Here is a 72,089-nt window from a genome sequence, read left to right on the forward strand (position 1 = left end):
TTCGATTAGGCATGACCCCGTGACTAAGTCTTCTCACAGGAATGAAAAAAGTAATGCGTATGTGCCTCCTGGCAGCCTGGCTTTAAGATCTCCCAGAAACACTCCTCCATGCTCTTTCCCCTTTAGACTGGTTGGATGAAAATGACCATAACCACCTTAGAAGCCACATGTTAGACAGCAAAGCCTCTCCTGACCTCTCTTGGGTCCCAGAAAAACCTACATGAAGTGGAGCAACTATTATCTGGGTTGGCTGATCTAACCTAAGTGAAGCAGAAATAAAATTCTTGTTCTTAAAGCCTCTGAGATTTGGGAGTCTGTAAACACAGTCTAGACTGACCTAATACAGTCACCAATCTTGAGAAATTCACATGTTCTAAGATAGAATTCCAAATACTGTGGAATATGTTCCAGATTTGGTGTTTTTGCCTTCAGAAGCTGCAGGCTTTGCTCCCACCAAGGATGTATGACCAAGTTCATGTAGGCTGCGACACTGCATAATGGATATTTTTCCTACATAGACAAAAGAGCCTTCTGAGGCAGTTTCTCTGAAGGAATGACTTGGCAGTATGGAAGTTTAATCATTTTCTTCTAACTGCACATCCGTTACCATCTTTCAAAAGTGAAAAATCCAGGGGAGCATGGGTGCCTCAGTCGGTAAGCGTCCAACTTCAGCTCAGGTCATTATCTCACGGTTTGTGGGTTCAAGCCCCACTTCGGTCTCTGTGCTGATGGCTTGGAGCCTGGAGCCTGCTTCAGATTTTGTGTCTCCCTCTGTCTCTGCCCCTCCCCTACTCTCTCTCTCTCTCTCTCAAAAATAAATAAACATTAAAAATTTTTTTCAAAAGTGAAAAATCCAATATCCATAGTTCAGTCCCTAAGGGCATTTAAAAGTCACCTCATCTCCTTTGTGCTCTTCCAATGCTACCATGATAAGAAGGATTAGGTGTAGACCAGAGCCTTCTGAATGCCCCAGGAGACCAGGTCAGTCCACAGTGTCTTGAAGGACTAGCAGCATCCTTTGCCCTATTCACCAGCCCTGGCCACCTCCACACCTCAGGGCTGGGCCAAGGGAGACCTGACATGAGTAAAATGAGTTTCTATAGGCAACACAATGGCTATAACAAAGAGGAAGTCTTGGATCTTTGCACTTGTCCTTGGTTTGTGCACTTTCCAAAGTAGCTAAAAGGCGCATGGTTTGCATTTCACCAAGTCGAAAAGAGGACAGAAAGAAAGGGGCAGGGGGCGGAAACAGATTGGATGCAGAATGGACAGATGAAAATTATTTTTTAACAAAGCAGTGTTTTTCACTCCCTAGGTGAATGACTTTTGTGAAAATAGTTCTATGAAAAGCCATACACTGTTTTGATTTTACTTATCACTATCATTAGGTTTGGGTGCAAATAGAAGTTTACAATAAAATAAAAAGGTATATGATCAAAGATTCTATACAATTTTGTGATAAGGTGATTTGTAATTCAAGCAATATAATGCTTGAGGCTTATATCTTGATTTCCTATTACTGTTTCCAGTTACTGCAGATGCTATCTGAGGAAGCAAAGAACACATGGATGAAGAGAAAAATAATTAAATATCTCTGAGCTAAATAATTATGACTATTACAAAAAATATAAATAACAAATTTAGAATGTATTACAATACAAATAAACAGTATTTTTAGTGTAAAAACTGCATTTGCACAAAGAAACTAATTAGGAACAAATACAATCACACTACATCGGAAACATGTTAAAATGGTCTGAGGCACACAGAAACAATGGCACAGTTCACGTGAAACTTGACCGAGAAGAGGCCATCTGAAGGCCATGTCCTGGTCTGAAACTACCAAAGGCCTTTCAACCAAATCTCCTGGTTCAGAAAAGCTACTCAAAAAGCTGCCCCATCAAGGTTCATCAGACTTGATGACTCCGTGTTTGGTTTTTCAAGACAAACTAATCTTCTGAAGAGGATCAAAATGTAGGACTGAGGTAAAGATACTGAACAAGGAGGAAGTTTTCTGTTGGCACAAAAGATTTACATGAATACTTTTCAAAATGTTGTTATATTTGATGGGATGGGTCAATTATACATTTATAATACTGGCAGATAACACTTCAACACTGAGTTGGACAGAGATAAGTTGATACACATTAGCGAAAACACCAATCTTTCCCTTCTTTCTCTCACTTCATGCCAATTTAACATTTTATACTGAAATCTTAGGTGTACCCTATTGTTTCTACTTTTTTTTTTTTTTTTGGACTCTTTAATGCTTGCCATCCTGTAAAGCAGCATACAGGCTCCAGTATTAAATACTTGGTCATAAAAAGTCGTATGCTAAGTGCTCACTTCAGAAGACATTTTTTATCATCCTTCCCCAAAGGTGTTATGCACTGTAGACTCTGCAGGCTTATATAAACTCAAATCACGTAGCAATGCCATAGCTATCAGCAAGGATTGGGGCCATAAAAAAGTCAAAATTTGGCATTCTCTAAAGCTTGTTTACTTTTTATTACAGTCATTATTTTGGATTTCTTTTTGTAGTTAAGGAGTCCTGTGGCTAACAGGGCTCATATGCATCAGTTCAGGTGGTAAGTATGCACCCATGCAGTGCAGGGACCTGTGAAGTAGAGGAGTCCTGCCTGTCACCCCATTCAGTGCTTACACTTCAAAGGGAAGGAAAGAAGTAGGATTGTCTACTCATTGCTTCAATGGGAGAGCTCTAAGCAAGTTGGGGTGCTTTAGCAGATCTAGCAAGAGATGAATGATAAAAGAAACTAAGAAAAAGGTAGAAGTTTCAAATTTTCCTTCTAATCAGCAAAAAGACACCCTGCTCCAACTGCTCCCATGTAAAGTATTTCACTTCTATTCCAAAATCTAGAGTCACTTTTAATTTTCCTGATTTGAGTTACATAAAACACTATTCTGTAAGTAACTGATATTGCAACATAAGGAAGCATGATTATTTTTTAATTTTTAAAATCAAAATTGTGTTTCCATGGTTTGGCTCCTGGATTAAATATATTATCCACACGAAAAATCCACAAAATCCTATTGAGGTGTTAATCTAATCATAAATTATTTTAGGTTGACTTTTTCCCTTTAGTTTTATATCCAGTAAGTACTGAAAACAAACCTAAAGGCCTCAAGTGGGAAGAGATTTAATTAGATGTGTACTTATCAGTCCATTGAGTAAAAACCCCATCTTTTGCTGGGATGTTAAAAAAAAAAATGGTACCTGTAGCCACAGATGCTCCAACTTTTAATGGACCTTCTTCGCCAAACTGTTTTCTCCTCTTCCTCCAATTTTTTACAAGTATTGTTGAGAACGAACATATATTTTTCTTATTATAATTAGATACTATTTGGGGTCCAATTGGAAATTGGCCTTACATTTATAAAAAGCCAAAGTGGATTTTATTTTTTCATTCCTTCCCTTCTGGTCAAACACTACACTTAAAAAAAAAAAAAAGTTTTAATATAGGGGAATGGGCAAAGGGGGTAGGTTTAAACAAAAAAGTCAAATAATGAAACCTTTTTTATTCACACCTCTGAACTTGAACTTAGTGATCTTTGAAAACTTTGTTTCAGAGAAAGAAATCCAGTGACAGAAGAGAAGAGAATGATCTAGAAAAGCTTCCCAATATTAGGGAGACATAACTGCCACCATCAGAACCATGGTGCTTGGGGTGAGGATGTATCAGAGACTTACATGGCAGGAGGGGCAGGAAATGAGCCAAAGTCAAGGTTTCCCCAGTCCCTCAGTTCTGTGATGGCTTCAAACTCAAGATTCTGTAGCTGTCTGAAGCAAAAAACTATTGGCAACTGTTAATGAACCTCACCATACTAGGGGATGAGCCTGTCAGGTAACTGAGTTGGAAAGATGAAAAATAACCATCTCTAAAAACTAGCGTCTGTCAGAATAAAAACTCCCTTTGTGTGAGGCTTGCAACAGACCCATTCATCCACCCGAGGGTAGAGAGTTTCAGACCTCCCCCTCCTCCAATGAGCCCCTGTTCAAAGTTAATATGAGGTAAGGGTTATCTAAATAGCCAGACAGGAGTATACTGCATATTTCTTTATAAAGATGACAGAAACTTTTCGAATTTCATAAACCTGTACTACTTGTTTTTCTGTCTGGACCCAAGGGGTGTAGGATCAACTTTAGACATCTTTCATAAGCTTGGAATCTAATTTTACGAATTTATTCTAAGACATAAATCAGGTAAGACAGAAGTAGATGGATGGATTCTTTAAAAGAAATCAGGCCCCCTGGGTACTTTTAGTGGACTGAGTATTGAGAGATTTACAGGAATAAAATTCTCTACAAGATTAAGGAAGAAGGAAACGAAACCAAATCTTTCATTTCCAGATATTCACTTTCATTAATTCTTTCACCAAAAGCACATCACTGAACGAAAACCAGAAATGGTTTTGCAGTTAATAATAAAGTGGTTCAAGAGCCAAGGAACCCCTTGAGATGGAAGCAAAACAACAAAGTATTCAAGTTCTCTTCACAAGACTACCTTGTACTGGCAACACTTAGGGCACTTCTGGCTTCAAAAGAATATTGCTAAAGGAACTTTTTGAAAAAAAGTAATTACTACATTTTGGCAAAAAACAAAAACAAAAATCACTCCTATAAAACCCCTACTTCCTTTTGAATCTCCAAAGGTTACAACATTTCATTCAAGATGCTTGGCAGTCACGGGCTTTGGTTCCGGATTATGTAAACCCTTAAGTCAAGAAGGAAAGTGGCTGATGTCAACCGGCTGCTGTCTGTGGCCTATCACTGAGGAAGTATTGTGAAGCGTGTGGGGCGCCTGCAGGCCCGTGGTGGGAAGGTTGGAGATACTAAAGGTAAGAAATAAATCACAGCAAAAGCGATTCAGAGAGTTGGGATGATGTCCAAGCTCTTTTCTACCATAATAATCCAGGGCCCTCTCAATTTCTACCTCTAAAAAAGTGTCTCTCCACCGCGGTGGCTGATGTTTCTTACATTTGACAAAAATGAATACTTCACACAAAAGACTTCCACAAGATGTCTGCTGCTTGTAAGGAGGCTCATGTTGCTTTGCTTTCATTTTATGGCGCCTGCGGGGTGCTTTCTCAGGTCAAAACTCTCTAGCCCCAAGCAAATGAATTTGTGCCCATACTAAGTGCTCAAACAGATTTAACACCGTGTTTGTCTTTCTGTTTCCTGATTGTCATGCCTGAAAGACTCTCATTAATATACATGAGGCTTAATGCCATAAGACTACATGACTAGAGATCATTTTTTAAGAGAAGCTTGCTCATTCAGGAAAAAGTACGGATTTGATTTACACTGCAGACCAGAGGGAAGCTGACACAGTCCTTTGGTCTGAATTCTTGGAAACACCGTCACTAGACCTATGGGCCCTTATCGGCATGCTGACTTTTGCGCTGCCTCAATGTGTCTTCCGCCACCTCTGTGTCGGCTGGGCTGGGCTGCACAGGCGTGTCTTCTTCAGGCTCAGGTTCTCCATCCTCCTGCACCTCTCTCAGGGGCCCCTGGTCCTGGGCATCGTTCCTCTCCTCATCCACGCGAGCGGCAGCACTGTCCTCCTCCTCGTCCTCCTCCGCTTCATCCTCATCACCAAGGTCTTCTTTCTCTTCTTCATCATCTACAAGGCTGTCCTTGTTTTCTTCCTCATTTGAATCATCTTTTTCCTCCTCTGCATCCTGCAACTGTTCAGCTTTGTGAGCCTCCTCTGACCTCCGAGTCTGCTCTGTGGAGGGAAGAGAGGGGAACATCCTCTGAATAAACTGGTCATTCAGCAGTCAATTGAGTGTGGTTAGCTGTGAAATGAAAGGGTGGGGCCCGTGACCGTTTTCTCCAATCTGAAGCTATGTTATCACACTGCACAGATCTCTGGCTGGCAGTGTCCTACCTCCATCCAGGGCTTCTCCATTCCTCTCTGGAAAGTTCACTAACTGTGTTGACTGATAGAGCACAGAGCCAGAGAGGGTAAAGGTTCCTCTGGCTTACTCAGTGACCCACTCACTAGTCATGGTGATTAGTTAAGAAATGTGACTTAACCCAAGCCAATCACAGGACTTCCCAGGAGTTTTTTGGCCAGAGTCAAGAAGAAAAGCCTTCTCTCTTTCTACAGGAATTGATAAACTGATAAAATGTGAGTTAGGGCTGTTGACAGCCACTGAATCAGCCACATAGAAACAGAAACCTAACATCCCTTGGGCTGAGCTTGCAACCAGAACATCCCTAGATTTTTCAGTTATGTGAGTTAATAAAATTTCCTTTTTTTCCTAAGTTACTTTAAACTGGGTTTATGGTATTTTTAACAATTCTAAGGAACATAATATATTTTCTAATTATCTACGGAAATCTCCAAGTCTTGAGAACTTCAAGAACTGAAAAGAAATATAAGCTTATTTAGTTAAACTTCCACATAAAATTAAACAATTATAAAGTCTCAAAGAAGTCTTCATGCAATGTCTCAAAACTAGGAATAAAAACATGAAAACCCAGGGCTGTTTAGTCCCACAAACAGTGTGGAGCAGTGCAAGGATTTGGGAAGACTGTTTTTATAGGATTTAGAATAGTTACTGATACACGGTTGAGACTCAATAAATTTGAGTTCTCTTCCCTCATTCCAGTTTGAATGAAGGAAAAGGTGTCAACTAATTAATGAAGGGCATATACTCAAGGGGAAAAACAATGACCAAAATGAAGTATTACCTAATTTAAGGGAAGAAAAAAATCATTTTTGTTCAAATCTGACCTAGAAAACATATTTCAAAGAATTTGGTAGTAGTGATGGTTTGGTCACCTCACGAGTCAGGGGGGGAAACTCCAGTATCTATCTGAGCACAAAAGGGCATGCCACAGAATTCCAAAACTACTCTATCACATGAGTTTATCATACTTACCAGTGCGCTCAGATAAATGCCTTGGAAGTGGTACATAGAAACATTCTGATATTATCACCAAGACCTGAAGGGAAAAAGTGATTTTACAGTGAATAGATATCACATTTATTACCAAAGAGCCTCAAATTTAGGTCTTGGATCTATAATCAGATATTTACAGACAAATAATTAGCGGTTGGTCAAAAGTCCTCAAAAAGGACAAGGGCATAATTAAGACTTTCCAATTTTTCAAATGTAACAATGTAGGAAAATATTGATTTATAACAGGGGTCACAAAGTCAAATGTCTATAGAGATCCCACCAAAAACTGGTAAATCAAACAGGTATAAGAAAATGGATACTATCAGTCAAGTCTAAAGCGGCCTTTTTAAAAACACCCCTCTGGACAAACAAAACTAGTCTGTATATGGCTGCCTCTCACCAATGCCTGAGTAAAAGGCTATTTATTTCAGGGTCTAGAATTCTTAAGAGTACCGTAAGAAATTTCTACAGAAATAAATTGCAAGGAAAGTTATCAGTGATATGAACTAAACCCTATTTTAGACAGTGACTGACTTGGCTTCATCTCCGACCTTAATGAAATATGCATGAATCATTTTCTACTTGCTAGAAACATCCCTCTCCCTTGATAAACTACAAGCTCCTTAGGGGCAGGTTCATCCCAGTCCCTGTTCCATGCCTAGTCCGGCATGGGCCACGGTGATGAAGCTATGGGTGTGGGGTGCAGTTAGCTGGACCCAGAATAAGCTGCAGCCATTCTTCACACCTTCCCCTGCAGCATCACACAACATAAAGATACAACCAGGAAGAAGCTGCCCATTTAGAAGGACAGTGTCCTTCTTGTACCTAGCTGACTCCCAGACTTGGCCTTTAAGATAGTAACACTACTTCATACATTAGTGTTTTAAAGATGCTCTAAAATTTTAAAGAACCTGATATCATAGTTCTTTTGATTCAGTTTCATAAACATCAAATGAGTGCCCTACTTTGTGTTCAGGATTATCACCATCTGTATATTCATTTACCACTTTACTCAAAATTTGGTTCATTAGGTTCAAGGTATCGTGTTAACTTCTGTGGGGACAAGTTCAAAAAAGGAGAAAAAATGGCAGTTTAAACATAAAGCAATATGGAACATGAATTTCATAAGAAAAATGAATAAAACACTTTGACAGATATTACAACCAGTTACGGGTTTGGGAAGGATCAAGAATGCCCACTTGAAGGAGGCATCACTTAAGGCCCTGGGCATAGTCCAGAGTGGATGGGTAGTACCAGCTGCCTGGTTCGTCTAAGCTACACCAAACTGGACCACGGGGGCTCCTATATCCAGAGGAAGCCCTGAATGCAAGGCTGGGGAGACCAGTGTGGTAGGACAGTGGGATGCATAAAGCTCTGTGGGTTGGTGAGGAACAAGCTCCCTGGGCCAGCTAGAGGGCTAGGTATAGAGGGCCTAGAAAAAGACTTAAGGCATACTAACCTCAACCTTGTCTCTCATTAACTGTGTGACCCTGAACAAGTCATTTAACTGCTTTCTCACTGGAACTCTCTCAAAAGGATGGATTTGGGTTAACCTATCATGAAAGTCTATTTTGTATCTAATAGTACACAATTCCATCATATAGCCTTAATTCAGAAACTGGAAGGAAAACCCTCTTATTCTCCCAGATTCTCTCAGTTCAAGATCTATTTTCTCATCTAGAGAACTATTCCCTTGGAATGGTCCACTTCCTAAGCCACTAAGAATGGCACTGTTTAAAAGCAGGGTCTAGGGGCGCCTGGGTGGCTCAGTTGGTTAAGCGTCCGACTTCAGCTCAGGTCACGATCTCACGGTCCGTGAGTTCGAGCCCCGCGTCGGGCTGATGGCTCAGAGCCTGGAGCCTGCTTCTGATTCTGTGTCTCCCTCTCTCTCTGCCCTTCCCCCGTTCTGTCTCAAAAATAAATAAACGTTAAAAAAAAATCAAAAAAATAAATAAAAGCAGGGTCTATAGGGGAGTAGTGCCCTTTTCTTCCTCTTCCCTTCCAGGGTTATATTTTCATGTTCCAGCTGTGACCCAGGTAGATACAGATAGCCATGCAACTAAATGAGGAGAGGAGTCAGATTTGCCACCTTTCACAGAGAGTGAAATCTAGGCCTCTTGATATTAGAGACCCTCCTCTGAGGGAGGCTCTGTGCTCGACACTGGGGAGCAACACACAGAAAAATAATCTACCCAAGTACCAAAATTTAGACAGTCACCACATATACCAACTGAAATGGAGACGGGAGAGTAGAGGCATATGATCGCTGCCTGTGTTTTCCACTGCTCTTCTGTTTGCCTAGAGCTTTGCTGTCTTTTATCCTTCAGAGCAGAGTCACTGATGACAGAAAACGACACTGCCAGAGTGATTTCATATACAGATGATACACTTAAGGGTCTTTCCCATATTGATTTAAAATGCAAAATATATACTTGATTTCTAAAACTGGGCCCTTTGCTGACATGTGCAAAATAACATTTAGTATTAACATTTCAGCCATCGTGAGGCTCAATCACGAAAACAAACAAAAATCTAAACCAGCAGCCTTGTTTTGACTTCTCATCTTCTAAAATTAGGAAAAAGTAGAAAACATAATAGGCTTATGGGAAACAATGACTTGATCAGGAAATGACTTCTCTATGGAAAACATCCTGCCCTCCTGGCCACTGTAGAAGTTAAACTCCATAAGAATTCATACAGGGAAGAACTTCCAGGGTCACCAGGACCAAGCCTCAGGTGACTGCATGCCTGGGCTCTGCTTTCAGCCCTCAGTTAATGGCAAAGATGACATACAAGACAGAACTGCACACCTGCAGACCTCCCTGAAGGCAACAATTCTGGTTGTTGTATGCTTCTTTTGGTATGTATTACAGTTGTAGAAAAGGAATATATTACCAGAACATTTCTGAGTTTATTACTGCTTTGAAATTATTACTATTTTGTTAAATAGTTACTCTCCCAATTTCTTATAAAGGAATGATATTCTATATCATTTAATCACTTGAATGGTCTATAATCAACTCTCTTGTTTCTTCAGGCCAAATCTTAATAACCCTCCTGTACTGATTATTTGAATCTAAGTTCCCAAATGAAGTTAGGGCATAGACAAGCCTGACTTGATTTCTTGAATTTAAAGTTGACCTCAAAGATAAATTTCAAAAAACCTTTATGCTGAGAAGAGTTTCCAATGGTCTTCCAAAAGGCTCACACTCAACCTACATTCTCCATAACTCCACTTGAGAACCACCCAGTATCTCATGGTGCTCCCCCTACAAAAGCCTCACACTCATGTGGCCCTAAAAGACACCACCAGAACAATCCAGAACTAGACCATAGATAGGAGAAGCATATTTATATCCAGTCAGCTTTATACAAAATCAAATACTTTAAGGCCAGTCAGTCAGGGACATGTTAGTTAGCACTAGGATTAATGCAAGCTAATGAATGACATATCTGAGTTCCATCCCCACCTGTGAAGCTAACACCAGCAGTCACAAATCAAATACACCATAATTTGAAATAAGCATGTTTGTAGCAAAGCCAAATCGAATCAAATAAAAGCCTCCTTGGCTTCTTGGGAGTCTGACTTTGTCATCCCAAGTTATATATCAATATGGATAAAAGCAACTGCTAACACTTTAAGCTAATTTTTAAAAAGAACTTGCTAATTTAAAAAAGGTAAACAAATAAAATAAAAAGAACTTGCTAAAGAGCTGAAATGCATTATACAGTGTAAGGACAGACCTACCTAAATGTTTGTCCTTTTTACATAAATTCTTAATAATCATCAATATATATCAATATATATCAATATATATCAATCATATAGCATTTAGGAGCTGTGTGATAAATATATAGCACAATGGTTTTAAAGACTTATCTTGGGGCACCTGGGAGACTCAGTAAGCATGTGACTCTGGATTTTGGCTCAGGTCATGATCTCACAGTTCATGAGTTCAAGCCCTGTGTCAGGCTCTGTGCTGACACTGGGGATTGCTTGAGATTCTCTCTCCCTTCCCTGGCTTGCGCACATGTGCACTCTCTCCAAAATAAATACACTTTAAAAAAAAAAAAGAACTTATCTTAGAGTTTAAAGCTCAAATTGATCAAGTGTGGGTAAAAAGAAAGATTAAAAAATTATATAAAAGAGTAAAACATGCCAAAACCCTTACAGTTATCTATACAGCTAAATAAATAAATTTATTATTTCAATTCTTACCTAAAACATCTAGGAAGAAAATGCACAGATACCTATTAGATACCACTTTTTACACCGAAAGAAGACATAGTAATGTGCTTTGCATCTTATTTTTTCCCATAATAATGACTGTGTTTTTTGTCTACCTTATCTGACAAATTCCACCTTGGGATAACTAGAGTCTATGTATAAGTAGCTGGTCAGGATTAGAGATTCAATTGGAGGATATGAACAAGAAAAAAGTCATCTTGTTCACTCAAGGAACAAATTCACAGGTTTGGCCTTATCACCACAGTGTTTCAATCAAGTAGGCAATGTGTGAAATCACAGCTGACTTGGTTGTCTTGGAAACTGACTATGAATTCACATAAGGTCTCCAATTCTTTCATTACCGCCTATATTCTAGGCAGCACACATCTTCAGGATATTTCAGGATAGGATTAGGAGATAACAATTAAATGAATTTTCCATTATATCTCAAATTACCACTGACAGTAATATCAAACAAGTAAATGCTACTTAACTTCTTAGATTATACACAAAATGATATTTGTTTATGCATCTTTTCTTCCTTGGCTGCTTTCTAGTTTTGCATAAAATCCATGTGGCTTTACAGAAAGCGGGGGAAATGGCATTATTTCTTACCAGACCCATGAGAAGGCCAAAAATCAAGGTGGCCATGATGAAAAAGACATAAGAACACCAAGCAGGAATTCCAAGGGTCACTGTGAAATAGTTGTGAAGATGCTGTAATCAGAAGAAAAATATAAAATAAAATCTTTACTTATTACCAAATATGTTTGAATCTCCCTCCCTAGCTATAACTCAAGTCTGCAAATTATTTCTACATGTATGAGCTCCCACAAAGGTCATCCAGTCTGCATCTATATGATTCTTCAAGAACAAGTCAGATTTTACAACATTGAAAATCTGAGAGTAATAATCAAGGTCATATCTTGACCTTTGTTCTCAAGTTATACTTCTTTGAGTTCTATTTCTTTGTTCATGATCTGGTAGAACTCTGGCAGAATTGTTTTTCTAGCCCCTCCTTTCATCATTTCATAGATTCTTTTTGGTCATTCTCCCCTAATAATTCTGTATCTCAATTTTTACTCATCCTATGGCATCCATAAAAAATTAAACTTCTTGGGCCTTTGTCAATTTTTAAGTGAAACTAAATTACTACTTACAGAGTATCAACCATTTAAAATGTCTCCATACTTCCTTTTTTCTAATCAGACCATTACTCTACCCCACCCATCCTCAACAACTTTCGTAATTCACTATAAAACTGAAAATATAATATTACACAGAAAAAATTTTTCCAGTTAATTCATTATGAACAAATGAGATTCCATCAGTCTTTTGAGTAGAGCTCACATCCCTTCATTCTTACTGTTCCCTCAGACCCTATTTGATGTCAGATACTTTAAAAAATCAGTGAAGAGATACCATTTTTGCTAGAAATTATTTACATGCTAAGTCATATAAATATGAACCTACTAGTTTGGTGCCAAGGCCCTTTTAAATGTGGGCTTGTAGGAGCCATGCTTCACCATGATGGCTTAGTGATCATCTGTGTTAGGTCCTTCCAGCTCCAAAGCAGTCATTCACTACAATCCAAGCACTTACCGGACACAAGATGAAATGGCCCTGAGCTAAATGCCACAAGCAAGCAGAGGTAACAACTGAATGACTTTCCTAGAGCTGATGAGGTGGGTGACAATGAGTCCTAGTTTCTATTTTAATATTTCTCAAAATCCAAATTACTCAAGTATCTCCTGTTGGCTTTTCCATTTATAAATGCCAATACAATTAAATAATATATTTTATTCTGGTTTAATTCTGAATGATAAACCAACAAACAAAAAAGCTAGTTCATTGGTCTAGAATAATCTGAGATCTCCTCTCTCCCAATTTCTCATTCATTAGAAGAGATAGATCTAAAGACCCAGCGAGTAATTTACACACTGATACGTGCAAAGTGTTCAATAAATACTTATTGAACAAAAAAAAAGATACTAGCAAATCCTTCAATTATTCATAGGAAATGCAAACAGCTTGTGATTTGTAAAACTATCATCTGTGCTCTGTTGATGGAACTGGTCATCATTTTATCTTCAGCCGAGGCAATTGTTTATTAAAAATAATCTGGGGTGTCTGGGTGGCTCAGTTGGTTAAGTGTCAGACTTTAGCTCAGGTCACGATTTCACGGTTCATGAGTTCAAGCCCCGCATCGGGCTCTGTGCTGACAGCTCAGAGCCTAGAGTTTGCTTCAGATTCTGTGTCTCCCTCTCTCTCTGCCCCTCACCTGCTCACACTCTGTCTCTCTCTCAAAAATAAACAAACAATTAAACAAATTAAAAAAAAAAAAAAAAGAATAATCTAACATTGCGCTGCCCAGTAGGCAAAAGAGGTATTTGGGATAGCAAAAGCTTGCTTTATTCAAATTCTGTTCAGTGTAAGTTCTAAAATGTATCATACAAATTCTGTGTTTTCATAGTTTATGCTTTTCTTGATGACTCAGTGCCACTATCAGGATTAAACTCTGAAATGTGCCGAAGAATTAAAAGATATGGAAAGTCAGTCTGGCTTTGTGCTGACCCATAGAAATACGCATTCTGGAGCTTGCTTTATAAATAATATCCGTCTATATGGCTGGAATGAATAATGTCCAGTCATTAGTCCTTCTAGACTTTAGGTCCTTAGGCCCTTTCTGCAAAATAAATGATTAAAGTAACCTTCAAGAAATTTTCTAAGTTATTTTCTAGAATTAAGTAAATTGTTTGCGTTTGAATTATTGCATTCCAAGTCAGACATTTCTTAGTGCATTCAAAATATCTTCTTATTGTAGCAAGCTCTGCTTCAATTTTCTTGTATCAACTTACCATTTAAAGGATTTATTTGAGCCTCACTTACTTTTTAAAGGATTTATTTGAGCCTCTTAGAGAAACCCTGCCATCTTGTGGTCTTTTAGTTGATTAATATTAAAGCCTCATTAACCAAGTTGTGTTTTCACAATTGCAGACATAAATCCTTATCTGTTTACTTTGTCTGAGTCCACAAATAGTTTTAGAACACCTTAAGAGTGTTGGGGTTTGTGGTATTGAGTACTTGAAATTTTGATATATATATATTTTCAAGTAATAACTGATTCAAACTGATCTCAGTTTTAGATTCCTATATTTCTGTTTCTTTAATTGCTAAAGTGACAGTTTTCATTTGTGGAAAATATTGATCCTTGTTCAATATTATATCTCATTATAAGGAAGCATCTTACTGTTTCTTTAAAAAGCACAAAAATAGGGGCGCCTGGGTGGCTCAGTCGGTTAAGCAGCCGACTTCGGCTCAGGTCATGATCTCGCGGTCCGTGAGTTCGAGCCCCGCCTCAGGCTCTGTGCTGACAGCTCAGAGCCTGGAGGCTGTTTCAGATTCTGTGTCTCCCTCTCTCTGACCCTCCCCTGTTCTGTCTCAAAAATAAATAAAACGTTAAAAAAAAAAAAGCACAAAAATATCATCTAATGGGCCTGATGACTTATACTGCACTATTGTAATAAATAACTGAATTAGAGCTAATTTTTGGCTAGATACAGATTTGAGAGGACTGATGAAGACACCACTACAGTAGAATAAATGAGAAGAACATTCTACCCTGTGGTCAGATGGATTTAAGGAATGGAGTAAGGCCAAGGCATCCACGGATCAGAGCTAGAGCCTTCTCTCTATAGAAATCTGTAACTGATCTGGGATCAGAACCACTGCAAGTCAGGTTAGATACTGCCCAAGGGCACCCATCCAGCCTAGTGTTGCACAGTCTCATTCAGAGCTGGGCTGGCCCTGAATTACACGAGAACCTTTTGGATTTTGATCCCATCAATGTGGATATACTCTGAGGACATTTGGGACAAACCCAATATCCCTTTCAAACACAGATCAGAATCCGCAAAACATCTGCCCTACATGGGAGCAGCTCAGAAAGACTTTCTCTAGTAATGGCCAAGGGTTCACTTCACCTGCGATGTTTTACTCTCACACTTGCAACAAGACACAATCTTGCAGCCTCTTGTAGGCATTGAGAGAGGTATTTTGTGGGTGTACACCATCCCACTATAATATGGTTCTAGATAAATTCACAAGGAAAAAAAAACCTCAAAACAGTAAGAGATGAGATGCCACTATCTAAAACACAGAGAAATGTTTTGAGAGCTTTAAAATATACTCTTGTTAAGTGTCGGTGTGGATGTGGAGAAAAAGAATCCTCAGGCACTGCTGGTATGAATGCAAACTGGTGCAGCCAATGTGGAAAACAGTATGGAGGTTCCTCAAAAAGTTAAAAATAGAACTATCATGTGATCCAGTAATTCCACTACTGGGTATTTACCCAAAGAATATGAAAACACCAACTGGAAAAGATACATGTACTCCTATGTTTTTTTGCAGCATTATTTATAAGAGCCAAATTATGGAAGCAACCTGAGTTTCATCAACAGATGAGTGGATAAAGATGTGGTACATATGTACAATGGAATATTACTTAGCTATAAAAAATGAAATCTTGCCATTTGCAACAACATGGATGGATCTAGAGTGTAAAATGCTAAGTGAAATAAGTTATCAAAGACAAATTCATATGATTTCACTCATGTGGAATTTAAGAAACAAAACAAAGAAAAAAAGACACAAACCAAAAAACATGTTCTTAACCATAAAGAACAAATTGATGGTTACCAGATGGGAGGTGGGTGGGGGATGGGTGAAATAGGTGAAGGGGATTAAGAGTTCACTTATCATGATGAGCACTGAGTAATATATAGAATGGCTGAATCACTATATTGTACACTTGAAACTAATATAGCACTATTTGTTAATTACACTAGAATTAAAATTTTGGAAAAAGTAGTCCCACTTTGAAAAAAAAAACCACTCTCATTATTTTCCAGTCTAAATACTCATGGCCTATAATTCTCATTGCGAGGGATTCATAAGAGCGTTAAATCTTCTCCATCATAGACCGTCCTCCCAAAGACGCAGCATACCTTACTGCCTACATCCTTGCATAACAGCCATAACACTGAAGTAAGTTACATACTACATTAGCTCAGCAAGCAGCAAAAATTCACCAAATCAAATAATTACTGAAATGCATGCAAATGCTAAACCTAGTTCACAAACGTACACGTTGTACAACTGGCATACAATCCTATTTTAATCCTGTTATCAGCCTGGATTAAAACATAAATGAATAAAAAGATAAAGTATTCCTTATTGACTAGTCAGAGGTAAAAAGTAAAATCATGATGACAAGTGATTAATGAATACAACTAACAAGAAACAGTTACCAAGTACTGACTACATGCCAGGTTCTATGCTAAGCTCTCAAAGTGTTCTAGTGACAACAGTTTATAGCAGGAGAAACTAATGGGTTCAGAGATACACACACAAGGTGGAGAACAATGAGTTGTTTCTCTGGAAGACAGAAAGCTAATACCTATCTGCACCACTGTCGCTAACTATGAAAAGAGATGAAAAGACAAAAGACTAGAAAGTCTCTTCATACATGTGTCACAGACAACAGCTCCGGGATTCCTAACCCTGACTGTGGCCCCAGACTCAGCGACAGTGCTTCCCAAGTTCAATCTCCTGTACATTGCTTTCATGACATTAGTCTCACCTTGTACTATCTTTTATATTTGTTAATATTTTTCATTAAGTTGAGTGACTTTTTATAAGTTCAAAGAAATTTTATATTGCTACCAAAAATATATAATCAGTACCAATTCCATATCTAGAAAATGTCTATCCATTCTTTGAGAAATTCCTTGAGTTGTACATCTTCCAGGCTTCAGTGACTCTAATGAGGTAGGCAAATGTCAAGACTACATGTGAGGATAAGTGTTATAGTTAAAGTGGCAGTGACTTCTAGGAGTTTATATAAAAATTAAAATACATAGGTGGATACCATCATCACTGGATTGGAAAGACAATCTGAATTTTAGTGACTGGACAGAACATTTGAGATTATCAACCACCCCTCCCCCTACTTTTCCCACATTGTTGTACAAGTTACCTACCAAGCATCCCTCAGATTCCAGAGGACAGCAGGAAGCTCACAGGATCTGGCTCATAACACAATTCAAGGAACTTCTTCACTCAAGCGTTTATTCAAGCAAGAACATATGGGAGGTTGGTGTAGAGTTAAGAAAGCCAAATGTAGAGCACAACAAAACCCTTGAGTTCATAGGAACTCAGCTGTGTGGGTGTCTCCTCACCAAGCAATTCTGACATCCTGAGGACAAGTTCTTATTTCCAAATTGCCAGACCCAGCAGGCTGGCTTCACTACTAAAGCAGAAACTCAAGGACTTTAAGGATTAGTTAAGTAGGCTCTGATCTTATAGATGCTGCTCTTCTTTTTATTTTATCTTTTCATTACAGAATAAAAGACAAATACAGAGTAAGATAAGAGATTTTTTAAAAATCAGCCATAATTTCAGTATCAAAGATAGCTACTGTTGATATTTGATTAATCTCCTTCCAAGCATTTTCCTACATACACATAAAAACTCCATATGAATTTAACCTTACACAAACTGTTTTGTTATCGTTTCCCCCACTTAATAACATAAAATCTTCCCTATAGAAGTATTTTTTTAATGTTTATTTAATTTATTTTGAGAGAGAGAGAGAAAGCATGAAAGAGAGTACTTGCACGTGAGTGTGAGCAGGGGAGGGGCACATACAGAGGGAGAGAGAAAATCCCAAGCAGGCTCCACGCTGTCAGCACAGAGCCTGATATGAGTCTCAAACACACTAACTGCGAAATTATGACCTGTGCTGATATCAAGAGTTGGAGCCTTAACCAACTGAGCCATCCAGGCGCTCTGCAACACCCCCATAAAAGTATTATACATAACCAGCCACTCATGCATGGTTAGACTGTTGCTGAAGAAACACTGACTTCTATCTGTCTATGTAGGCACAACATCTCAGTAGGATAAGAGATTGTGGGTGGGCATCAACAATCTTGTCTCACTGGTATTAGCCACTCTGTGTCTTTCCTTCTTCCCTGTTTTGATCTTCTTCCTTAAAGACTTTATACTCATTTAGTTCTTGCCATTCCCTCTCCCTCTCCCTCCCTCTCTCTCTACATGCTGTTTCTTTTGTTCACTGTTAATATGATTGCACTATAGTTTTATATTGTCTAGACATGAGTTATAAACAGATTATGTTCCCCACAATTATACATTCAACTGATGAAAGGATCTTGGGCAAGGGAGATGTGCTGGCTAAATATGCTGAGTGGGCTGGGTAATCGGCTAGGAGGACTGGCTCAGTAAGTGGTTCTTTAGGTGTAAAAAGGCAAGACTACACCTGAAGGCTGAGGTGGGAACCAGGCTGAAAATCATACCCTCTTTGAATAAGAGGGCCAGGGCTCAATTCTGGAAACAGGTTGTGAGAGCCCTTCCCAGAGATTTCATGCAAGTCTGGAAACTTGTTTCTAAGAAAAGAAGAAACTACAAAAGTTGCCAAGAGACTTGAAAAACCTAGATGCTGATACAGAGGGTGATACATGATTTCTATCACAGATTTTTAAGGTAATGAATACACATACGAAGAAATCAAAATAATCTACAGATTTACCATTTATGTTCTTTTAGTCACGTTAACCCCCAACGTGCACGCGCGCACACCCCCCCCCCCCACACACAAAATCTATAGTCAGGGCAAATACATTACTGATGCTAATAAACATAAATGGACTAAATTTATCATTTAAAAGAATTACTTGTTGCTGTATGCATTTTACAAGACTCATTCAAAACAGAAAAAGCAATTAAAAAGGTTGAAAGTGGAAAACATTCCAGGCAAATACTGACAAAAAAGAAAAAAAAATATGGTATTAATATTAGATAAAAGTGATTCTGTAGAGTGTAAAATGTAACTGTGTGTCAAATTTAACAGTTTGTTCTATAAAACTATCTTCTTTTGTCCCCTTTTAAATATTGGGAAATATATTCTAAATATACATGTGTATATAAATATCATATATACTCTACTTCTCAATCACTAAGAAGAACATCTCAATTGGTTATTCAGAGACAGATCATATTCTATTCTCCAAAATGCCCCCCTCTTTTTTTTTTTTTGCAGTCTGACACATCCACACAGAATCTTTCCATGCTTGCCCATGGCTGGAGCACTGTGTGTATGAAGATAAAATACCCACTCCTGGCCTTGACACAACAATGCCACATATTGTAATTATTTGCATGATAAAATGAAAAACTGTAACTCCTTACCTAAACTCTTGCTTATCAAAGCACAAATGCCAAGTTATATGAGGTCAAAGTAATTGTTTTTCTTCCCAGATACTGTATTTGAAAATACATCTCTTTTACAATGTGTGAAATTGATGACCAACTTCCATCCAAGCTCTTCTTAAACAACTAAACAAATTCATCTCTTGACCTGCACTTATTATAGGTTCAATGCCAAGATCTTGCTCTCATGATTCCTGAAATCCATCTATTATGAGTATCCTGTTCAATTAGACATTATAAGGCTACAACGTTCTCAGATGGCTATCAGAATATATGACTCTGACAACCTTCAGTGTCAACATACTGCAAAAGGTAAAATCCTTACTCTCAATTCCCAGTTGGCAACTCATAATTCTCAAATCCTGAATAAACTTCTCACCAGTGTTAAGAAAATAGTAGAAGGAAACCATATAAAACTCATGCTATCTGGTGAGAGGGAAAATCCAAGTTATTATTTAATATCATACACAAATGCCAAAAAATAATTAACAAACATTAACTAAGAAATACTGAATCCAAGTGACAAACTTAATTTCTGTTTTTAAAAAATTCTGAAGTTACTATTCTACCTCACAAGGCAGAAAATAAAATATAACTGAAAAACTAGGATGCAAAAGGTTGTTCTTAAATTTCCTAAACATACACTGATGTGCATGAGAAACAGAAGAGTCTTATGAACTTCTTGAGTGTTAAGTTCCAAATATGACATCATGACTTAGAATCATAGTTTGAAAAGACAAATATAAGTACACACTTCTAAAGATTTTTTTTTGAAATACTTTAAGGATATATATTTAATTCCACAGCAAGTTTGTTAAATTTGGCAAAATTTAGCCCATCCTACACATAAATGGAAGTAAAAGATTATGTAACACATTCAAGATTATATAATTGTTCAAATTTTAACCTAAATAGCAGTTCTAACTCACTGAAATGACTCAGGGAAATGATAAAATCACATATACGAGGGACACTCGAAGTTCTTCCTAAATTGTCACAGAGTAAATATCTTAGGCTTGTGGGACACATGGTCTCTGTCACAGCTACTCAACTCTACCACCATAGCATGAAAGTAGTTCTAGACAACAGGCAATGAATGAAAACAAATGTGTTCTAATAAAAGTTACCAAAACAGGTGGCCAGTCCCCAAGATATAGTTTGCTGATCCCTGACACACAGAATAGGACTTTGACACAGTAGTTACAGGTCCGTGTTCAATTTATGCCCTTCTACACAGAGACACGTTTCTACTGGGGACTCCACATGAGAGCAATTGTGTGCCATAAGGAGAAAAGTGAACTACAAAAGTACTTATAAGTGTTTACTTTCCTATTGCTTAGAAGCTACATTCTTACTCCTTAAAAACCTCTCTGCCAAGATAGTCACAAAAGGTATATTTAATTACTCACCCATATCTTGCCAGAGATGCTAAATAGACCAGCCATTCCAGACATCCTAAAATAAATTAATAAATGAAGAGAAGGAGAACCACTGGTGATATATACTATGATGAAACAAACCAAAACAAAGCTTAGGTCATAAGGATCTGCCCCTCCACTTTTTGCAATATGTTGTCCTCTCTCCTGGATTTACTTCCATTCCCATAAAGCTTAGATTTCATAGCCTTCATTTCAATTCCTCTGCTATAAATACATTCAACCCCCCTGGCCCTTTCTCCCACCATTATACATACCTGGCAAAAACTCCAACCCTGGGCAGCTGCATGTCTCTGGAGAAAACCACATGACTGACTGACTGCTCCCCCTTCCCAGTCACAAACCTCAGGAAGCACTCAATACTGCATTGTCTTAGGCTCCACTTGAGATGACAGCTCATGTCTTTTCCCTCTCTTCAGACCTTCCACACCCTCCCCTTTCCGTGCATGCTTAGCTAACAAATACTCCTTGTATGTCCCTGTGAAATCAGAAGCCATTGTGTGACCTCTCTTATCTTCCCACCATCAAATCTGAGCCTGGTGTACACCTGATCTACCTCCTCCTGTTACAGCAGAGAAAGTTGATCTGCCCTACCACAGTCTAATTCCTCGATTTGCGTCTTGGATCTTTAGTCTTGGACACTTTAGTCTTGTTAATGACTTGGTTCTTTCTGCCACTCCTTTTCCTACATTAGTAATTTCTCCCTTTCTGCTGGATCATTTTCTTCTGCATGAAAACATGTTCTATCCCCTCTTTTCTTTTAAAAAGCACATTCTTAGACTTCACAAACGTCTCCAAAGAATAGCTATGCTTACTGTTTCTTCTCCTCACCATACCTTTAACCATCACATCTGGCTTCCATCCTCACTACTACATTATCACTACTTGTCAAGACCATGATGACTTTGCACTGCTTTACCAAACATCCATGTCTCGGACTCTATCTTTTACCCTTGGTAACACAGGACACAAGTGACTAGTCCCTCTTTCTTGAGCACTCTTTGCTTAGCTTCTAGGAAATCGTACACCCTTAACTGTCTGCCGGCCTCATTGGTACTCATTTTCACTTTCCTTTTGCTGACTTCTTCTCTACTCATCTTAATTTTGGGGTGTCTCATGGCTCAGTCCCAAGCACTTTTCTTTTTACCTCTCTCTAGGTGATCCCCTCCCTTCTAAGGTTTAAATACCACCCACACACTTTGTTCCTCAATTCTCTATGGAGACCCATCTCTACACATTCAACCTGAGAGCTCTAGAAGGAAGTCTGCATCTCAAACTTATTTTAAATCCATCCATTCTCTCAATTCCCACTGCTGACACGCTGATAGGCGCTACAACCATCCCTTGGCTGGACACTGCAACAGCCTTTAACTGTCTCCCCTCATCCATTTGTGCCCTTTCCAACCTCTCCTCCTAAGAGCCATCTTCTAATTGTATGCACTGATAACATCCAAGGTCCAAAATGAGACCCAGACCCATATGATCTGGCTCCTGCCTCTCTTTCTCGGTGTATACCACTCCTAATCCTTTTCCCTGTACTCAACCTTGTTTCTGCTCCTCAGCACGATGAGCTCTTTCCAAATTGGGGCCTTTGGCCATGCTATACCCATTGTTGAGAATATTCCTACCCCTGCTCTTTACCCAGCTAGGTCATTCTATCCTTCAGATCTGCCTGCTACTCTGCCTTTCATCCAATGGACGCCCATGTCCCCATAGTTCATCCCTGTCTTAGTAAGGGTTTGTTTTTAATAGCCCTTATCCAGACTAAGATTCTTTATATCCCTAGTTGTTTTTCTTAATATGTCTTACTTTAAGTTTCATAAGGAGAGCAGAGGGACCAACTCTGTCTTGCTCCCTGTTAAATATCTAGCACCTAGAATAGCATCTGGCATAAAATCAGTACTCAAATATTTGTAGAATGAAATGCCAAAGATGAACTGCTTTTACAGTAAGCTATGTATTTCTTGGGTATTTTATAAAATACTATTTCATGATTTATTCCTGAAATATTGCATGATTTGATTCTATTTCACCAGGAATATTCCCTATACTTGTGTAAACTAACATAATATTAACTGCAATTATCACAATTCATTCAAATTTAAAACCAACTGTGGAAAAAAGTTAGTATGGTCTGGCATTATGTACTTCACCAAGAATTATACAGTTTGCCATCATGAACAAAAGTTACCCCCAGCAGTGTTACGCTAGGCAGCCAAAGACACCATAGGTTTTATTTCCACATAGATATGATAGCTTCAGAAGAAAGAATGGTAAATGGTATTCAATATCATATTTTGTAAAGACAAAACAGTTGATATGGCTTAGTGCAAAAGCTAGAGGAAAGGCTTTTGTAATCCACCTGAATCTGAATACTTAATTCCTAGTATACTAACAACTGGCTGAAACATATGTGGGTCATAAAACCAGAAACACAACACAGGCCAAGCATGATCAGTATGTAGTCTGGGTAATCAGAAGTGAATATGAAGAAAAATGCAGACCTTGAATGCCTATGGACTGTTAACTTGATATCTCTGTTTTATAAAAACACCCTGTCATAAAAAAAAATAATAATAACAAGTTACGTCAGAGAAGCCGGGGATTTCCAGCCAGTCAGAGGCTCAACTGATTGCCATTTCTTCTCTAAGATATAATTCTGCAGGTCTTCATAGATTCCTGGGCCACGGTAACGGCGGAATATTCCATCCTTTGCACTATAAATTATAAAAACAAATAGAAAATAAATCTATTAAAGTGATAAGTGTTATAGGTAATAAAAACCAAAACAACAACTAATTTTACATGTGAACTCTACTTTGAATTTTAACTTGGCTCAAATAAAGAAAACAATTATAGGTAAGCATAAATCAGAAGGTGTGCATTATATTAATCTGTTACAGCTGAGAAATTCCAAAACAGCAAGCACAATATATTCTATGTGTAATTTTATCACTGCACAATTTGGGACCACAAGCAAAGTTCTTGGCAGTGTCTAATCTACCAAGTTTCTTATTATTTTTGCTACCAATGATTTCAATTTTTCTCTTACAACAGCAAAACATTAATTGTTATCAAGCTTTAAAAAACTGCATCCACACTTACAAATTTATGTCATTCAAATCCCTCCTGTCAAAATTAACAAAACACCTTGTATTCTCCAGGCCCCTCGGCCTTCCTCTCATTTTCTCGCCATAGTCCAGCTGCCGTAAGGGAAGAGTCTACACTTGCCATTTGCTCCTCCTGTATTGCTTATTCACTACTCATGCGATTGGTGGTTCTGCTTCCATGACTCCAGAGAAACTGCTCTTATGCTCATTGGCACTGCCCACTTGTGAAAATCCCTTCCTTCCTGTTGGCTTTTATGACATGAGCTCTCTTGGCTTCTTCCTATTACTCTGACCACCCCTGTTCAGTTCCTCACTCCCTGTCTTCCTTTGCAGATGTTCTAATATTGGTCAACACCAGGTTCTATCCTTATTTCTCCTTCCACAGTATACGTTCTCTCTAGATACATTGCATTTTTATGTACCTCAATGTTGAGGAATCCCAAATACATGTCTTCAGTCTAGATCCTTCCTCTGAGCTTTAGATATGGAAATCAAACCAGCACCTAAACTTCTCCATTTGGAATTAACAGAGGCACTTCACACTATCTTCTCCATTCTGGCCTCTATCTTCCAAACTTCATCTTATTCTAATGGCTCCTCAATAGCTTTTACAAATTCTACATGGCTTATTGGTACCCATTACAGGCTCTTCCTTTGTTATAGCTAATTAGTCACCATGTCCCAATGATCTCACATCCTATGTATTTCCAGGATCTATCCCCCTTCCTTTCCCTTCCCTGTAACTCTACCTGAGCCTCTCTAACCTCATCACCCAGGATGATCCAAATGCACTCCATAGGCCAGAACCAATTACAGCCCTCAGAAGGTATCTCATTTTCTTCCAGGCTTTTCCATATCTCCTGTACCTGGAAAGGTTTTCTCCACTCTCTGCTTAGCCCAATTCCTAACTTATATATCATCGGAGAAATCATCTTTGACCACCCCTGTCCTACTCCCTGCCTGACACTAGGTGCCTTTCCCCTGCTGTACTCTGGGCATCCCTCTCTCCTTCCAGATATCATTAAATACACACACCAGTATTTCTCTCTTCAAATTTTAAGTTGAATGAGCAATGGTTATGGAAGGCAACTTAGAATTCTCGATACACGTCTACTGCTCTCGAATCTTTTCTAAAGTTTCTAGTGTCTAACCAGAAAATTATTTAAACTTACTGAAAAAATGCTGGGAGAGTAGTGACAAAGAAGCGGCCACTTAAACCTACAAGGGGCACAAAAAAAAAAGTTACAAGTCAAACTCAGACTACCCCAAGCACCTAACTTACATTGTAAGAATAAGCAGGCTTGAGCTTGTTTTCATAGCCATGTAATTAAAATTATTCCAGTTATTTAATCACATTTACTAGTTTTTTTGTTTTTGTTTGTTTTTTGTTTTTTGGGTTTTTTTCTTACTTTAAGATATCTTATTTTTATCCATTTTTATTTACCTACCACTTTCTGATGACTGACAGACAATGTGCTTATCTTTGATGTGTTACACTAAAGTTTTCTGGCTTGTGCATTGCTTGGAACTGTATGGTGGCTGAAAGGATAGATTTTAGAGTCATGCAATCTGGGTTAAATACTAAATTCTCCAGTTACTAGCTTTGTGACCTTAGATAAATTACTTAACCTTTCTGTGAAATGGGTATATGAAAGCCTGACTGAATTGTTCTGAAGTTAAGGTAAGTATATTAAATGCTTAGTACATATTAAATAGAATAGCACATAATTAAAAATAGTATATATTAAATATAAATTATAGATATCAAATTATAGGTTTAAAAACAACAAAGAATATGAAATTATAAGGTCATTATAATTTTTGCACATTTATAAAATTTGTAATTTCTGTCAAGGAACTCTGTGTACTTTAATGGATTGTTTCAATTTGTCTTAGCAAACCCTTACAAAACAATAACCACATATCAAATGCTTTCCTAGGTACATGTGAAAATAAAGATAAATAAAATCCTTCGTCACTGATCTAATATTTACTAGGCATCTTCTTTGTTTCAGGGACTGTAATAATGGCTCAAGACACATAGATAAGGAAGAACAGAGTTTGACATAGACTGTTCTGCCACAGTCTAGTGGCAGAGGGATAGAATTTAATCAGGTAATCACGACCAGAAACAGAGATGCATGATATGAAGGAAAGGGGCATACAACAAAAACTTGCATGAGACTAGGAGTAAAGAACAGATCCCTGCCCTTTAAATGTTCACCAATAAATAATGTTGATGTGGGCACAAGTAAGTAAGCCCAGTTCTGGCAAAGAGAAAGCTAAAGGACCGCGCTGGCCAGCATGGTAAGCTGGCAGAGACAGCATTTCCTCATATCTCACCACTTCTGCCTTTCCCACTGAAGGACAGTCTGGACAAAATCAAATGCCTATTTAAATAATGTGGCTCAAATGTTACATCTCTGGGATAACTTGCAGTTTGAAACACAGAAGGTTTATTTTTAACAACAAGGGATATTTGTCGATATCTACTTTATAAACTAAATCTATACTCAGAAAAATAATTTATTCATTAATGATGAGTCTTCCCAAAGAAGGGTTCTCTGTTTTTTCTCATACCAAGCCAAGCAATTCTAAAGCATTCCCTATGGCACTCAAAAGCAAACACAGTACTCTGAAGGCAGTAAAAGTCAATGTTACAAAAAGAAACATAAACTTCATACATTTATCCCTGTACCTTTTTTTTTTAAAGGTTGTACTGGCAGTAACAGAACTCTAACAAGCGTCTGTGTCAACAGGGCATTCTCACCTGTAACAAGCTTAGAACTCCCTCTATCAAGGAAAAAAGGCTTTTTTTAGTAGAGTTCCAAATCTAAATTGCCAAGGAAAAAGTACTGGTAATCCTAAAGACCTGAAGATTATTATATGTTTTGCTTATTACAAAGTTTCATATTTCAATTCTTCCCTAGCTACAGATTGTTTTGACTGCTCCAAACTTTGTACAAGTGGAGTTACAGTGTTAGGGAATTATGCTTTATTTACATGGCCTTTAAAATGGAATGCATAAACAAATTAGTATCCCATCACTACTTCAAGTTTCTATTTAGGGTTTTTTTTTTTTTTATCAGAAAATATAGATAGGATTTCTAACAAATGTCAGGCATCACTGAAGGCAATATTTTTTATTTGTTCTTTAAAATCCTTCATACGTTCTTGGTCATCATTGGCCATGGCAATAAATTAAAAGTAAACAAATATAAGAAATATTTCATAAAACACATTAACTTACACAGTATTTATAAACAGTATTTCCAGATTCACAGGCCAGCTTGCCTGAAGTCAAATCCCACTTCTGGTTCTTATTAGTTTTAATCTGGGGCAGTAAATTTAAACCATCAGTTTTCACAAAAATGGATATCATTATTTCTATCTCAGTATTTTTTAGTATTAAATGATTTCTTATTTATAAAGCAAACAGAATGCAGTGTTTGACATAGAATAAGTACTAAATACATCCGAACTAATATGCTGTATATTTAAATCTCTGATTAAAAGCTAGGATAAAATAGGATGTAATAAACTAACTTAGTGTTAAGTGCTTTGGAAATCAGGCACTATTTTGGCTAACGTGTCTTTACAAATAAATGTGCCCATGAAAAAACACAATAGAGAAAATAATGACAGATAGTCTCTGAGAATTTTCTGCATTTTTCTGGTTCAGGCTAGAAGGATGCTCATCCCCAAAATTCCTAGAATAAAGGGTATAAGAACTTTATGGCTCTTGATATGAATTGCTGTGCTGTTTTCCAGAACTACTGTACCAATTTATATGACCATCAGTTAAGGCTTATTTAAAATAAAGATCCTTTTTGGGACGCCTGGGTGGCTTGGTTGGTTGAGCATCAGACTGCAGCTCAGGTCATGATCAGGTCATGATCTCATGGGCTTTGAGCCCTGTGTCAGGCTCTATGCTGATATCTCAGAGCTTGAAGCCTGCTTCCAATTCTGGGTCTCCCTCTCTCTCTGCCCTTCCCCCTACGTGCATGTGCGTGCTCTCTCTGTCTCTCCCTCTCTTCCTCTCAAAATTAAATAAACACTTAAAAAATTAAAATAAAGATCATTATTAATAAATTGTCACACCTCAAAACTTTCATTTATGTTTCTCTGTCAGTATTCCTTTAAATGAAAACCCATGCAGGATACTAATAATAAAATCATAGCTCCTAACTGAGATATGAGTTCAGTTTGCTGTCTGGGATAATATACCGTCACTGAGGCTGTATTCAGGACAATCAACAACAAAATCAAGAACAATTAATGTAGCCCTGAGATTATGACACATCACTAACTCCTTGAAGATCTGACACCATAGGATAATCACTTCAAATAAATGACATTTCTGAGAGGTTAACAATGTCAGAAAGCTTTGGGTTTCATGTCAGTGCTCCAAAAATGTCTTCTAACCTTTAGTATTGATACCATCAAGTATCAAGGGAACCTTTCATTACCTGAAAAGTTAAAACATGACCACCCTGGAACGGAGAAGTACCATCTGAGGTTGTGAACTTCAAGCTTTAACAACAAGTAAAGTGTGGATCTTAACAAAGGATTACAACAACAGATCAGCAGCTCATTTCAAAGTCTGCATAATGATTCACTACAACAAACTTCAGAAAGTGTAAAAGAAACAAGTGTACTCTAAACCTTTAACTAAAGGAGATAAAGGTTGGTCACAAGGTCTGCCAACATTTCTGCATGTCTTTTTTACTTTAAGGGAAACTTCCCCTTTAAATGAAGATTTATTGCAACATAAAAGAGGTATTAATCCAAAATTCAGGAAAAATTTTAATTTCTTATTAGCAAGCTTATCTTAAACATGAAAGCTTATCTTAAAGATAAAAAAAATTAAAAGATTATAGAAAGAAAAACTACATCAGGGAACTATATTTTGATATGCAGAAACACAATAGAAATTATTTAAGTTAAATATTTAAAAAATGGAGATAGCTACCAGCTTTCGTTCTACCGTTATTAGCTGTGCTACTTTGGGCATGTGATTTAACCTCTCTGAGCCTCAGGTTTCTTAGTAATATAGAGATAAATAGTTCTCTCTAGAGTTGTTATGAAACTAAAATGTATAGAAGTGCCTAACAATTATAGGTTGAAGTAAATGCTTAACTAAATGTTAGTTATTATCACCAAAAGAGTAGCAAAAGGAAAGCAATAATAATAATAAAAAAAAAAAAAAGAACTAGCCTTACCTTTGAGACGGAAATAAAGTTGTCAATATAATAGAATACAAAAGACTAATTTTTATAATTATCAAATTAAAATATGAACATTAACTGAAACACAGTTAACTAACAGCTTTTGCTGTTAGTGACTTAAACATAATGCTTATTCTTGACCATGGTGGGAGTCTGGTTTACCTCTAGTCTAGTGAAAAACCATCACCCATGGGTGCTCTATGAGCAGCTACTGTTTTCCTGTCCTTGACAACTAAGCTCATCTGCCTGGAACAGAAGTTTCAAGTACATACTCATTACACTAACTTTCCCAAAGAGCATGCAACTGAAATATCTATTGCCTGCCCTATGTAGTATTACACAGACAATGTAATCTGATCTAATCTAAGGCCTTTCCTTTCCTTGACTTCTACATCTCAGCTGTAAAATGCAATGTGTTTATAATCCCCAATCTTGATAATTTTGAAATCTTATTTTCTGTTCAAAATACCTACAAAAAAAATCTCTTGTGAGATATACCCCTGGAAGAGTTATAGGCATGACTAAACGCACGCATAAACACTTCAGAAATTCTTGCTTTCACTTCTTTTTAAATTTTATTTGCAAAGAAAAGAAATGAAATTATGCCTTACTAGCAGTGTTGGCAAGGCAGCCCTGATGAAAGTATATACCAATGGAGATCTGTGACCAAACACCAATCTGTATACGGAAATATCCAGAGGTGCCTGGGTGGCTCAGCCAGTTAAGCATCTGACTTCAGCTCAAGTCATGATCTCACAGTTGGTGAGTTCAAGCCCCACATCGGGTGAGCCTGAGCCCCACTTTTCTCTCTCTCATGGGATTCTCCTTCTCATGGGATTCTCTCTCTCTCTCCTTCTCTCGTTCTGCCCCTGGCTCACTTGTGCCCTCTCTGTCTCTGGAAAAAAAGAAATCTAGTAAAATGTTCAAATTGGGGAAATGTAGTATTCAGGATGTTAGACTTTGTAAAAACGAAGTAAATACCCAAAGAACTTTGAAGAATAGGGTCAAGCTGCCCTGGAGGTCGCCAATGAGTCAGTACAACCTAAGACACGTCTCTCTTCATTTGGCTTCCAGGACCCCCTACTCCTCCAGCTCCTTCCTACCTCACCTGCTTCTCTTTTTCCTCTGTTGGAACTAGCTCTTTCCTTCTACATGTTAGACTTCCCTGGTTCCCAATCCCCAAAACACTTCTCTGGCACACTTTCCCTAGGCGATCTCAATTCTTCCCCTTCTGTTAAATACCATATACAGTGATGATCCTCAAATGTATATCTCTAGCTCAGCTCTATTTGGTTTTCTATTGAACATCTTAAACTTCAAGCCTTTGGTCTTCTCCATCTTCTTTCTTTCCATCAAATGCTACAGCCAATCTATAAAGAAATCCTTTTGGATATTCCAGCCAAATGTAGTATCTCAACTCCAATCACTCATCACTGCTGCTGCTTGTCCGAGCCACCATCATCTCCACTTGGGACTACTACATTAACCTCTTAACTTCTTGTTTCCACTTCTGACTTCCTACAGACAAGTTTTCATGTAGCAGCCAAAGCAATTCTTTCAAAACATAAACCATATCATGTCACTCCTCTACACAAAACCTTCCAGTAGCTTCCTTCCTATCATACTAATATCTAAATTCCTTGTCATGGCCAAGAACACCCTGCATGGTCTGGTCCCTAGCTACCCCTCCAGTTCTGTTTATCTTGAGTATCTCACTGGCTGTCATATGGTTCCTCAAATAAGTCAAATACACCCCTGCCTGCATATGCCATTTGCTCTGCCTGGAATGCTCCTTCTCTATGGCTTGTTGAAATTCACTTTCTCAATTTGTCAAGACATCTAGTCAAACAGTCCTTCCCTGCACATCCTATATAAAAGAGTGGCTCTCACAATTTTTTACATTTTTATCCTGCTTTCTTTTTCTTCAAGTCCTTACTGCCACCAGACATTATTTTCCATTTTACTCTCATTACTATTTATCTCCTTCACTAAAATGTAAATTCAATGGGCAGCCAGGTCTTTACATTCCTTATTTACTTGTATCATTTATCTATATCACTGTCATCTAATTTTTATAATGTTTATTTATTGTTGAGAGAGAAAGAGAGTGAGCACACAAGTGGTGGAAGGGCAGGGAGAAAGAAGGAGACACAGAATGTGAAGAGCTCTGAGCTGTCAGCACAGAGCCCGATATGACGCTCAAACTCATGAACCGTGAGATCATGACCAAAGTCAGATGCTTAACTGACTGAGCCATCTAGGCGCCCCTGTATCACTGCCATCTAGAACAAGACCTGGTACATGGTAGAAACTCAAATATTTCTTGAATAAGTACATTATTCTGAAACCCTTTTAAAAGATTGATAGCATTAGATTAAAAAAAATTTTAGAGAGAGAGAGTGTGCACACAAGCAGGGGAGAGGGGTGGAGGGACAGAGAGAGGGAGAGAGGGAAAGAAAGAGAGAGAATCTTAAGCAGGCTCCATGCTCATTGCAGAGCCTGAAGCAAGGCTCAATTCCATGACGCTGGGGTCATGACCTGAGCCGAAATCAAGAGTTGGACACTCAACCAACTGAGCCACCCAGGGGCCCTAACAGCATTAGATTTAATAAAGTATAAAATAAAATAGTATAATCTGAAGTGAAATATTCTTTAGGCCACTCAATCATGTGTGTGGAATTTTGTCTCATAATTTTTATTTATGAGTTACAGTTTTTAAATTTTTACTATTTAAAATAATTCTAGAACTTATACTTTAAAACTTGTTTTAATACATAAAACAATCATTTTTTCCTTTTTTTTGGACTTTGTTTCTTCGCTATTCCTAAAGAATACTGGACCAAAGACTTTTTTCCTTCTTCTTTGATAAATATTTCAAATATATATAATTTACATTTACATAAATAGTATGAGTCAATGATAAATTTGTTTTTAAAATATTTCATTATAATAGATTTCTCTCTACCTTATCAAAAAAGCACTCAATCCATTCACACTGGAAATAGTAGCTGTAAATCTACATTTTAGATGGAAAGACTATATTCAGTTAACCTTTAGATTTGTGAATCCATCACAAAGTTAATTGTTTAATTCTTTTAACTCAAATCATGCTGTGAATTCACGGCAGGTACACCAAACGACTGAAATGTGAATAGGCCAGCTGCATTTCCAAGAAACACATCATCAAATGTATCTCCTGCCCACTAATTAGCAAGGCTTACACCTGATTTCACTGGACTCAAACTACTAAAAGACAAAAACAAGTTTACAGCAAAAATGTAATTGCAATGACATGACTTCCAAATGGAATAACTCATTCTAATAGCCCAAACCATGAACTAGTAAGTATAATTGTCCAGCTCGAAATAGCAAATGAGCAGAAATGGATTTAATTCAAATGATTAAAAAGGTGGAGGCTTGAGAAGTAATGACTTTAACAGAAATCTCTCTCCAGGGGTTTGTCAACACATTCATCTTAACAGACACCATCAGTTTTCCTGTCCAAGTAATTGGTAATTCATTACTTTGTGTTTTTGCACTCACGGTTGTTTCAGAAAAGTAATTGCTACACCTCCATGCCTACCTTCTTTTTTCCCTTGTAAAGGGAAGAGAGAGAGTATGCACAAGCATTGGGGGAGGGGCAGAGACAGAGAGAGAGAATCTCAAGCAGGCTCTGTTCACAGTGCAGAGTCCGACGTGGGGCTCGATCTCACGACCCTGGAATGATGACCTGAGACAAAATCAAGAATCGGCAGCTCAACCGACTGAGCCACTCAGGAAACCCTTACACAGTTATTTTTAAACTACAAATACTACTTGTGTGTATCTTTTCAGAATTTAAAAGTTTCCTCTATTTCTCTCTTTTGAAAAATTATATCATTAACAGCTAATAAATGTAGATGAAACAACAGAATTAGAAATTCACCATCCTGGAACACACTGTGAAATATTTGGTTCGGGTAAGATCATCATTTGATTCAGGTAAGATCGTCAACGCCATGTATCACCCCATAGATTATATGCTAATCACAAAATGGGGTCTTTTCTTTACAATGGAGATGTTTAATGTCATCACCTTAAACAAGTGCTCAAACTCAACATCACTAACGTGTCTTAATATGTGTGATAATATTTGTCTTTTGGTAGAATACAATTTAAGTCACAGGATCACCTATGAAGTACTCTTGGCCATAAATGTCTAACCTGAATCATGTCTCTAGACCAAAATTCAAGTTACAGAAAATATAAGAATAAATTAAATGTTCCTACAGAGAAACACCTAGGCAAATCCCCAGCCTGTTCTCTTCAGAGTATCAATGTCATGAAAAAAAATGGGGGACTATTTTCTAGAATGAGGGAGACTAAAAAGTATAGCTACCAAATTCAATTGGTGAACCTTGATTATACCCTGGTTCAAAATGGGAAACAATGAAAAAGATTTTAATATACTTAAGTACTGAAGGGTAAAGTATCATGATGTCTACAACTGATTTTCAAATGACTCAGCAAATTAATAACAATATAAAATAAATATATGTCAACACCAGCATACATAGACAGACCCAGATATGTTAACATGTTATCTGTTGATTCTAGATGGTCAGTTCATGGGTACTCAATATCCTAGCCTTTCATCTTTTCTATATGTTTGAAAAAATTCAAAATAAAGGGGCGGCACCTTGGTGGCTCAGTTGGTTAAGCGTCCGACTTCAGCTCAGGTCATGATCTTGTGGCTCCTGAGTTTGAGCCCTGCGTCGGGCTCTGTGCTGACAGCTCCAAGCCCAGAGTCTGCTTCGGATTCTGTGTCTCCCTCTCTCTCTGCCCTTCCCCTGCTCATGTTCTGTCTCTCTGTCTCTCTCTCTCTCTCAAAAATACATTTTAAAATAAATAAATACATTTAAATAAAAAATTCAAAATTAAAAGTAATAAGCTTTTGCATTTCATGTCCAACATGTACAGCACCTGGCTCTTGAATGACGTCCACTTTGCCCACACTGATTTGAAGTGTTTCACCGTTCCTTGCAAATGTCTCCCATTCTGAGTCAGTCTGCTGGCAGGACGGACACCAAGGGGCATAACTATAAAAGAAGAATAGCTAATCAATATCATCAACATATGAAAAAAATCTGTAAAACAAAATAGAGAAATAAGTTTTTAACTAAAGGGAAGCACAAGAGCAAGCTTTTCCAAAGACACTTGATATAGATAAACAGAAGCATATTTCCCTGCTAGAATCTAATGTATGAATATCAGTTCCCCAGGAAAAACTTAGCCAAAGTTTAAGAATATTTTCACAAATTACTATAATACATAAGATATTTTATTTCAAAGTTATTCTTACAACGAACCCAAATTATACTACTTTGCAGACAGCTTATGATTTTTCAGGGTCAAACTATTTTGAGTGCCCCACTAATGGCAGACAATTTTCACAAGGGCCTCTTTAAACTAGGCAAACCAGTTGCAGACCCATCAATGTGAGATCTGATGGACAGAAGATGTATTGCCAGTGGGTGCCCCCAAATGCAAATCATTTCCAAAGATATGTGGCAGTCTGAAGCATTCTCAGAAAGTAGAAGCTATAGGCTAAGCTGGCTAAATGACACTTTCTTAAATAGAAGAGGAATTAGAAATAAACACTTGGGACTTCAACCAGAACTCTGTTTTTTTACATTATTTTTTTCATTCAACAAACATGATCTAAGCACCATTCTAGAAACTGAGGCCACAACTGTGAACAAGACAAACGTGGTACCTCCTTCCTCCTTGTGGACTGCATCACCCACAGATGAAAAGAGGTAAACATAGGGGTAATGACATTCCAAGTGGCAAATGCCATGACTCAGAAATGGATGCTATGGGACACTCAGGAGCTGGGTGATCTCAGAGGGCCCACAGAGAAAGGAGCATCCATGCTAAGATCTAAAGTAAGAGTAACGCCCAGAGAGGGCTCAGGGAATGTTCTAATCTAAGCAGAGAGAACAGTTAAGTGTGAAGGATCAGAGTACTGACAGGACAGGATGAAGGCATCATTCACAGCCTTTAAAAATGTTGTATGAGGAGTTAGGACTTTATTCAAAGCTCCATTACCTGTACTCTAAAAAAGTGAGAATCATAATCAGATTTACATTTTTGGAAAAGTCACCTGGCAGTTCTTTGGATAATGGATCAGGGAAGGATATGATGGAAGGAAACAAACTGGAAGGTTAGGCTGTTATCCTGGCAATATGTTAAGGGCCTCGCTTTGTTCCTATGATCCTAGAAAACATCATAAATAGGTCATAAAGCTCTAACACAGCCAAGATTTTATATGCAGATGTTAAAATAGGAATCCAGAAAAGGTTCCTGTTTAGAAATATAGTGGATTGAACAGTGTCTCCTAAAAAGATACATCCAACTTCTAAGCCCCCATACCTATGCATATGATCTTATTTGGAATAAGGGTCATTATACATATAATTAAATTAAGGATCTTGGGGTGTGATTATCCTGGATTTAGGATAGGTTCTCACAAGAGAAAGAAGAAGGAAGTGTGACACAGAGAAGAAGGAAGGCCATGTGAAAACATAGTCAGAGATGGGTGTTATGCAGCTACAGGCCAAGGGAAGCCACGCTGGCCACAAGAAGCTAGGAGAGGCATGGAACAGACAGTCTCACAGCGCCTCCAGAGGAAGCCACCTTGCCAACATTTTGATTTTGGAATTTGGGTCTCCAGAATTGTGAGAGAGTAAATTTCCATTGTTTTAAGCCACTAAGTTTGTAGTAATTTACAGTTGTCCAAGGAAACTAATACAGAAAGGAAGATAAAATTTGAAATAAGAAGAGATTGAGATCAAATATGCCTTATGAAGATTTTAAGAGTTGGTCGAGCTATGCTTATTATAAACTATTGTTAACAAACAGTAACATGTGCTGGAAATCCATTTTAAAGTACTAACATAGGACACAAGTAAAAGGAAAATATTTACAGAATAATGTCACAAAAATACATTAGTATAAATGGAGAGATATTTTGTTTTGCTGAATAATACCCAGATGGAAAAAGCAGTAAATAAAATTAATCAATGCTCACAAAATAGGACACAATGCCCCCCCAAAAAATCACTGGACACTGAATATTTTGGGATGCCACCAACTAGGCATATTTTAAAAATCTGCTTAAATGGGGTGCCTGGGTGGCTCAGTTGGTTAAGCATCCAACTTTGGCTCAGGTCATGATCTCAGTTTGTGACATCGAGCCCCATGTCAGGCTCTGTGCTGTCAGCTTGAAGCCTGGAGCCCACTTCAAATTCTATGTCTCTCTCTCTCTCTGCCCCTTCCCTGCTCGTTCTCTGTCTCTGTCTCTCTCTCAAAAATAAATAAACATTAAAATTTTTTTAAAAAATCTGCTTAAATCTGTTTAAATTATACTTTAAAAATCCTCAACTCAAGTCAAAATACTGAGTGGATAAATGCAATAGGTATTTTTAAAAGACTTGATATCACTGATTGTTTACATACAATGGGTGAATATTAGAGTAGGTAAATTATTCCACCAAGGGGTAGAGGGCAGGAGATATAGATGAACCAAGATTGGCTGTATGTTGATACAACTGATAAATCTGGATGATGGATGATGAGGGTTCATTGTACTACCCCTATTTTTGTGTATTTTTTAAATTTTCCTAATAGTTTTTGTCGTCTTATTGAAGTATAACTGACATATAACATTACATTAGTTTCAGGTACAACATAATGATTAAATATATTTTTTAAAAGACTTGATTAAATGGAAAGATAAGCCAAGTTCTGGATGGGCAGGCTCAGCATTGTGAAAATGTTGATTCTTACCCCCGATTTATTTTCCGTTTTATTCCATTCCCCAACTATTTTTACAAAGTATGGCATCTATTATTTTTATTTTAGGAGAAGAAAGTGGTGGGGGAGAAAGAGAGGTAGGAAAGAATGTCTGCCAAAGAATGAGACAGGAATACCTGGGTGGCACAGTCACTTAAGCGTCTGACTTTGGCTCAGGTCATGATCTCACAGATCGTGAGTTCGAGGCCCACGTCAGGCTCTGTGCTGACAGCTCAAAGCCTGGAGCCTGCTTGGGATTCTGTGTCTCCCTGTCTCTCTGCCCCTGTCTACCCACCTCTGTCTCTCTCTCTCTCTCTCAAAAATAAATAAACTTTAAAAAAAAAAAAAAGAATAAGACAAACACACATGCACACACAGGGAAAAAATGCCTTAGGAAAGGAAATAAAGGGGAAAAAGTGTTAAATGATCAAATTCTGTAATAAGATTTAGGCACGAAGGTGCTGTTAGGTCATCATTTACAAACCCTTTTACCTCAACCTGGGGGGAAGCATGCCTGTAAATGCCATGCAATACTCAATGCAATGATGCATACAAACCAACTTTCCTGAAAAACAGTAACAAACTGAAAGCGGGCAATATTTTGATCTTTCACATTATGAGGAAGTTACAGGGGGTTAAAAGTCAACATGATGGGTTGCATTTACTTCAAGACAAGTATTGAGATTAGGCCCAGTCCAGCAAGAGAAAGGGCTGTCCAAAGCAAGGCACGCATTTCTCTGTCCAGCCAGGCCCCTAGATGCAACCAGACTTAAGCACAATTTTTCACCCTCTCTAAGGATTGTTCATACTTCTCTAGAGGGGTAGAATAGCCAATTCCAAGATGATTCTAAAAGGTCATTAATCTTCTCATTACATCTCACTGTCTAGTAACTGAGATCCCAGAGATACATGTGGACCAGAAGACATGATCCAAGAACAATCCACTGACATCTTTGAACATAGCTGATTTTAAACATGTGAATCTCTACATTTCCAGGGTATTGTATACACCTGGTGCAGTAAGTGCTCAATAAATATTTGCTGCATAAATAAATGAAAAAATTAAAAAATATATATAGTCTTTATTTGAGAAAAGTCATTTTCTACATATTTGAAAAACATTCAGGGGTGCCTGGGTGGCTTAGTGAAGTGTCCAACTTCAGCTCAGGTCTTGCAGTTCTTGAGTTCGAGCCCCATGTTGGGCTCTGTACTAACAGCTTGGAGCCTGGAGCCTGCTTCAGATTCTGTGTTTCCTGCTCCCTCTGCTCCTCCCCTGCTTTTGTGCACAAGCTCTCTCTCTCTCTCTCAAAAATAAATAAATTTAGAAAAAACCCGTCATATGGCAGATGTTACTGGGACAAGCAGTTGGTAAACTTTAGGAAAAAAGAGGACATTTTATTATTAAGTATACTTTGACAGGCATTTCTGTGTATTAGATAAGAGTACTGCCAGAGGATTCAGCAAGACCAACCACAAATTAACCATGTGACTTTGGGCAGGCAGCTTAATACTCACTCCATGCCTCAGCTTCCTCAACTGCAAAATGCGATAATAACACCAGCTACCTTAGAAGGTTGTTGGGAGATTAGATGACTTATATAAAACAGGTACGTGTTAAGAACAATTATTAATACCAATTACATTTCTAATACACTGTTTGGTTTCCAAGACACTTTTTTTTTTTAATTTTTTTTTCAACGTTTTTTATTTATTTTTGGGACAGAGAGAGACAGAGCATGAACGGGGGAGGGGCAGAGAGAGAGACACAGAATCGGAAACAGGCTCCAGGCTCTGAGCCATCAGCCCAGAGCCTGACGTGGGGCTCGAACTCACAGACCGCGAGATCGTGACCTGGCTGAAGTCGGACGCTTAACCGACTGCACCACCCAAGCGCCCCTCCAAGACACTTTTATGATACATTAGCTCATCTGAACCTTACAACCTCACTGTCAAACAGACAATGCAGATTTAAAGGACCTAGCTTAAGGTCACCTAAGACCACACAGAGTAAGAACCCAGATGGAGCATTTAGTTTTTGTTTTGTTTTTTGAGGCGGGGGGGGGGGGTGCTTCAGGGGAAGAGGAAGAAAGAATCTCAAGGAGCCTCCATGCCTAGCACAAAGCCTGACTGGGGCTTGTTCTCATATCCATGAGATCATGACCTGAGCCAAAATCAAGAGTCAGATGCTCAACCAACTGAGCCACCCAGGCTCCCCCCCATCTTTTTTTTTTTTTTTTTTTTTTTTTTTTTTTTTTTTACATACCAGTCCCTAGTCTCTAGACAGGCTATTATATAAAGTGGGATTTGGGTAACACTGATCCCTAGATATAAAAATGCCACTGAGGTTATTTTAGATATTCCATTTTTTATGTAGCTGCTACCCACTGGAGACTGAGGGACTATGAATGCCACTATTTCTGAGATTTAATCAGAGCTATTTGTGTTGGAGTGCACCAACATCATTCATTAACTTAGTGCATTCTTTGGTGGTAGAAATAAGGCAGCTCTGAGTCTCTGGTGTGGGAATTGGCCCACTGTTGTTTCAGCTTTTCAAATTATTAGTATTCTTTTGTATCTGAAGGACGATGATTTAGATGGTAATTTAGAACCTACTACAAGAAGGTTCTTCAGGGACCAAACGAATACAAAGAAGAAAAGTCATGACTTTCATGTGCTAATGCACTCTCTGTGTCTGTGTAAGTACGTGTATATAAATGTAATCTTTCTGTACATACGCATGATGAAAATCATCAGAAAGGACTGATCACGATCTTTATTTATATTATTTAAAACTAGTTCATAATGTCAATCTTCTAAGAACTATAAAAGGGTTGACCTGCCATAACTGTCTTTTACATTCAAATTAATCCTTCTTTAAGAGCCTCCAAAAGGAATTAGAACCTTTACAGTCATGAAAACTATATGACAGTATCTTATCTATTTAAGCTTTTCCCAGGTGCCAGGGGTATATAAAATTAGCAAGCTTCATAAACACATTTAAAATGCCGTACGGCTAAAACACAGACTTGAATATTAATCCAAGGTTTTTAACCACTTTGGGAAACAAAATTCTAAAGCATGTTTTCGTCATCCATGTTATGCAATTCATGCATAAATTATACTTAGTTTCTGTTATATGTAAGGTAGTTGAAGGCCTTTGATTACTTTGATTTCATGAACCAACTGAATTTGGTGTGAGATTTCATTAAGTACATGAAACACATCAGAGAAAGGAGTTAACTTAAATACATTTCCTAGAAATAAAATTTTACTAACACTACATTTTTATTCTCCCAATAATGTGCAATTTTTCTTCTTCTGTTTTGGCTCAAATTTCACCAGTGTGTCCCCGTACATTCTCTTTTTTCATCCATGCAGAGATGAGATAGACAATGACTGATACAGTCGATTTTCACTTAGAACTTATTTTGCCCAAAATGCTCAAAAGAATATGTGACAACGAAGATGAAAGAGGTAAACTAGGGTCATTTTTCTATGCCTTAATACATGAAACTAAATCAAAACGTCTTAGCTGATGACTTAACTACATCAAGTATCATTCTTATATCTGGAAAACATGGGAAAACTCATAATAATCCAAGAGTTGGAAGGCTTATTATTAATTCGATTTCTTTAGAAGATCATTTCTAGGGCATTTTATCATAAAATGTAGAGAAAAAATAAAAATGGATAACTCCACAAAAATCATGTTATGTGCTAGAGAAAACAGAATTCACTCCATGGGGGCTCCTGGGTGGCTCAGTGAGTTAAGCATTTGACTTCATCTCAGGTCATGATCTCAAGGTTCTTTAGTTCAAGTCCCGTGTCAGGCTCTGTGCTGACGGTTCAGAGCCTGGAGCTTGCTTCAGATTCTGTGTCTCCCTCTCTCTCTCTCCCCACTCACGCTCTGTCTCTCAAAAATGAATAAATGTTAAAAAAAAAATTAAGAAGAAAAAAAAAAAAAGGCAAACACTCAATGAAGGCAGGGACTGGTATATTGCTTATACTGAGCCAGAACAGAGCCTGGCAGGTCCTGGACCACAGTAAATATTTAATACATTAATGAACAAATGGGAGATGATAGTGACTCTCCTTAGTATCTAAGACAATATATACAGGTGTTACCTCAGTGATACACTTGAGAAAGCTCTTGATTAAAGGAACAACTAGTCTATTATTCGTTTACTTAAAGTATTTATTGAATGTGATAGCTATTAAGGCTCTGGAGATAAACAGGAAAAAGAAAAAATTTCTTTCTCTACTGAAAAGTTTATTGTCTAGAGGAAGAGTCAGAGAAGCATATAAATTAATATATAATTATGAGTTGTGATAAGGGCCAGGCTAGGTACAAACAAGGCAAAGTGAGAATTTTCCTGGGTGGTTGGGGTGCAGAAAAGGCAGAGCACCTGTTTGGGTGGTGAAGAGTGTCAGGAATGAGCATATAGCAATAATGCTCCTCATCTGGAGAATCTAGAGACAATAAAACCATGGGTGGGTCGTTGAATCCCACAGGGAAAAGGCCTCCCTTAATGGTGCAACCTTCATGGTGCTGGCCAGCTGACAGCCTAAGCATGAACCGGCCAGGCTTTGTACCTTCCTCCCCTAGGTCCCTGCTATTCTCCTAGGTTTGCAGCAGGAACTGCAAAGCTCAGGCCTGTGTTCTAGCTCTGGCCTTGCCAATCACTTCCTAAGGATCTGGTCTTGGCCAAAGCTTTAACCTTTTCAAGTTTCATCTCCCCTAGTTAATGAGAATGCTAACTCTGCACCAGATTGCTGGGATGATTAAATAAGACAGCATTCAGGACGTGAAATGGAAGCAATGTAACTTTACTGTGACTGAGATGATGATGATCATAGAGGTGATAATGTGGATAACCCTTTGTGGAAACAATCTGAAATTAAATACTTCTATGTTCACTTATGAGCTATTCTTTTTCGTGTTTTTAAATACCCATAACAGTACCCGGGGCAGTGGTTTTCAATCAGAGACATTTGGGAATGTGCATAGGGAATGGAGATGATTAAAATTTTTTTGATGTCACATGAACACTAGAATGTGATGGGTAGAGGCAGTGATGCTAACAGTTCTGCAACAGGCAGGCCATCCCCACATATCAAAGAACTGTCCAACCCAAGATGCCAACAGTGCCCTGATGAGAACCACTGCTGAATGCCTGACAGAGAAGAAGCATTCAGGAAACATTTGCTAAATAAATGAATGCTGTATCTGCTATTTATTTCCTTCAGAGCACAGTAGATTGACAGTCCCTTGAAATCAAAGAATGTCGTTCATTCATTTTCATCTTCCAAGACCCCCAAGTCTAAACCTGAAACATAACAAGCATTTAATGACTATCTCTTAAACATTCAATCCACACATCACTATACTCTATTAAACTTCAAAAAATTATGACTATCTGACAAGCTAAGGTGATGCTGCTTGAAGGCATTCTCTTCGGGAATAAGAAGGATTTTGGAAAAAAAGTACTAAAACCTAGAGGTTCTAAGGATATAAATGAGGCTTCCCTCCATCACAGTGACTAATTTAAACTAGAATCAAGTCAGAAAAGGTAGTATTTTATAAATATCTATAAGCTTTACAGAGGTAAATTAACCCAAAGATATACTTTTCTTCTGAATATCAGTTTAAAAGTAGGCAGGTCAGGGCCCCTTGGGTGCCTCAGTTGGTTGAGTGTCTGACTTGATTTCAGCTCAGGTCATGCATGATCCCAGGGTCATGGAATCGAGCCCCGAGTTGGGCTCCATGCTGAGTGTGGAGCCCAGTTAAGATTCTCTCTTTCTTGGGGCGCCTGGGTGGCTCAGTCGGTTAAGTGTCCCAACTTCCACTCAGGTCATGATCTCATGGATAGTGGGTTCAAGCCCCACACTGGTCTCTGTGCTGACAGCTCAGAGCCTGGAGCCTGCTTTGGATTCTGTATCTCCCTCTCTCTCTGTCCCTCTCTTGCTCACACTCTGTCTCTCTCCCAAAAATAAGTAAACATTTAAAAAAAAAAAAAGATTATCTCTTTCTCTCCCTATGCCCCTCTTCCCTGCTTGTGCTCTCACTATATATATAATAAAATAAAATAATTTTTTTTTTAAAGAAGGCAGATCAAAATTAAGCTACTTGGATATCTACTTATTTCTTTGGGGTGGGGGGGGGAAACACCAGAAAAATATATAGAATGTACATTTTTGTGTGTCAAAAGAACAAAAGCGGTATTCTCAAGAACTGATACAATGGGAAACAAAAAAGTTTAAAATAGCAAAAGGTTGCAAAGTAACTGAATAAAGGATAGTATGAAACAATGGAAATAGAAAAAAAGAAAACTTCAGAAGGTATTCTAAGGATTATGTATACTCTTTCCTAATCCTGAGAAAGGGCAAACTTTTCATCAGAGGTTAGGATGAGAAAAGTACAACAAGCCAATCATAGAGACATGGCAGAAATAGGGATTAAAATTATAAAACAATGTATGAAAGCAAACAAGAAGAGAAAAACTGAATATACAACAAGCATTAAAGAAAATGCAAATAATAATGGGATAATTTTTCAGATTTTTTAAAAAAAGGTTTCAGAATTGAAATGGTGAATTACTACAAATATATTTTTAACTGATATTTCCCCTTAACAGAGAAGTGCTTTTTAAACACTGAAAATTCAATTGCAAGTTTCCAAAAAAATTGACTGTTTTTAAAACAAAGAAAATATAACAAATTAAATTTCATAACAGGAGCAGAAAACACTGCTAGGTCCTTAAAAACAACTGAAATTATCAATACCAATATAACCAAAAATTGTATTATAGGAGCTTTGTATGAAGTGGGATATGAGAGAAAAAAATCCCAGAAGAGAAGTAGGATATAAGCAAATGAACAAATAAAGAAATGTCATTCACAGTAATGTCAAATTTTTCATACTATCAGAAAGTCTCCTAATTGCTTCTTTAGAAAAGTTAAATGCATCATCTGTAGACCCCTCACAATCTCCATTTATTATGATCTGTTTACTTGAAAAAAGTGTTGAAACAGTAGCTAGTATTAACACATTTGGCTTTTCTGTTTTATACATCAGCAAAAAGATTCTGATAAGGCTATTTGAGTGAATTCTTAGAAATTTATGGTAGGCCTGTAGTGGTTGAGAATATAATGAATTTTCTATTTTTTTAAGTGTTCAATTTTGTGAAAGGGAGGAAAGGGGGTATCACAAACAGATAAGAGCAACAATATTTCTTCAGGACTTAGGTTCTGTTATGTAGAAAAAAGTTGGATACAATGGTTTAAATCTTCTTTCCTTTAGAGCCTCCCTTCATAGTGACTTATTCTGAAGTGTACCCAATGAAAAGGGAACTTCTAAAATGATCTCAGGCACAATACAGCTTACTTCTGAGTTCTAAGTCCCATCTTTCATCACAGCCCAACATATTCCATGAGATACACATGCAAGTTTAGAGCAATTGGTTACTATGTCTGGGCTTGAACATTTATGAAAAGTTTAATTTGACAGTCGACGTAGCCAAACATACGAGTTGTTGGCTGTTGCACGTTTACAAGCTTCACATGGCTTACACTCACCCGAGCTTTAGCTTGTTTAGTTCTTTTACTAAGAAAAAAAAAATAGAGAGAGAGTTATTCCAAAAAGGAGCTATAAAGGAGTTGAGGCCTTTCTGTTTTGACCTTCATCATGTACATACACAAACTCAGTTTTAATCAGAAAACTGGCATCTAGAAAGCTCCACCTACTTTCAAAAAGAACTCTTTGTAGTACTAGCTGACAAAATGCAGTCTAAAATCTTACAATTATTACAAACATGACAGTCTTGAATAAAGCTCCACTTATGTGAAAAGCTTCTCTCTTAAATGGAAAATGACCTCTTCATCTTCATCCTCCTCATACTAAACTCATTAAGTAGTTTAATAAGTGCTTCATGACTACATATTTCCTTAATCATTTCATTGGTTCATTATGACACCAAAGGTATTTTACTTTCAGGTCTATCACCTTCTTTGTGGACAAAAGGTAAATGCATGTTTGAAGGGGTAACGTGTACTATGTTCTCTGAACAGTGTAATCTGCTAAGGGACTTGTAACTTTGGGCCCTAATCTCACACTGAGGTTTTCTCTCCATACGCATCTATTTGCAACCGAAATTGAGAAAACCAAAATGTGGTCTTGGACAAATAAAGGAAAGATCCAATTCTGTGTGTCTGGGTCCTCAAGGTAAGATTAATGGCCAAACAGTAGTGATCAAGTATGTACATGATCTGAAACTACAGTCTAAGGAGATAAGGTATCATTTCTCCAGATGTTCTTCATATTCCCCACAAGCCCACCGTGATGGTCTCTGAAGCCTGTTCAAACATCCTCCCATGGTCTCCTTCAAGGCTTTTTCCAAAGGATCACTTTCTTCCTAGAAGTTAATTTTAAGCCATGTGCCTGTTCCTAACTCAAAACTGTATTTTCCCATCTCCTTCAAGCAAAGACACTATCCACAGTTTACCTTCTATTGTTCAAAAAAGGCGATGTACTAATGTCCCTTTCTTTATTACAGTAGCACAATTATCTACCCAGAAATCTCTACCTCTAAAAATGATAAGGAATATCAATATTTATTTGAAATCTTGTTCTAAAACTTCAAAAACACCCCATCTTCCTGTTTTATTTTTCACAATGACATCTCGGAGAATTCAAAATGAAAACCAAAATACTTTGCATTAGCTGGTGTGCCCTTCACGGTCTGTAATTATCTATTCAACAAATACCCTGCGTAGCCCGTGCTACGTATTTGTACTGCGCGTTAATTTCCCTGAATGGCAGCCCTTTTCTCTTCGTACACACCTGTACCAAAAGCACGCGATTTTCTCACAGATTTCCTCCATTTCCCCCGACTCCCCTTGGCACGCTGTCCACCCCATCCCTCAACTCTTGCCCCCGCCCCCACCACCAAAGGCAGGGGGCTTAGCAGGCGAGGGGGACGGCGGGTGCGGAGAGAGGCGGGATGCTCCGCACCCGCAGCTGTCACCGCGGAGGGCCTGGCGCGCATGCGCAGCGTGAGCAGCCGGCCCCCGCGCGGCGGGCCGCCGGGCGAGCAGTGGCGGAGCCCAGCGGGCGGTGCAGACTCCACAGCGGCCCGCGCGGCTCGGGGAGGGCGGGGCCCAGGGGGGCAGTGTGGCGTGCGGGACGTGCGGGCACACTCACAATTTCAGCATCCACTCGCCCTCCATCACCAGCGTCCAGTTGGAGGCGGTCATGGGCCGCACCCAGCTCCGCTCCTCCGGCAGCGCGGCCTGCGCGGGGCCGGCCTCCTCCGCCACCGCGACCCGGGCGGTCAGGAGCGCCGTCAGCAGCGGGCCCCAGCGCCCGCCCGCCATGTTGGCGCGTGGAGCGAGCCTCCTCGGCAGGGGACGTGGCGAGAGGAAGCGATGGGCCCGGAGCCTCGCTAGCTCGCAAGCCCGGGCCTTTCCAGGTAGTCGGAGGTGGTGCCGGGCCGCCCCGCCTCCGCCCCGCCGCAAGAACAGTCCCAGCTTAGAAGGCGGGCAGTCAGCGCCGCCTCTTATCCGCCTGGTCCCGCCGAGGCCACGCCCCCTCCCGCCTCCCCCTGCCGTTGCCCGGGGTGTCGGTTGCCTGGGCAACGGCCGCCCTTTCTTTCTGACACCACTCCCCCTTTCCCCCCCGAAAATAAACAGATGACCCAATGTTGCCTAAGTTAGAACAGGCGCCTCATGCACCCAGGCTCCAGTACTGAGGTTGGCGCGCGTGGGGTTTTCTAAAGAGAATCGCGGCCAGTAATTAAAAAATTCACCCCCTATTCAGTGGCAGCGAGAATAACAAGAATGGACTGCAAAGTAAACCTATTTATAATGAGAAGATGGGAGGGTGTTTGGCCATGGCCTCTTGCTGGAAGGGAGAGGAAAATTTAAGTACTCTCTGCATGTGTATATTGAAGTATCACTACCTTATTGGAGGTAATAGTGAAACCAGACTCTGCAATTGTATCTTTTATTAATTTAAATTTTAAAAGAAACTTTTAAAACATGAGTACTAACATAAAATGAGTCAGTGAATAAAAGACTATTGGCAGTTGGAATTACATGGGTCTCGCACGGCTCTTGGCTACAGTTCATCAGATCTAAAATGAAAGTAGCCTAAATGATTTCCAAATTTCTTTGCAGATACACATTAGATGCATCTATACCTTGAGATCACCACACCCTGAGTATGTATGACTGAGTTACAATTAGAAGGTGACTGAGCTTTTTCAAAGTGTGCTTTATAAAAATTTGCTAGCTGTGCAAAGCATAAAACTGAGTAATTTGGTCAATACATGGTGAAAAAGTGTGATTTCTATCCTGGGCTTACAACAAAGACAGCTATAAAACTAACAGTACTGCAGGGCATATGAGATCAATCTCCAATCAGTACTTATAGGAGAGATAGGTTTAATTTTGCCTTCAGAGAAGATCTTACTTTAATAAGGTGATAATTGGTAGTATCTCAATTCTATGTGGAGCTAGCCCTTATAAAAATATAAGACATTTACAATCTATTGTAAATTTGGAAAATGTTCTTGCAATAAATGTTACTAAGAATCACTGTTATTGCCTACAGATCAATCCTATAAACTCATTAGAAAATATTTTGCTTATAAAAAGAAATTTCATACACAGGAATTCTATCATTCTTTTCAGTGAAACTTTTGTATATGATATGTGATTGGTAGAAAAAAGTCTTAAAAATAGAATCTGCTATTAAGGAGTAACAATTTTGGGGGCAGCTGGGTGGCTCAGTTGGTTAAGCATCGGACTCTTGATTTCAGCTCAGGTCATGATCTCACGGTTCATGAATTCGAGCCCTGGGTCAGGCTCTGTGCTAACAGCTCAGAGCCTGGAGTCTGCTCAGATTCTGTTTCCTCCTCTCTCTGTCTCTCCCCTGCTTGTGCTCTGTTTCTCTAAAAAAATAAGTAAACATTTAAAAAAATTAAAAAAAAATAGAAATAACAATTTTGTTAATTTTGTTGGGTATGATAATGGTGTTATAACTATATTTTTAAAAGTCTTTATTGGTTACAGATAGTAAAATACTTATGTGTGAAACAATCTGGTGTCTAGAATTCACTTAAAAATACTCCAGAAATAAAATTTGGGGGATGGAAATAGGATGGATAAACATAAGTGATACAACATCAATCTGTGCTGAAGCTAAGTTCATTTTTGCTTTTCTCTACTTTTGTGTATGCTGGAAAACTTGCAAAATTTAAAGTTAAAGAGAGTATCTGGAGGCACAAAGGAAACTCATTGCTGAAGCTCTTTCTCTTTCTAACATAAGACATGTATTCAAGGATTGCATTTCCTGGTTTTCAGAGTAAGTCAGTAGGAAGAAATATAGCAAGAATGTATGGGAGCAAAGGAGCAAAAGGGTTGCACGGAGCAGGGTAAAGGCAACTGCTGTCCAGTGATTGGTATCTGAGCCTTGACACTTCTTACCTATGTGACTTGGGGCTAAAGCTAGTTACCACAGGGTTTCTGTTTAAATGCAGGTAATAATAGAACCTCCGCATAAGGTGGCTGTGAAGTTTACATGGGGTAAATATAATGCCTAGAACATGGTATGATTAATAAAGTTTATGTCTTGTTATCTGGAGGCAACAACATACTATAACACTTCTAAGTCTGTCTTTCCTAGATTAATGTCAAATTTGCTTTTCATGGTACACAAAAGCCTTCGCAATCCAGCTTCAGTCTTGCCCACTTTGCATGCTGCCATTCCCACAATCCTCTGCCCCATAGCTCTATTCCCCATTCCCCAGGCACATCAGGAATCTGCTGAAGTCTTTGGGAGTGTGACTTGAGGTCACATTGACAACCTGCTTCCCTTTTCTCTCTAGGGTTGAAGACGGAGTTAAAATCCAAGTGTCCTTGTCTCCTTCCCCAGATCTGCACGTTTCTCACCCATGCATCACATTTCTGTCACAGGATATTGGCCATTCCTGAATTTACTGTGTAATCAACATCACATTAATCTAGTTATAGTCATTGTGTCCATAGAAAACCTCGGTATGCTGGCATTTTTTTGGGCAAAGAGTTAGCTCCCTGCCTGCCCCTTTTTGTAACTTCACTCCAGTTATCTCCTCTTTCAATACCCTTCCTCACCTACCCATTCTGGATGACAAAGTCTTTCGACAGAATCATGTGTGGATCTTTCTGAGTCCATGGCCCAGCAGCAAGAACCTGCCAAAGAACTAGTTTGCATGACTAGCACCTCCCAGAAGAGCAGGGAGGGGTACCCAGCAGTAATGATGCCACAGCCACTGTCTCATTATATCCATGACCTCTAAAATAATAATAATAATAATAATAATAATAATAATAATAATAATGTACTTGTATGCCCTGTTGCTTTTCATTCTGCTCAGAACCGTCTTCTCTAGTAGCCTAGTGAATCATTATTCAGCCTCTATCATGTAGCTCACATTTTACCTCCATAGCCATAGAGAATTAGCTGCTATTTCTTCTCAGATCCAATAGCTTTTCTTCCATATAACTTGGCCACACCCCTCTTTTGTATTATAATTACATGCACTTATGACCCTCTTTCCCCACTACTCCAAAGTTTAGTGCTTTGCCTTATTTATCTTTGTGTGTCCCACATAGCAGAATACCCATCTCCTAGGGGTGAAGGAGTAGGCAGCCTCCCACATGGCCCCAGTATCTCTACCTCCTGGTGTTTAGGCCCTTGTGTAATTATCTTCCCTTGAGTGTGGGCTGGGCCTAGTGACTCACTTCTAATAAACAGAAAAATGACAAAAATAATGGGATATCATTTCTGGGACAAGTTTACAAAAACCGGAACTTCCATCTCTTTATCTCTGGCTTGCTCACTCTTAGACTCTGTATGGAGAGCTCCATGTGACTAAAGGAGGCCTTCAGCCAACATCTCATGAGGAACTGAGTCCTCGATTCAGTAAGCTTGGAAGAACTTAATCTTGCAAATGAATAACCACATAAGTGACCTAGAAGCAGATCCTTCCTCTCCTCTTGAGATGACTGAGCCTCATGAGTGACCCAAAGCCAGAGGGACAAGCTTAACTAGGTCCTCTAACCCACAGAGAGTGTGAAGAAATGTTTTTCTCTTTGTTTGTTTTTGTTTTGTTTTCTTTAGTTGGCTCTAGGCCCAACATGGGGCTTGAACTCACACCCCCTAGATCATGAGTTGCATGCTTTCCTGACTGAGCCAGCCAGGTGCCCCATAAATGTTGTTTTAAGCCACCAAGATTTGGTTGGGGTAATTTGTCACACAGCAGTAGGGAACTAGATCAGTGCTCAATCCTTTTTATGTGTAAAGTACCTACTGACAATTTTAAGAAGTTTGGTCCCTGGTACTGGGAGAAAGAGCTTTTACCACTAGAGCAGTTCGAATGGTGATACTGTGGGGCAGCTATAGTCACATGAAGTGTACGGTTCCTACCCAGAAAAGGAATTTTTTGGACTGTGATGAGGGGACACTATAGCAGGAGAGAGAGAGAGAGGAAGAATGTGATAGATGCCTATCCAATTCCCTTCTCTTTCTCAGCCTGCAGAGGAGTATGCTTCTACACCCCCTATGCAGTGTAAAAGTTCTGGCTAATGGGCTGCAAGCCAAAAGGATATGTATATACCACTTGAAGACTGAAGCATTTAATCTCTAATGTGAGACCATGCAGTGGAAGCAGGAAGCTCCTACTGTCAAACTTTTAGAGAAAAGACACAGTCTAGGAATCTACAAGACCAGAGAAGCCTAGGTTGCTAAAATGCACCGCGGAGAACTGTTGCCCCTGAAGGTCCCCTGGATTTTCAATGGATTTTACATTGGCAAGAAATACACTGTCAATGTAAGAAAATTATGAGAAACCTATTCAGGTTAGCTATTACTCCATAACTACCTCAATATCAAGTTTCATGGTTTTGAGGGCTGATGGGCATGGTTGGGTTGTTTTTGCTTGGGTCTCTGCATATGATGAAAGACATTTGGAAGCTAAGGCTAGAGTTATTTGAAATCTTTTGCACTCTTATATCTGGTACCTGGTACAGAATGGCTGGAACAGCTGGGGACAGATGAGACATCTCTCCTATCCATACATCCTCTCCTTGTGGCTACTTAGGCTTTCCTTCATCATGACAGTCTCAGCGCTGTCATACTTTCTCTAGAGTGAGTTTCCAGAGACCTAACTGGAAGCTGCACTGCTTTTTAAGACTTCACTTCAGAAGTCTGAGAATGTCAGTCCACTACACTATATTGGTTAAACAAACCACTTAACTCCAGCCCAGATTAAAGGGAAGAGGACATTACCCCATAACAAGAAGCAGGAAAATAAAGTGTGGCCATCTTTCATCTATCAAAAAGTCACCCTGAAAACTTGGAGTTATCACTGAAGGATCATGTAACCCAGTTCTGACTAACCCAGTATCTTCCTTTTAGGACTTGGTCAAGAATAGCTGACGGGGTGTTTTGGGGTGATATTTCCAGAACGCAGCATAGGAACTACCTCTCCCCTTTTAACTTTTGTTAAAGTTGTATTCGGTATTTATTTGCTGTATTAGGTATTTATTTGCAAAAAAAATTAGGTATTTATTTGCAAAAAAAATATATTGGAAAAAATGGCTTTAAGCCATTGGGAAGCTATACTCTTTCATGCCGTTTTATTTAAGTACTCATGGGACTTCGCAGGATTTTTGTTGGGCTTATTCCAAAAAGATTCAAAAGAATGTAGTAAGATTTATATAAACATACTCATAAAGGTGAGCTATCTTTCGTACTCTGAACTCTTTTTACACATTGAATAATGAATTTAAGAAAACAATTTACCAAGTGAGATAAAAGTATATATTCCAATCCATATCTGCACATATATTTCTTTTAATGCATAATAACAAGCAAAGACCTTCCTAAAATTGGCAACTCAGGACTTGATATCAAGAAGATAATGCAATGAGAGATAAAGAGAATATATTCAGATTATGAACTCTATAATAATAGGGCAAGTAAGTAATATACAACAGTTTCCTATTGAGGATGGTTAAACCAATATAGAAATATTAAATAAGCTATGTAGTGCTGTAAAATTAGCCCATGAGGTAATAATAGTACAGGAATTTAATTACACAAACAGATTTGCTAAATGCCTTACAGGAACAAGAGGTGGAGGGGAAATTTAAATAGGACACTTCCTAGAACAGATGGTAGGAGAAACCACGAAGAATGGAAATACATTGAATTATCCCAGGTTAGTGACTAGAAATGAATTCAGAAAAAGGATAAATCTCTACAAAATAGCAATCCCAGGACCACCGCTTGGGGAAAGAGAATCAACCAATTCTCTTGGAGCTAAGGAAGGCTACATACAAGAGAGATATATATAAACCAATTCTCTTCCTATACACCAGTAAGAATTAATTTTAAAAAGTAATCTGGACAAGGGGAGCCTGGGTGGCTCAGTTGGTTAAGCATCTGACTTTGGTTCAGGTCATGATCTCATGGTTTGTGAGTTTGAGCCCCACATCAGGCTGTCTGCTGTCCATGCAGAGCCTCCTTTGGATCCTCTGTCCCCCTGTCTCTCTGTACTTTCCCTGCTTGTGCTCTCTTTTTCTCAAAAATAAACATTAAAAAATAAATAAATTGGGACGCCTGGGTGGCTCAGTCAGTTAAGCCTCCAACTTTTGCTCAGGTCATGATCTTGCAGTTTGTGGATTTGAGTCCCACATCAGGCTCTGTGCTGACAGCTCAGAGCCTGGAGCCTGCTTTGAATTCTGTCTCAGTCTCTCTCTGCCCTTCCCCCATGCTCACACGCACACTCTCTCTCTCAAAAATAAATATTTAAAAATAAATAAATAAATAAATAAATAAATAAACAAAATATAATATGGACAATAAAAAGATAATATGGACAAAGATCTTATTGAAGAACAATAAAAATTACCAGAAAAAAAGAAGCTAAAGAAACATGCAAGACATATGAAAAAAAACAGGATGACTTTATATGATGGAAATGTCAATTTTCCCAAATTAGTTTGTAAATCTAATGCAGTATGATTCAAATAACAGCCTTTTATACAGATCTTTTATACAGAATTCTAAAAATTTGTCTTAAAAAGTTAATCCTGGGCACAGGATTTTGAAAAAGATCAATGATGTAAATATTGCCCCTTCAGGTATTAAAGTATGCTATCAAGTTACAGTAAAATGGAGGTAAATAGGTAATAGCAAATAGGCAAATGAATCAGAGTAAAGATTCAAGAAACAACTGTATATAGACGAATATATATGTATAAGGTGATATATTAGTTAGGAAAAGGTACACTTTGGCTGCAGTAACAAACAGTCCCCCAAATCTCAAAGGCTTAACTCAGAAAGCTCATGTCTCTGCCACACAAATTCCATCTTGGATCTAATAGATTCTTTAGAGAAGCTGAACCCTGGGCAGGGTTGACACAATACAAGCTGCTTCGATCTTATGGCTCTTGCATCTCAACATGAGTCCTCCTCTATGATCATAGTAGAAAAAGAGAAAAGTAAAAGGCTTCAAGAAGCTTTTTTTGGCTTCCTCAGTCCAAAAGCTGCACATAACAGTTTGACTCATAGTCCATTGGCCAGGACTAATCATAAGACAGCCTAATTTCTAGGAATGGTGGTTGTCCTTAGAAACTGAAGATTAATGTTACACTAATAATGTCCACAAATGGCACTTCAAATCAGTGAGAAACATTAGACTAATGCACAGTAGTGCTAGGAAAACTTCCTCTTCATCTCTCTCTCTCTCTCTCTCTCTACATATATATATACATCTCTATCATAATCTAAACACGAAAATAGATTTCAGATTCACAAATGAAAAAAGCACAAAATAACAAATGCTCTTTAAAAAGTTTTGGGAGATACTTCTAGAATCATTGGTGGGCAAAGTCTTTTTAAGTAACACATGAAACATTGAAGCCATAAAATGATTCTGATAAGTTTGCCACACAGTAAATATAAAATTAAGCCAAATTGGGCAAAATGATCTGAAATATACACAAAGGTTTTTTATCCCTAAAATTCAAGAAGTTCTACTAATAATTAAGAAAAAGAAATACAACCCAAGAGGAAAATAGAAAAGATTATAAATAGCCAGAGAAGAAGAAATGAAAATGGCAGATGAATATGAAGAGTTGCTTGAGCAAAATGCTCATCAGGAAAGTATATTTTATAGTTACTAATATAGTTTATTTGGTGATTCCCAATGATTCCTCTTTGGATTCAATCAAGTGTGTTTAGAATAAACCACGCCAGTTTCATAAACTCCCCAGTGGACTCTAAATACTTTCCTTTTGTAACTACTCGCCTTCCTCACTTAAAAAAGAAATGTTTATTTTTTTATTTTTGAGAGAGAGAGAGCTAGAGATTCAGCGGGGAGGAGGGGGTGGGGAAGGGGAAGGGATGGGGGGGGAGAAAAAGAGAGAATCCCAAGCAGGCTCTGAGCCATCATTGGCACATCATTGATGCGGGGCTCAAACTCAGAAACTGTGATCATGACCTGAGCCAAAACCAAGAGTCTGATGCTTAATGGACTGAGCCACACAGGTGCCCCTCACCCTCCTCACTTTTCAGTTATATGCTCTGATTACAGGATATTCAGGAACCTGGCATGTTTGTGTCAATTTTAAAGTAGGATTAAATGAAAACTGGGAAAGAGGTATGCATCATGTTTATTCTATAGCAGTCGTGTGCCACAAATCTAGCAAACTGTACACAAAAGGGAAAATAACATTAATGTATCCAAGTATAACACTTGCCTATAATGCTTGGTGATCTCTAATAATCACTGGGCCTAGAGATTTCATTCAACAAATTTCATGGAGCATATATTGTGTATAGGTCTTATGCTAGATTCTGTGAGAGCAAGAGAGGCATGAGTCTCTGTTCTTAATGTGCAAGGCATTGACTGATAACACATTAAACAATAAAATTTAAGTAATGTTCAGAAAATACTAAGTTTTAGATGGTGTAGAGCATTTCAGAATAGGAAGGCTGAGAACACGCCAGTGAAGATAATGAACTTGAGTGCTACTCTGAAAAGGACATAGGAATAAAGAGGGGCAGATGGAGAAAATGATACAACGGCATGAAAGTATAAGAACATCAAAGTTCAACTCTCAACCTTAAAAAAAAAATCCAAACCACATTTATTATGAACAAGTATCTGTTATCTTTTGGCATTTGAAGGTTGGGAAATTAGAAACTATATTTGTGTGCTTAACACATTAAGTCAGTATTTATTTTTATTGTAGAGAAGAAACTGGAAGGAACAAAGCTGTCCTTTGAGTTTATTGCTCTGCTCCAAGGCAACAAAACATTTTAATTAAACTGTCAGCTCTTGTGTGTCTATACAAGAATTCACTGTACATATCTCATTTTGGTAAATATTTCTTGATATATGAAGCAAATATTTCCCCAGATACTTAAATTATGATTTTTAAAAAAATTTATTTGTTTTGTTTACATTTTGGTGAAGGTAGGAAACAACTGTTCACCACTGAATAAACTTAATTTTATACTCCTAATGTTTAGTCTCTGTCCCTATTTTAAGCTCCTCTTCCTTTGTCATTATATAAAATTCTAAAATCCAATATTAGACAAAGGTAATCATTAAAATATTAGATAATGCAGGTCTAGAGTTCAATATCTTGCATTTTACCTAAGAAAATGCTTTGGGATAACTGCTAGGGAATAATTTATACATTCCTGATAAAAATTGGAAAAATAGTCAAAGTCTGTGCTATCAGAGAAAATGTAACTAAAATGTAACTTAAAACAGGAGTCTGTATTTCACCTAAATCACTAGAACAATTTATTACTGAGGAATAAACAGATTACTTTAAAATTATAAATGTAGTAGGATAGATTCTATATAGCGTCCTTTTATGTTAAGCCGGGAGGTATGATGGTAGATGTTTAACAGCTCACATCTCTGAGGCTGGGAAGCCTTGATTTGTTGAGTTTGCCAGTTTCTGAGTTCTAAGTTCTGCCACCATGGCTGATTTCAGACCGCCAGCTTAATGTCCTCCAGCTGATAAAATTTCTGAAAACATATTATTTGTTCTGTAAAATCTGATACAAGATAACTCCAGCACCCCACTGCAAACACTGATAAATGATACTATACTACCACTTAACGAAATGCATCTCCTTAACTTAATATTCTAAATACTAAAAGTACGGATTTAAAAACTCTAATAAAATACTTAAAAAAATATATGATTAGAGGCGCCTATGTGGCTCAGCTGGTTGAGTGTCCAACTTCGGCTCAGGTCATGATCTCACTGTTCATGGATTTGAGCCCCATGTCGGGCTTTGTGCTGACAGCTCAGAGCCTGGAGCCTGCTTCAGAGTCTGAGTCTCCCTGTCTCTCTGCCCCTCCCCGCTTGTTCTCTCTCTTTCTCTCTCTCTTTGTCTCTCTCTCAAAAATAAATAAACATTAAAAAAAAGACAACATGTACTTGAAAACATCTGTAATATTAAACGTGCATTATGTTGTCAAGTTTTCAGCTTCTACCTTTTCTTACCAATAACAACGGAAACAAATCTAAGTAACACTTACAAATACTTGATTTTCCCATACTAATGGACCAGAAATAGTAAACTAATTTTATTTTCAGATGTTTAGTTTGAAAGTATAAGACTTCCTTGATTGATCTTATTCTAAGCCGTACAAAAGACAGAATTTTCATCACATCATTAAAGGTGATTAAAAAGTCCTCTTCAGAACTGCAACTTCCAGGTGCAGGCACTGTGGAAAACAGTGTGGAGGGTCCTCAAAAAGTTAAAAATAGAACTACTCTATGATCCAGTAATTGCAGTACTGAGTATTTACTCAAAAAAAAAAAAACAAAAAACAAAAAACAAAACAGGGGTGGCTCAGTCAGGTAAGCATCCAACTCTCCATCTGGGCTCAGGTCATGATCTCACAGTTTGTGAGATCAAGCCCTGAGTGGGGCTCTGGGCGGACAGTGCAGAGCCTGCTTGGTATTCTCTCTCTCCCCCTCTCTCTGCCCCTCCCCCACTCACGCCCTCTCTCCTTCTCTCTTAAAATAAATAAACTTTTTAAAAATATACAAGAAATGGTAATTCAAAGGGATACATGCACCCCTCTATTTATGGCAGCATTATTTACAATAGCCAAACTATGGAAGCAGCAGCCCAAGTGTCCATTGATAGATGAATGGACAAAGAAGATGTGGTATATATACAATGGAATATTATCCAGCTAGAAAAAAAGAATGCAATCTTGCCACTTGCAGTGACATGGATGAGAGTATAATGCTAAGCTAAATAAATCAGTCAGAGAAAGACAACTTCTGTATGAGTTCACTCATATGTGGAATTAAGAAACAAAACAAATGAGGAAAGGGGAAAGAGAGAGAGAGAAAGAGAGATGAACCAAGAAACAGACTCTTAATTATAGAGAACAAACTGATGATTACCAGAGGGGAGGTGAGTGGTGAGATGGGTGAGATAGGTAATGGGGATTAAGAAGTGCACTTGTCGTGATGAGCACTGGGTGATGTATGGAAGTGTTGAATCACAATATTGTAACCCTGAAACTAACATACCACTGTGTGTTAAGTGTACTGGAATAAAATAGAATAGAATAGAATAGAAAAGAATAGAATACGTCTCCTGTATGAACCACTGGATAAAAGAACTAAGAAGTAGAAGCAAACTCAAACCCAGGATTTGGAAAAGTGACAGAAAACATTCTTCCTAGGAGAAGGTGAAACAAACACCACACCACTTTTCACTTAGGTTGCAAGGAGGCAGGTCCAAGTAAAAATCATGTTGGCAATTGTGAAGGAGTAGACAAGCATTCTCCTGTTAGTGGAGATTTTCATTAGAAAATTACTGTAATAGTGGTTCTCAATGGAGGATGGAGGTGACTTTGTCCCCTAGCGAGCATTTGGCAGTGTTTGGACACATTCTGGTTGTTACTTAGGAGGGGAAGATGTTATAGGTACATAGCTGTCAAAGGCCAGTGGTGCTACTAAATATTCTCCAATGCACACAACAGCCTCCCACTAAAGACCCAAAATGTCAAAGAAACCTTTCATTATACCCAAAAATTTCCACATATATAAATGCACCCCGGTGAAGAAATGTAATGTCATCAGCACCTGCTTCAATCTTATTTGTGAAATAGAGTACGTTTTGTAAATTTAGACCCTTCAGTCAAGATCCAAGAGAAAGAATTCATATAGTATAGTGTTTCACATACACTATATCTTCAATGATGTGACAAATATATGCTGAATTTATATATTAAATTGGCAAAGATTTGTTAGTTAATGCTACATTTACAGTAAAGCTCAGCTTTTGCATTCATGATTCATGTAGATGGCTAAGCCACGTGGTTCAGGTATGGAGCAAGAGCACAATGCCACACCCAAAAGTAATGTCAAAATAATCCTGTTTGTATTTCTCAAGTCTTATGAAAGGGAAACTTAAGCCACATAGTGTTTCTTTAAAAATTAAAAATAGGGGTGCCTGGGTGGCTCAGTGGGTTAAGTGTTCGACTTCAGCTCAGGTCACGATCTCACGGTTCGTGAGTTCGAGACCCACATCGGGCTCTGTGCTGACAGTTCAGAGGCTGGAGCCTGTTTCAGATTCTGTGTCTCCCTCTCTTCACCCCTCCTCTACTCTCTCTCTCTCTCTCTCTCTCTCTCTCTCTCAAAAATAAACATTGAAACAATTTTAAAAAGTAAAAATGAAAATAAGATTTGGTCTCCTCCCCCTCAATTCCTCATATGTCAAAGTTGTTGTCAAGTGTTTCTCTGATACACACATACCTGAAAAACATATCCTTCTTTCTTAGATTTGGTCCCTTCCTCCTCTCTTCCTTTGCAAGAGTCCATAAAGTTACAGACTCACTCAAGGATGGGAAAGAAAACAAGACTGGAAGAGACAAGGCCAACTTCACATCAGGAGGCCCAGAGAGCCCATGGGCACCATGGGCTTTCTCATACACACTGTCAGGCCACACCAGTATAAATGATAATTACAACATGCCAACAAGAGCACTTATATCTATGAACTTGGTAATTATTATTTACCAATTGTGAATAAAATTATTACTTCTAGGAAAAAAAGTTTCCTATGTTTGACTTTTTTCTTCCAATAATACACTTATGTATTTTCTATAAAATACTACATTTTCTTTTTTTTAAGATTTTTTAAATGTTTATTTATTTTAGACAGAGAGAGGAAGAGATAGAGTGTAAGTGGGGGAGGGGGAGAGAGAGGGGGACGGAGGATCTATGTGGGGATGGAACTCACAAACTCTGAGATCATGACCTGAGCTGAAGTCAGATGATGCTTAACCAACTGAGCCACCCAAGTGCCCCTAGAATACTACATTTTCAAGAAATAAAATCATCACAAAATTTACTGGTTTTTAAAGCATCATTTAGTATTTAAATGTCTTCTATAATCATTTACCACCTTTACGGTGATTTACATATGTCCTTATTGAAAGCATATTTAATAACAAAGTTGGTAGGTAATAGGTTAGTATCAACCACAGAAAAGATATTCAAAAAGAGTGGTCTTAATTCATTAGAGAACTTTAATACTTGAATACTTTCAGCCCATGAGCTTAATATAAATAGTTTCAGCTTCAGACGTATTATCACATCAGAGACCCTTCACAAGCTCAGATTTTTTTTAGCAGGAAGGCCACCGTTAAATACGTTTTAGCTGATTTGCTGTCAGAAATTAGTCATAACTGGCTCTATATTGCTAGTGCAAACTACTTTGCCATCTTTACATTGCAAAATTTATCGTATAGAGAGAACACTTGCTAAAATGGGATTTTATTCCAAAAAGGTTATGAGTTCATGAACAAGTCAGGACAGTGAGGATAGAAATTGCCACTGGTGTTTGGAAGTGGGTTTGTTCATTTCAGGAGAACTCATTGCAGTACATACACTTGTGGTTTGTATGCTTTCCCATATGTGCATGTTACTTCAATTAAAGCATTTGAGGGGCGCCTGGGTGGCTCAGTCAGTTAAGGGTCTGACTCTGGATTTGGGCTCAGGTCATGATCTCACAGTTCGTGGGACTGAGCCCCACGCTGGGCTTTACACTGACAGTGGCACACAGCCTACTTGGGATTCTCTCTCTCCCTCTCTCTACTCCTCCCCTGCTCTCTCTCTCTCAAAATAAATGGACAAGTTTTTTTTAAGGGCTTTGGAAATATCATATCCCTGAAGTTTATTTAACATAAATTAATGCTTATCTTATTAGAAAATATAACAAAAAAAGGTAGGTTATAAAATAACATGTGTAGTATGATACCATATTGGAAAAATATATCAGTGTGGTCACACACACACAAAAATCCCTTAAAATATATATACCAGAGATTCCTTAGCAGTTAATAAAAAAGTGTTGCAATGTGTGGCTGTAACTAATATGGTTTGTAGATAATGCTGTAGCAGCATATAAAGAGCTTTCTCATTGTTTTACAGCTTTAGTATTATGCAAATTTAATCAGTTTTCTGTTGACAGAATTTAGGTTGTTTCTAAACTTACTTTCTTAAGCAGTTGTTGCAGGGAATAATCTTGTACCCTTAATACACTGCATATATGCAAGTACATCTGTAGAACGGTTTCCTAGAAGCAGAATTGCTGACTTAAAGGAAAGAGGTGTAGGGTCACCTGGGTGGCTCAGTTGGTTAAGTCATGACCCGACTTTGGCTCAGGTCATGATCTCACAGTTGATGAGTTCAAGTCCCGCATTGGGCTCTGTGCTGACAGTTCAAAGCCTAGAGCCTGCTTCAGATTCTGTGTCTCCCTCTCTCTCCACCCTTCCCCCACTCATGCCCTGTCTCTCTCTGTCTCAAAGGTAAATATAAACATTTAAAAAAAATTAAAAAGAAAAAGGAAAGAAGTGTATATGACTTTGACAGCCATGGCCCAAAGGTGCTTCACAGAGATGGTTTCAATTTACGCTCCCATAAGTGATGTATGAAAATACCTGTTTCTATCCACCCCTGTCAATGTAGCTTGTGTTTACTCCATTCTTTTCCCCAAGACTGACTTAACCCAGAGAATTTAAAAACTGCACGACAAATAGAGTTTGGTGGTATTATAAGTGATCCCCTCCCTTTTTGTCTTTTTTTTTTTTTTTGGCTTTGCTCTTTTTTTGAATTTTCAAATTAATAGAAGAAATCCAGTCACAGAACAGTATGTATCATATACTACACTGTTTAAAAAAAGTTAGGATAGAAATATGTATTGTGTATATGCATAGAAGTTCTTAGAGGGTAAGGTAGCACATAGACTGCCACGAATCACAGACATATTTCTCAGGATCAGGTTTTATTAAGAATGGCGAGGGCCCACATGATCAAAATGCTCAGATAAAGCAGAGAGAGGTCTGTGAAGTTATGGAGGCTGACACCCCATCATCCAGAAATGCTCTCTATGTGTGGTTCACAGAATCACCTCCCACAGTAGGAGCATTTAATTATGATACATCTCTATTTTATACCCAGGTATATCGTACCTGATGTTCACCCAGGAGGCCCACCTCAGTGACTCTGGGCTCTGTTTACCATAGGTCATCCTTAGCCAGGGACTGCCTGCTAAAAACCTTTTTGAGACAATGCCTCTTCCTCCTAACACGTATTAGTAAGTCTATTTATAGGTAGAGGTCCAGATGCCAGAAGCTAGACCGGGTCCCCTGTCCTTCCCTTGGGTGTATGTCCCCTGTCAAGGACTGTGTAGATTTCAAGCAGTTAATTTAACTTCTTCATCCCAGAAGGATACACTACACTGTCTTAGGGAAGTTGAACAGCTGGGAACAAAGGTAGATGGAGATTTTAACCTGAATATCCTTTTGGTCCATATGAACGTATTACCGATTAAAAATGATGATTTAAACACAAAGCACAAAAGTGATAAATGAGACACATGCAGTTTGTAACTAGCACAATGTGATATATCTGGATTTTTATTTTGTCCACATTCACAGAAAATGCTTTTATGCTATACGTAAACATTGCCAGTTTAATTTTGGTAATGGAATACTTGGCACAGAGAAGATTGGGAAGAGAGTGTAACAAGATTAAAATCCTTTGGCTAAGAACAGTACAGATCCTTGTGTTTGGTTTTGGTGTTCTGCCTAAAAACAGCCTATTTTTTTTCCCTTAGAAATATATTAGTGGATTTTTTCTTTCTGAATGTATTAATGACATTTCCATTTTTAAGTTTAAGCATTGTATTTTCCTGGGCTTTCTAAAGTGATGGCTAGGCTTCAGGACATTATCATAATAGTTCTGTGTTTGTCACTTTACTGCCTTTGCAAGACATAACTAATCTTTCTTAGATGCAGATGGAGTATGTTACAGACCTAGCATTTGGACTGGATTTGGCCTGCCACTTGCTATTTATGAGACTTCAAAGTTATTCAACTTCTTTGAGTTTTACTAATATTATCCTCATCTGTAAAATGGGGATATCAATGCCAACCATCTCAGCCCAGATTGCCTAGAAAACAGAGCCTGAGGCCAGGTTGAAAGCAATGATACTTAATTTGGGGGGTGGGGGGGAAAATCTGGAGTGGTAAGGGTAAGGGAAAGAAGAGACATGAGGCACAAGGAGATACAAAGCCATGGTAATCAGCAGATGTATCTACCTGGCATGGGATATCCTGGATTGCCAAAAAGAGAATCCATGCATCAGGCCAGTCCCTTGGAGGGAGAAAGAGAAGGGAATACATAGGCTGGGCTTCACATGTATCTTCCCCACTGGTTAAAGTGTGCACCAATGGAATATAACCCTCCATGCTGCTAAGTGGCATCATTTGGCTATTTCAGCTGCCTCCTGGGATGCCATAACTCAAGCCCTGAGGCATGATATTTTATTGAAATCTTCAGGTAGCTGGAGGAGTCAGAACTCCAGATGGGCCTGCCTGGCTGCTTTGTGGTGGCCATGAGGAAGATCCCAGCATTCGTGAGACAAGTAACTATCAGCCCCAGGAGGGGGGCATGAGCCAGGGCAGAGTTGGTATGACATGGAAGGAGGCTAAGGTTCCTGGAGGTGAACCTCATATTCACCCTAATATTTTGTGCTGACAGTAGGGCTTTTTTTTCCTTCCACAAGAAGAGCAGACAATGACCTATGTGATATAATTAAGGGACATTAATATTACTATCCTGTCATCTTGTATTACTCTTACATTCTGCCAGACTTTATCTGTCTCTGCTGAATTTCTTTTTAGATTTCTCTGAACTTCCACTATGGTCATATGTCAATCTCTCTCAAGATTATGCACCCATCACCCACTATCTTAGGCATTATTTCCAAGCGGTTAATTACAGGACAAGGGGGGCCAATGCCAGACCTAAGTGATAGTACTTCATACCAAGTGTTGATCCTTTTGTCACTACATTAATCATTGGTGTGTCACAAGCTGTTTTAAGTGTGATATGAGTCATTTTTTACTATCGTACTATGAATATTTATTACTAAAGAAGAATAGAGAGGTGCTTGGGTGGCCCAGTTGGGTAAGTGTCTGACTATTGATTTCAGCTCAGATCATGATCTCACGGTTTGTGAGCTTGAGCCCCATGTAAGGACTCTGTGCTGACAGCACAGAGCCTGCTTGGGATTCTCTCTCTCCCTTTCTCTGTCCCTCCCCCACCTTTCTCTTTCTCAAAGTAAAAAAAACATATTGGGTGCCTGGGTGACTCAATCAGTTGAACATCCAACATTGGCTCAGGTCATGATCTCACCATTCGTGAGTTGAAGTCCTACATCAGGTTCTGTGCTGACAGCTCAGAGCCTGGACCCCGGTTCAGATTCTCTGTCTCCCTCTTTCTATGCCCCTCCCCTGCTCATGCTCATGCTCTGTCTCTCAAAAATAAATAAACATTTTTTAAAAATAACATAAATGATTAAATAAGTAAACAAATAAACAACTTAAAAATAAAATATTAAAATTATTTAAAAATAATTCCCAGAAATTCATAAATGCTTTGATATATCTGCAGATAACATGGAAATAACTGTGTACACACTTTCCTTATTTCTGTAAAATATATTCATCCAATTAGAATGCTAAGAATTATTTTCTTTGTGTGTGTATGACCCAGCAATGACACTCATATGTATATACCCAAAAAATTTAAAACAGGGACTGAAACAGTTACTTGCATGTGAATGGTCACAAAAACATTATTGAAATAGCCAAAACGTGGAAACAACCCATTTATCCATAGGTAAATAGATAAGCAAATGTGGTACATCCACATTTATTACTCAGCCATAGAAGGAGTGAAGATCTGATACATGGTACAATGTAGATGAACCTTAAAAACATTAACCTAAGTGAAATAAGACAGGCATAAAAGGACAAATTTTGTAAGATTCCATTTTTATGCAATATTGACAAGAGACAAATTCATAGGGACAGAAAGTAGATTGGAAGATACCAGGGGCTGGGGAAGGAGGGATGGGTGTTATTATTTAATGGGTAGAGTTTCTGGTTGGAGTGACAGAAAAATTTTGATTTTAGATAATGGTGATGGTTGTACAGCTTGGAGTGTGTAATTAATGGCACTGAATCGGACACTTCAAAATCATTAAAAGGGCACCTTTTGTTATGTGTATTTTACCACAATTAAAAATGAATATTAAAAACAAAACAGTGCCCTTACTTAGATTTTAAAAATTGGTTTGAGGAAGTGGAAAGGAATCCATGAGCCCTCTAAACTTTTCTGGGCTGTCAGGCTACTGGTGCTGTCAAAATGGTGCACAGAGGAAGGAGGGGAAGGGACTGTGGGAAGGAGTGAGAATTGTTCCTGGTTTCTGAGGATGTCAGATTTGAGGTGGTTAATATGATTCCTACCTGGGGAAGTGTGTTTGGAAACCAATCGCATTTAGTGGTAGCTAGAAAAGATGGTATAATGAAAATTAAAATGAGACAATTTTAGGAAAATTTAAAGCCCTCTTCCCATCTAATAAATACAGCTGCATTATACTTACAACAAAAAAGAACAGAAAATAGCTTCCTTCTTAATAGTAGTCATCATTCCTTTCTTGAGTTTTCTTAAAATGGAAAAATCAAAGAGTAAACATTATTGTGTCCCTTCACAGCAACAACCTGATTTGATTTTCTTGTGCTTACTGCCAAAAATCTAATTAGATACATAATCCAGGTCATTAATAGTTTGTCTATTTACTCCAGGGGACGGTGGACTTGGAGGGCTGGTTCCGAGAATCAGCTAACTTACTTGTCTGCTCTTGTGCCCTCTGTGAGAGCATGGGTTGTTTTTGCTAAGACCCCTAGATACATGCATTTGGATATTACCACACAAGATTAATGAGCTCTACCCTGGAATGACCTCACCGTGATTGCATCTTGACCCAAGGTTCAAATGGGGTAACACATGGGAAAATCTTGATGTAGTTTAAAGCTCTATATAAATATTAATTGTTATTGTTATAGTCAAATAAGGCTGAAGCAGTGGATCAGCTTGCATTATTAATGCAAACATATTAAAAAAGGAAGTTAGCAGTGTGGTGACGTGTGTGTGTGTGTGTGTGTGTGTGTGTGATATTAGACATAGGCTGGTTTTAGGACTAGAGAACTCTGATAGGGTTCTTTACCTAGTTCCTAAAAACAACTAAACTTATGTCATTAGGGTATTCAACAATATTGACATTTTCAGGTAATCCTTTTGGTGAGGGGATGTCCTATGCATTGTATAAAGTTTATCAACCTCCCTGGTCTCTTCTGGTACAACCTCCCCGTTCTGACAATCAAAAATATCACCAGGACATCTGGGTGGCTCAGTCAGTTAAGCAACGGACTTGGCTCAGGTCATGATCTCAAACCCTGTGTCACGTTGTGTGCTGACAGCTCAGAGTCTGGAGACTGCCTTGATGCTGTGTCTCCCTCTCTCTCTGCTCCTGTCCCACTCATGCTCTCTCTCTCTCTCTCTCTCTCTCTCAAAAATAAATAAACTTAAAAAAATTTTTTTTAAATTTCTCCAAACGTTGTCAAATGTTCCTGGCAGGGGGTGCTGCAAAATTGCCTGGTCTGACAACACCTGCTGGTGAATATATAGGTATTTACATTTTGACCCATTTATAACAAAGATAAATAGTGCTCTGACTGTCACCTAACTGGACTACTTCCCTCAGGAGATGCTAAGTGAGAGATATTTAACTATTGGAGAGCAAGGGAGTTAGTCAAAGCACAGTAGTAGGTACCAAAACCTAACAGCATAGGGGGCTTTTGGAGCAGCCAAGTGGAACTACCAAATAGGATGATGAGGGGAAGATTTTCCACCCCTCCCCGAGGGGCTTCTGTCGTCTCTTCAACTTCTCCTTCACTTCCTTAGCCCCATCCCTCTCCTGACACAGCCACTGACACAACACCACCCACAGGACAGAGCACTCAGGGAAAGGCTGGAGTTTGCCCCACTCAGGGAGACATGGGTAATGTTTTCCATTACTTGTTAAATCAGTTTTCAAAAAAAAATGATAGAACATCAAGGCGGCCATAAAAACTCTAAACTATAACCTCTTTCTTCGTTCTCTGGTGTGGGCAGGAAAATTTGCTACACACTTATGGATAATACCTATTTAGAAGGTTTCAGTGGTTGCTGTTGTCGTTCTTAACGCACAAATATGGACCTTTGCTTAAGGGTCTTAACACACAAATATGGACCTTTGCTTAAGGGTCATAAAAAAAAAAAGGCTGAAGAGCCTTTTCTTTACTTGTAACAGTAAAGAAACAGCTAACACAAGTACAGGATGAAACTTTAAGACAGAGAAAACCAATGCTTAAAACATACACATACATATATAAACATATAAATATAAACTTTTCATTTTGAAATAATTTTAGACTTACAGAAAAATTGTTTTTTTTTTAAATTTTTTTTCAACGTTTATTTATTTTTGGGACAGAGAGAGACAGAGCATGAACGGGGGAGGGGCAGAGAGAGAGGGAGACACAGAATCGGAAACAGGCTCCAGGCTCTGAGCCATCAGCCCAGAGGCTGACGCGTGGCTCGAGCTCACGGACCGCGAGATCGTGACCTGGCTGAAGTCGGACGCTTAACCAACTGCGCCACCCAGGCGCCCCGACTTACAGAAAAATTGTAAAAATAATACAGAGTTCTCATCTGCCCCTCACTCAGATTTTTCTAATGTTCACAGCCTTCAACCACCAAAGCCAGGATAGGAATATTGACACAACATTATCAACTAAGCTGCCTCATCTGAAGCTGAGCAGTGTTTCCACTAATGTCCATTTTTGTTGCTGTTGTTCTGAGATTTAATTCAAGGTCCTACACTGCATTTAGTTGCCATGTCTACCTGGTGTCCTTTAATCTGTAATAGTTCCTCAATCTTTCCTTGTTTTCTATGACTTTGGCAGGTAGAATATTCCTGGATTTGGGTTGGTGTGATGTTTTCTCATGTAAGATGCAGGTTCTTCATTTTTGGCAAGAACATTGCACAAGCGATGCCATGTCCTTCTTAGAGCATCCTATCAGGTGGTTTGTGATGAAGATTTGTCCTACAGCCAAGGTGGTGTCTGCCAGGTTTTTGCTGCATAAACTTCCTGTTTTTTCTCTTATAATGAATTAATACCTTGGGGCAAGACATGTTGAGAGAGTGCAGAAACCCTCTTTCTCAAACTTTCACCTACTACTCTTAGCACTTATCAGTGGATCTTGCCTGTAACAACTCTGTTGTTTGCCTTATGACGATTTTCTATTCCCTCATTCCTTCTACACTAATTAGAATTCTCCTTAAGGTACAGCTTTCTATTCTCCCTCACTAATTCACTTATTCAATTATTTTTCTATCAGCATGGATGTATGGATATGTCTTGTTCTATGGGTTTTAATCCAATGCTGTAACTATTATTTATTTGTTTGTTCATTTATTTATTTTGAGAGAGACAGAGACAGTGTGAGTGGGGGAGGGGCAGAAAAAGAGGGAGAATCCCAAGCAGGCTCCAGGCCTTCAGCGCAGAGTCCGATGTGGGGCTCAAAAACCACAAAACCGTGAGATCATGACCTGAGTCCCAACCAAGAGTTGGACACTTACCCGACTGAGCCACTCAGGCACCTCTATTTACTTATTTGCTCAAACTGACCTAGCATTGGCTGCTGGGAGCCTCTTCAAATCGGTGCCCATGTCTTTCCGACATGCTCACATCCTTTGCTGAGCGTTTCCTTAGTTTTTGGCGCCACAAGAGATTCCAGGCCCATTTCATATTTTTTTTAAATTAAATCTTCTATTTCCTCTCATTTAAAAATGTAAGATGAAAAAGATTTTTCACGCAGGTAATAAAAAAGGATTAGAATGTACAAGAGCCAAATAATGATCCTAAAGGAAAAAGAAATTAAGCTCTTAAGATTAAAAAAGATTTTCAGATTGAGATTAATTTTTAAAAAAGATTTAATCTCTTAAGATAGATGGCAGATTTTGAGAGGCAAATATGAAAAGCACACACAGAAGAGCACTGAAAAGGACAAGTCTCGAACCGGTGAGTTCGAGAAGAGAAGCAAAGGAAGTGGGAGCAGAGAGAGAGACTTACTCAATTCAGATGCCTCTAAACCACAGTATACAGAAAACAGACAAGTCGTTGAAAAAGAGAAGTGTGTACAATGAAGACTTTAAACAAAGAGCGATTCACATTTGAGTATATATGACATTTGGACACTTTATCATATTAATGTTAAATACTTCAGTGGCTCTAATAATACTTATAAAATTTGAGAAATATAAAAATTTCCAATCTTTTTATTGCTTAGGTTCATTTGGTTGTAGAATTTTTTAAATTAGTGGATGGCTCTGTTCTCTGAGATAGAACATACTTCGATTGTTTTTTTTTTTCTTTCAAAAAAAAATTGTTGGAGGAGACATAAGGGCCAGAGGATTTCATAAGACCTTTCTTTATTATCAATTGCAATGCCAAGTGTTGGTTAGCTTCCACGCATTGTGCTTTCTGTCCTCTTGTGAAAGGCATTTATCTTAAGGTCTAGTTCTGGGCTCCAGAGCTGGTGTTGATCTCCACTCACTAGAACTGATGGGATGGGGTTGGTTTTGCATTCCCAGCTCTGTCTGCAGCTTCTCTGTTCTAGACCAGACTTCTCACCAGGCTCCAGGTAAAATGCAATCCTGTCTTCCTTCTGCATCACTTGAAATATAAAAGGACAGGTTCAGGGCACCTGGGTGGCTCAGTCAGTTGAGCATCCGACTTCAACTCAGGTCATGATCTCATGGATCCTGAGTTTGATCTCCTTATTGTGCTCCCTGCTGTCTGCGCAGAGCCAGCTTTGGAATCCTCTGTCCCCTTCACTCTGCCTCTCCCCCGCTCAGGTGTGCTCTCTCTCTCTCTCAAAAATAAATTTAAAAAACATTAAAAAATAATCTTAAAAAAGGGACAGGTTCCTCTCTATTCTACTCAGAGAGAAAATGTATATATAAAAAACAATCAAACTAGCAAGGTTTGTTGGACCCATTCCCCCAAATCAAACCTGAGCATAGCAGAGAGTAAGACCAATGGATTTGAAAAACTAACGTCAAATCTCAGAAATCTCGGAAATATACAAAGCATATCAGCTGTCTTTTGGTGTATAACAGACAACAACTGTTCATTATTGCTTGTGAGTATGTGGGTCAGCTGGGAAATTCTGCACTGGTTTGCTGGTCAGCTGGGGTTGCCCTACCATTGCCTCATCTGACTACCAGTGTTTGCTGTCACTGGAGGTAATGGGGTGAGGGGGGCCGAATGCTTCTCATCATCCAATGGACTTGTAAATGGATACATTTCTGGAAAAAATACAAAAGGTCAAAATTAGCACAAATAGAAAACTTGGCTAGAAAAATAACCACTAAGAAGCACAGAAAATGCCCCATGGCTTTCAAATGAGTTGTATGCATTTTGAGTGAAGAGATAATTTCTTCCTTCCTTCCTTCCATCCTTTCTTCCTTCCTTCCTTCCTTTCTTTCTTTCAAAAAAAAAAAAAGCTCTATTAATTTTGTTTAAATGTTCATCTCCTCTAACTTCCTCTAAAATCTCAAAGAAGTTCCAATCAAAATCCCCACAGGATATTTTTAAGAAACTAAAAAACTTAGTCTTAAATTTACAGGAGAGAATTGACACATGCAAATGATTACGCAGATTTTGAAAAAGAAGAGGGAAGAGGGAGAACATGTCTAGTGTCTGCAGCCTAAAAAGGGCCTCTGTTCTAGACAAGAGTTCTCTGGAGGGCAAGAACCCTAGGCTTTAGGTGAAATCCCATTTCACCAGAAGTCAAGACATGCTATAAAGCCATCATAATAAGAATAAAGTCCTGGGGGGCGCCTGGGTGGCTCAGTCGGTTGAGTGTCCGGTTAAGCAGTTAAGCTCAGGTCATGATATTGCGGTCCGTGAGTTCGAGCCCCTCGTCCGGCTCTGTGCTGACCTCTCAGAGCCTGGAGCCTGTTTCGGATTCTGTGTCTCCCTCTCTCTCTGGCCCTCCCCCATTCATGCTCTGTCTCTCTCTGTCTCAAAAATAAATAAACGTTAAAAAAAAAAAGAATAAAGTCCTGGAACCATAAAGAAATCTCAAAAACCAGATTTGTGTGTATATGGAAATGTGGTGTAGGATAGAGGTGGCACCTCACATCAAAGGGAAATGACTTGTTTACTAGACAGTGTGGTGTGAGGAAAAATGGAAAAACTTGTGGAAATAAAGTTGGATCCCTTCCTTACACTATATCTTCAACATGGGGTAGGACATCATAGACAAAGTTTGGGAGAATCTTAAATGCTCCATCAGAGACGCCTGGGTGGCTCAGTCAGTTAAGCGTCCGACGTAAGCTCAGGCCATGATCCTACGGTTCCTGAATTTGAGCCCCGCGTGGGGCTGTGTGATGACAGCTCAGAGCCTGGAGCCTGCTTCCGGTTCTGTGTCTCCCTCTCTCTCTGCCCCTCCCCCACTTGCACTCTGTCTCTCTCTCTCAAAAACAAATAAACATTTAAAAAGCTTTAAAAAAGAAAATAAATGCTCCACCAAAAATCTTAAGATATTAACATCAATAATATGAAAGGATATAAAGAAAAAAGTGGACACTCAATAGAAAAATAAGCAAAATACATGAATAAAGCATTCAGAGTCAAAACAGAGTGGCTAGCAAACATATGAAGAGATACTTTACCACACTAGAAGTCAGATTAATAGCATGCAACAATAATGACCCTAACTTTTTGGTGAAAAAACAAAACAAAACACCATAAGAAAATAATAATATTATATCAAGGTTAGCAAGGCTCTGGGGATGTGGGAGACATCATATTCTCCAGGTATAAGTTTGGACAGTGCAGCATTCAAAAGAGAAATGACTCATTATTATATGAAATTATATCTATAAAATCCCTATCAATTACCCCTGACAATAGAAACCAGAGAAATTTCTGCCTGAGGCTCCTATATACGGGTGGTTATCTAAATATTACTTGTGGTACCAAGAGTAAGAGGCCATCTGGTTGTCCTTCACTAGGAAAAAATGAAAACCAAAAAAGTGATAGATACTGTGTAGTATTAGACACAAAGAACCAGAAGGAGAAACACCAAAGCAGGGTCCTAAAAAGAGTTTGGGGTTAACACAAGAAGTGGAAGGAGATATAGAACAAAATACTGTCCATGGTTTGTCTGTATGGGGAATGGATAAAGTAAGATGAAATATGGGAGAGGCTTTGTACAAAATCATGAGGGTCCCCAGAATTGAGTGCATGATCATTTTAATTCTGCATCCAGTTAAATCAAACCAAACATCTCTGTATTTTTCTCCAATGCAGATATTCATTGTGTCTTATTTAACCTACACTTTAGTCCAGCATTTGCATAGATGAACATTAAGGCCAAGGCTAACACAAGTTTATATCCTATACATCTGTATTTACACTCAGAAAAAATTTTAAGCCATTTTTAATTAAAACCATCAACACACAGG

At 38.5% G+C, this 72,089-nt stretch overlaps 1 protein-coding gene across 2 annotated transcripts; it reads right to left on the reverse strand.

The window, feature by feature from the left end:
- Positions 1 to 1,628: 1,628 nt before the first annotated feature.
- On the reverse strand, positions 1,629 to 46,675 carry TMX4 (thioredoxin related transmembrane protein 4). 2 transcript variants are annotated; one of them, XM_043602865.1, is made up of 8 exons: positions 46,257 to 46,675; positions 34,184 to 34,299; positions 25,166 to 25,211; positions 23,472 to 23,600; positions 20,857 to 20,902; positions 11,774 to 11,875; positions 6,910 to 6,973; positions 1,629 to 5,747 (listed from the first exon to the last, which is right to left on the reverse strand). In XM_043602865.1, the coding sequence occupies exons 1-8, from the start codon at positions 46,427 to 46,429 to the stop codon at positions 5,389 to 5,391; spliced, it is 1,035 nt and encodes a 344-aa protein (XP_043458800.1). In that variant the 5' UTR covers positions 46,430 to 46,675; the 3' UTR covers positions 1,629 to 5,388. The 2 variants fall into 2 exon arrangements, with proteins under 2 accessions (XP_043458800.1, XP_043458801.1); XM_043602866.1 differs by lacking the exon at positions 11,774 to 11,875 and having other exon boundaries at positions 46,257 to 46,643.
- Positions 46,676 to 72,089: the final 25,414 nt, after the last annotated feature.

The sequence above is a fragment of the Prionailurus bengalensis genome, chromosome A3 (genome assembly GCF_016509475.1).
Source record: "Prionailurus bengalensis isolate Pbe53 chromosome A3, Fcat_Pben_1.1_paternal_pri, whole genome shotgun sequence".
NCBI classification, from domain to species: Eukaryota; Metazoa; Chordata; class Mammalia; order Carnivora; family Felidae; genus Prionailurus; species Prionailurus bengalensis.

What these genes read in the sequence shown, in the direction of transcription:
- TMX4 (XM_043602865.1), bottom strand. Translation starts at nt 46,429, where the DNA reads ATGGCGGGCGGGCGCTGGGGCCCGCTGCTGACGGCGCTCCTGACCGCC. An exon ending in GGACGTCATTCAAGAGCCAG is followed by an intron (nt 25,212 to 34,183) that starts GTGCTGTACATG and finishes TGCCCCTTGTAG; the next exon opens with GTTTAAGTGGCCGCTTCTTT. An exon ending in AAATCCCCGGCTTCTCTGAC is followed by an intron (nt 20,903 to 23,471) that starts GTAACTTGTTAT and finishes AATTTATTTTAG; the next exon opens with GATGTCTGGAATGGCTGGTC.